Consider the following 72,089-nt stretch of genomic DNA (forward strand, 5'->3'; position numbering starts at 1 on the left):
TGTCTGCGTGTGCTCCCCTCAGGCTAGCCGAGCAAAAGAGAGAGAGAGAGCCCTTCATGGACGGATCCTTCTTCCCGGTCCCTTCCCACCCGCGAGGGCTCCCCGACTTCTGAAATGGCCTCAGCCGACAGCGAAGTGAAAACCCTCCTCAATTTCGTCAACTTGGCCTCGAGCGACATCAAAGCCGCGCTGGACAAGTCGGCTCCTTGCCGCCGCTCGGTGGATCACAGGAAGTACCTCCAGAAGCAGCTCAAGCGCTTCTCTCAGAAATATGCCCGCCTCCCGCGATGCCACCACCACATGCTACAGCAGCAGCAGCAGCAGCAGCAGGAGTCTCAGCAGCCACGAAGGGCTCTTGAGGGGAGGGCGCGAGGCTTGAGCGCTGCCGAGGGCGGCGCGGAAAGCCCGGTAGGCCGCGGCGGCACCTCCGCCGGGCTCGCCAAGAGCGAAAAGGCCTGCAAGGCCACAGGGCCTGCCAGCGAGCAGCAGAGCGCTTCGGAGGCGACTGCCAGGCCCGACCAAGTGCCCATGAGGAAAAGGCAGCTGCCCGCCTCCTTCTGGGAAGAACCCCGGCCGGCTCCGGGCCCTTTAGGTATAAGCGGCGTGGTTTTCGCCTCTCCTTCCTCCAAGGCCTTGCCCCATTACGAGAGAAAGAAAAGTAAAAAGGGCCCTGACAGCAACGGGGCTGGTGCCGCACCCGAGAGCCCCACAAGTGGGACGGACATGGAGGCCGTCAAGGTGCTGAGAGCCTGGAGCTGCTGTCCATTTCAGTACCACAGAGCGCAGGCCTCCCCCGGCATTTACCCGCCGCCCCTGACGGCCACCCTCCCGCCTGCGGCCCCCTTCGCGGGCCTGGGGCTGTGGAGGAAGAACACAGCCTCCCCTGCGGAGGGCGAGGCCTTCTGCAAGCCGGAAGGAAGCAGCGGAGCAGGGCAGAAAGTGCACCGGCCCGTGGTGTGGAAACCCATCCCCACAAAGCCCGCCGCGCCGGCCCCCATCTTCAGCGTCTTCGGGTACATTTAGACCTGGAGGTTGCCCTCAGCATTCAGTCCTTCGCCCGTCCCCCTGCCTGGACTATGCGCCGCGCCGCGTTTAAGTGGCCTGTGAAACAAAGGCGAGGGAGGCCTCACTGCAGCGCCAGGCCTTGAAAGAGAAGCCTATCTCGTTCTTCTCTTCCCTGGGGTGGGCTGCCTGCCCTGAGGTACATCAGGTGCATCGCAAAAAGGAGAAAAAGTGTCGTGCGTTGGAGGGGGAATGCGGGTGCCTAGTAAAAAGCAACCAATTCCCCCTTAGACCATGAAGCTCCCTGGATGAGTTCAGGGCAGTGGGCATCTGACAGCCTAACCTATCTCACAGGGTTGTTGTGAGGATAAAATTCCCACGTGAGGTGGGGGAATTTGTACACCTATGGGGGTGTTGTACACCTACAGCTCTCTAGAGGAAGGGTGCGCTTTAAAAAGATTGTAATTGTGATTTTGTAAAAAGCCACACTTCGTGCTTGGAGCAGAACCTGGCCAAATGACCATTAAGTAACAAATCATGAGTTTTGAGGAGACTTCCCTTTGCTTGCATGGTTACAAAAGGGAAAAGTAAGAAAGTACAGAGCATAACTTTATTGTAAACAAGAATACAGTTATTTCTGGCATGTAAATACTAAGAGCATTAAAAAAGAACTAAAATAAAGTTAAGAAGTTGATTACTCTGAGGTTTTGCTGTTACAGTACTTCCAAATGGAAAAATGCCTTCCTATCACCAAAAATGAGAAGGTAGCATTTCTTTTATGTAAGTATGGTGACTTGTTTTTGGATCTGTGAATAGCAATCCTAGCTCTGGGTACAGAAACGTTCCTAGTAAGAATATTACCCTTGAGGATTTTGTGATGAATAATTCTGGGGAGGGGGTTATAAATGAGAAGCAATAAGCCTTGAACTGCTCTGCTCACATGACAATCATTTGTAGTTGCACAGAAAATAATGGCAATTGCTTGTTAGATAGTTCAGAGTGACAGATTTGCCAACAAGTATGTATACCCTGGATGTTCTTCGCTGTGGTAAGGGACCATAGGAAAGGTAGAGCAGATGCTTTACATACATGAAACATTAGTATCAGTTCTTACCACATTTAGGTATTTCAAGTATGAGAAAGATCTCTGCCTGCTGAGACCCTAGACAGTTGCTCTCAGACAGAGTACAGAATAGCAGACTAGATGAACTAATAAGTTTAGTTCATAGGATTTACTTTTGGAACAGTAGCAGCAGTGGTGTTCCATCATATGTTCCATAGTTATGGAGACAAATATTGTTATGAAAAGTGGCACATACACAATCATTCAATTATTTTGCCTGTTACACAGTTGAAGTGTTGGTATTTGCCTTTTAAAATTGGATTCACGTGTTCTGGTAAGATTGCATAAATAGTAAACTGCTAGCAAATGAGGTTTCAACCCTTATATTAGAGGTAAGGTTTGGTCCACATGTTTAGATATGTACCAAATCTTACCAAAAACCAATGTACTTTAAAACTTTGGACACAAACGTGTTTGTGTTAAAAATGGGAGTGTGTGGAATGCCCATGTCCAGAGGTGGTATACAATTGAATACCTGTTGTTGAAGAGATGCAACTGAAGGGAGCTGTTGCCTTTATATTTTCTTTGTGTGCTTCATAGAGGCACCTGGGAGGCAACTATGGGCAATAGGATGCTGAACCAGCTGGACTTTTTGTCTGATCTAACACTGATCTCCTTTATATTCTTTATATTAAGGAGTTACAAAACTCAGGGGTCCCCAGCTTTTTGAACCTATGGGTACATTTGGAAATTTGAGAAGGTGCTGTGGGCACAATCACAAAGGACTGGCTTGCATTACTGAGAACCAGATGGCTGAGCTGAGAGAGGTTACTCTCAGCTGTGCCCTCCAGGATATTCAGTCCTGCATCAGCATTGCCTTGAGAACCAGAGAGGGGAAGTAGCTGTGGTCCAGAGGAATATCTTCCTCTGTAGGCTTCCTGTTCACTCGAGTGTGGGTCTTGAGTGCTTGTATCTTGTGCTGGGCACCTGAAATGGATTAGGAATTCTACTGGTATACCTCCCACCCCACCCCACCCCATCAGATTTTCTGCCTGAGCTGATAGAAATGGTTTTAGACTTGTTGAGCATTCCTAGGATAATGGTTCTGGGGAATCTTCCATGCTAAGGGTGTGGTATCCAGGGCTACTCAGAAGTTCATGGCTGCCATAACAACCATGGGGCTGTCTCAACATGTTATTTGCCCAGTGCATATAAAAGGACACCCTTGATCTGGGTTTCTTGACGGGGCAGGAGTATAGTGACCTGGAGGTTGGGGGATTAACAACAACCCTTTAGTCATGGTCATATAACTTCCTAGTGAGGTTTAGACTTTTGGCTCCCTTTCCCCTCTGCAAGGGTGGGGGACCTTTCAAATTGGTCTACCCCTGGAGGCTAATAGATCCTGGATTATTATCATAAATAATTTTTTGAGGGGAGAAGGAAATTGAGAGTTTTGAGGTGCCATCTTGTGGGCATTGTGTTGTGAGATCCCTGTCATGTGGTTTACCCCATAGTCATGTACCAAGGAGCATTGAAAATTGCAGACAGCTCTGTTGATCCATTTCAACAATCTAGTTCTAGGAGTTTTCATCTATCCCTTTAAGCCTTATTGTGAATCTTGCTTCCCCAAAGTGAACCTTGAGTAGTCTTACAGCCGAGAAGCCTAGGGTTGTCTTTATATGAAGGCATATGGAAAAAGCTGTTTCAATTATTTTATTAAGTGTTGTCCAAGCTTTGTGGCAGAAACAAATAATGTAGGTATTTTTGGGCAGAGAATGCAGAACTTCTTTAGAGTTTCACGTATTTACAGAAACAGGACAGCTGAACTGTTACCATCCAGCCATTTTATGAGATGTTCAATTTGCAAGCTGCTCTCCATTCAATCAATTTACATTGCTGCATGCCTCAGTGACTGCACAGTTCTTGTGCCTCCCCAAGAAACATCAGTTGGAGAAATGCCCTGTCTTTTTCATTCTTCTTTGTGAAGTTATATGGGAGAGCAACGTAAGTATAAAGCACCCAGGAGAGATTTGTGAATAGTCATACTCCTGATAATCTGTGGTGAATCATAACTTACTCTAGGGGACAAAGCAGAAAAACTTGTGTAAATTGGAAGAAAGATGGCACTCCTTCAGGTTCAGTACACCACAAATTGCTCATGTAGGTATATGTGGGTAGACTAGTAAAGATGTTGTGGGTTATGACCTTGTTCTGCCCTCAAGTTCCTACTCACTTCAGTGGAGGAAACAGCTCTGCATGTACATTGGTTTCTGCATGTGGAACTATTCCCTCAATGGATGAATGGGTAAGCCATCTCAGGCCACAGCGCCATAGGAATATCAAATGCACATCCAATTTCAGACAAGCTGGCAATGCCAGATATGTTTATGGTGTGGAGAAAACAGGCAACCCAGCACATCTGGAAATTCAGTTTTCTCTGCAGTGGTTATTAAAAATTTGGACAAACCTAAACTTTTCCAGTCTAAGTTGCACTTGCCTTGCTATAACAATTACTTTTAAAAATAATCACATGACAGAAAAGTTTTACTCAAGTTTAATGCAAACTATAAAACCTAAAAAATAACTTTATATACACTGCAAACACCCATCCCTCCCACTAATCAAATCCCACAGTTTACAAAAAATTGTAACAAAACCCCCCAGAAGTGCATTATAGCACAAAATGAATTGCACACATGCCAATGGAAATAATACATCAATCAGGCCATAGAATACTAGAATATCCTACAGAAATCCTACAATATTCTTTGAATATTTATTTGATACATGATAAAGGTTTTTGTTTAATTAACTTTATCATCATCTGTTAATACATGCTACCATTCTATATCCTGGAACTGCAGGGCCTGTTATAAAGTCATAGATAGTCTATCTTTTAAATTTACAATCATTTCTATACAGCTGCATTTACATGTATAAAAGGCAGTAGAATTTGTATAGGTTTGGTATTGTTACTGAAATACCTTTGTAAAAATTCAGTTTCTCAGAACCAGCAAAACACCATGTACTCGCTACTGGACCAGCAAAAGACCATGTACCCACTACTGGACCAGTATTTCTTAGTAACAGCTGCTGGATGAAGATTTGCTTGGGGTAATGCATACAGTTTTACATACATCAAGTTAGTGTTCAAGCTGTCACATTTTCTTCATCTAGTAGCCTCTTGCAAATTGAGTCCAGCTATCCTGTCCGTGAAAATCTTTCTCTACATAGATTTCTGTTGCTGGATTGGCCATTTAGCTAAGAGAGGTAGCATGTACAATGTGCAAATAAGTGTAAACCTACTGTGTAAAAGAGATGATAAAAAGAATCAAGTGAAAGCACAATTTTTAAGGGAGCTTTTATATGCACAGGTACTTCTGAATATCCTGAGGCTTATGTTAATTTTTTCCTATAATATAGGTCCAGTTGCCCCATTGGAGATGTTCCTGCTTTATATACATGTGATTGGGGAATTCAAATCTATAGGTTAGCTGTGCATGTCTGAAAAATTAGGAGGGCATTTTCTGTACTTTTTTCTTCAATGTATTAGATAGAAGAATAGTAAGCTTTCCCCTAAAAATAGTGAGTTAACCAGACTCCTTAACTCTTATATAATATCAACTCCATTCAATAGGATAAAGAATTAGTACCATTGCTCCATCCACAACTAATTAGAACATTTCCAATTTGTGGTTTTAAAAAGCAATAAAAACTGCAAGCTTCTTACTACTACTGTACATAGGATTTTAAAAAAAATCTTAATTGTAAAAACTGTGCAATGTTCCTTATACCCAAGCCCTGCATTACAATGTAGGAGTTCAAGATAGTTCTGTCCACCATGCTACAGTTTATTTTGGACATCCTACCAAACATTGTTGAAAGGTATATAATGAACTGCTTGATTCTAATTTTGGTAGTAAGCTTTAGTATCACTAGACATTGCTAATTTTCACTCAGAGCAAACCATATTATCAAACTGTAACCCTAAACTACACAACTTGAACCAACAGTTAGTATACAATTAGTATACAGATCTATTTAACTGAAACTTGCTATAAAAGAGGATTAAAAGTGTCACAACTGTAACACTTCCTATTGGAAGTGTTTAATATGAAGAGAATGCCAACTAACAATAACCACAGACATCTGTGAAAGTGAATTTACCCTCTAATGACTTGATGTCACCTAGTTGACTCATTTAAATGCACTCCAGCCAAACCATGGTTTTACTGTGAAGCAGTTATTTACTGCTGTTAGCTACTAGTTATTACATATAAGCCATAGCTTGTTCACTGTTAAACATATTCAGTTTGGGTGGCTGTTTAGCCATCATATCGCTATACATCAGCATTTTCAGTTCACAATGACAGTTAAACAAAAGTACCCTATCTAGAATTGATCCAACATCTAATTGGAGTTGTGCAAACTGTTGACATTGCTTTTCAGCAACAGCAGCTAGACCTGAATCTACACTTTTCTTCATTACTGCTACAAAGAAGACTTAACACTGGCTTCCTTGACATCAGAACTGAAGGGTAATGTATTAAAACAGATGGAAATAAAATTCTACTTGCATCTTATGCCTACTTAATATAATATACATGCATATTTTCTGCATCCTTCAATTCTTACTTGGTAAGTTTAATTTTTATTTAAGTTATGAGCTCTTCACATGAGCTAAGATGTACAAAACGATTTATAATGAATGAACTAAGATTGCTATTAAAGGCGTAAGGTTTTTATTATTGTTAGACTTAGAAGGACCCACTAAATTAAAAGGAAAAAAAATATATGAATGAGGTGGTGTCCAATGATACAGAATTAGCAGCTGAAATAAAACCCAAATGATGAAATGAAACAAGATGAAATGTAACTATTGTTGAGTTGTTGCTTTTTTAAAAGATCCTTACAATCAGATCAAGATGCCTTTGCCTATAGGTCCATTCAGAAAATAAATCTGTTCTCAACCTGAGTAATCCTGCTTGTCTCTGTGTATGTAGCAAGTTGTGAAAACACACAGAATGTGTGAACCAGCAGATCATGAATATAGTTGGCAGCATTTCTTGTGATTGCCACTACAAACGTTATTGTGTGATCACCTGTTTCACACATATCCGTCTGAGTGAATCAGTATTTTAAGACTGCCCTGACTGCTATTTCTCTTTTTCTTCCTCAAGTAAGTAGTCATACTGAGGTGCTTAGCAATTCAAAACTGTTGTATGTATCTGGAAAGTAGTGTAATACTTCTGCCCTCATTTGCTGTCTAGATAATTGACCCTGATTTCCATACATCATTCCTATAACATAAATAATATTGATTAGCTCATTCAGTGATGCTGATTTAAAGGCAGCCTTTCTTCTTCATAGAATCATAAAATAGTAGATTTGGAAGGAGCCATGAAGGACATTGGTTCCAACCCCCTGCTGTTGCAGGACACCAATTTACACCATCCTACTCAGATGGCTGTCTTCTTACAGAGTAAAGCAAGTATTTTCTTCCATATCAGTTTCCCTCTCATCATGTGACTGTGTTCTATCATGAATATGGCTGTCTCTCCATGAAATGTTTGAATGCCAGGTTCACCTAAGGTCACTGGGTATAATCATATTGTAAATAGCGAATCAACCTCCCAGGCAGAGGCAAGGTATCAATGAGTGCAATTCGATTCTTCCCAATCACACTGCGAACTTTGATCCGGCAGAGGTGGGCAAGTGGCCTTGGTGGTTCTGGAAAAATGGAAAAATGCACAAGTAAGTCAGTAAAAGTTTATATTACTTTTGGGCCAAACGACCCAAAGTAGCCACAGAACTTTACACACTTTTCATAGAAGATATTCATTTTAATTTTTATCTATCTATCTATCTATCTATCTATCTATCTATCTATCTATCTATCTATTTAAACAACTTATATGCTGCCCCATCGCATGAGCCTCGGGGCAGCTTACAATCATTAAAATCCCATATAAAATACAAAAAATCATCAAATAAATAAAATACAAAAAATAATAAAATAAAATAAAATAGTGGATCCAGCCTGGTCAATTTAAACCAACAAAAAAACTATTAACAGTTAAAATAGTGCTTAAATAAAAAGGTCTTGGCCTGGCGCCAAGAAACAAATTTACATTTATATATTACTCTTAAGTTTTAAAATAAACAAATAAATGAATAAATAACAGATACAAAATCCAGGGTGATTCACAGCAAGAACATTAAAGATAGAACAATACAAGAACAATAGAACTGAGGTATCTTATTATCTTGACCTCTGGGGGTTTGAAATCTGTTGAGCTACACTTTTAGCAATTCTTTGTCACTGGAACTTTTATTCCAAATATGATAACTTTCTATAAGCAGAGAAGGGTTTTTTTTAAATGAGAGTATTAAAACATGGGACTGTGACCTGCATTCTTTAAGCTGTCCTGGGACAATTGGATTGTATAGGGCAGGATAAAAATATTCCATATAAATAAATAAAATTCATTCAGAGCTGTGTTTACAAGATTCTGCTGCTTGTGTAGCTTGTATCTTGAGTATGGGAGGCATAAAATACTAAAACAATGGTTTTTTTTCATTGTGGAACAAAGACCCTCACTAATTTTAATTCGGAGCTGTATACATTTATGAGAGATACCTAGTAAATTTCTATTTCTGCATCTCAGTTGTGGTTCAGAACCATATATGATATCCTTCTCTCCTCCCCTCCCCTCCCCTCTTTCCCATGGAAGATGAGCGAAAACTAAAGTTTGAATGTTAAGCATTTCCTGTGTTTTTCATGTTGATGCTTTCATATTCCTTTACTAATCTGAACCAAGAAGGGAATCAACCTACTCATCCTATTTTATATTTTCCCTCAAAATTTGGATTATGATATTTATGAAGCTATCAAAATACATTATATTAATTGGCACAGTTTATTCTATTTAACATTTTTCAATAACACACAATGATGGGACATGCCTGAATATGGAAGTTTTGTTGCTGATTGCCTGGAGCAATTGCACTGAATGAGCTACAAAGGAATGCAGAGAAATTTAATTCTGGTGCAAAGCAACTAATTTCTATTAACCTACCTGCTTTGATTTTGATGTTAGACCAACCTTCATAACTGTCAATATGCTCCTTTAGCCGGGAACAAAGTTGTACATTACCCACATAATCCAAAAGAACGTCAATAATAGGCCCTGCCCAGCGATTCATCTCTGGAGCTGAAACCATTTCACAAAACTGGAAGGGAAAATGAGATACACGTTATTTATTATGGGGAATCATAGGGCACAGTTTTACACAAATTGTGGGCAGTGCTTCTGGTTTCCAGGAACAATCTGAACACTGCCATGTGTAGATTGTTACTATGATGGCTAAGTCTGGGAATTGGATTAAACAATCCCAAGTCAACCTATGGTTTGTTCTTGGGTCAGTTAAGCCACAGATTGCTAGCGAACACTTATGTTAAATATGAACAGAAGTTGTGTTGTTTTACTGATTAATTTCATCCCATTAATAAGTAAAGTAATTAAAACAACCTTCTGGGAAGGAAACCCAAGAAAGTTCATGATCTTTGTAGGAAATGCTTACATTTGCAATAGATATTCACATGCCTGCTGTACAAGTCAGTCATATGGGAGCATAGCTGCACTTATCTTACATCTCTTGGTGTGCTTCTGGAGAGGCCAACAATTCTCATCTGTATGTGAATTCATGAGAAGCTCTGGTATGCATAGCCTGGATAACTGTGTCCCTCATTCTTTGTTGACCTGTTTTTTAATGTCCTAACACAAGAAATTGCAGCCTGATTTGCCCATATGCCATAATAATAAAATGTAAGGCTCCAGTGCATCGATAACTGCACTGTGGATGGTATCCAAAGGTATCATTCTGTTGGTGGAACCAGCTTTGTCAACAAAATCAGGAAGTGGGTAATTCTTCTGCCCTCTGCAGTCACCCCCATGTACTCTCAAGATCTGTTCTGGAGGACCAGAAAACCCTCTGCAGCAGATTTTTGTGCACCATGGAAGCTGCAGGTGGAACAGGTGGAAAGTTTCATCACACTATAGACTTCAGCTAGCACAATGTTGGATAGAACCCAGGATCCTTGCTTGACACAATCCAGTGCCATGATAAATAGTGTTCTAGCTATAAAAATGTGTTTCTAAATTAACAGAAATAGCTCTCTTGACTAGGCTGCCCTGAGAGTATTTATGAAGTGTGATGTTACAAAAGAACAAGAATTTAAAAATGTACTTCACTAATAACTCTTTTGCTCACAGTGAAGTAGTTTAAATGCCCTCTAGTGGCGTTCAGGCAAAAATACCTCTCAAGGTTCCATTCCATATACATAGCTTAGGAAAATAGTTATCCAGTTTCCTATCCATATGTAGCCAAAGCAGCACTATTCACACAGAAGAGGGAGATGCTAATATGTGTAGGGGGAACACTAAGGTTCATGGCAATATAAAAGCATTTAGGAAGACAAAATTCAAAGGGAAGGAAGTGCAGGAACAATTGGGACAACTGAGTGGGCTGGAATCCTGATAATTTTTTGCAGGTCCCACTTGTTTCTAGTATGTTCTAGTAGTTTATTATTAACAATTTATTTGTGCCTTTCCATAGGGATGGATAATTGCAGTAATATTCATGATTTTTAATGCTTTTCAGTGTAGAAAGTTCCTTGCAGTGCTCAGAAAATGATTTACATTCATAATACTATGAAGTAGTTTTTCTGATAGATGCTTACTTGACCAAAGCTATCTGGTTAGTTCCATGGTTGAGCAGAAGTTTTATGCAAGAAGAAATAGTTGGTGCAGACCCAAACCATGCATATAAGAAACTATCATGTAGTAAGCAAGGAGGGATTACTAAGAATTGATCACCCTGCAGTTGGAGTGAGATTACTTCTCATTCTTTGCATTGTCTTTCTGTCTTCCTTTGAAATTATGTTGAACTAGGCTAATGAATCCATTGTCTGGGGGCTGTGCTATCACCCAGACTGGTACAGGCTTTCCAGAATTTCAGAGTGAGACATTTCTTTGTCATGCTACTTGAGAAACTGGAGAAGCTAGAGAATGAACCTGAAATCTTTGAAAAAGAAAGAACATGTTGCTACATATATGAGTACATGATGAGACAGTAAGAGTAGACTTACCTGTACAGTGCTTTGCTCTTGATGCACCTGGGGTTCATAATGTCTGTCCCTCCTGGTGTCAATGGGAGGATGTGGGCCACTTCCATACCGACACTTAAAACAAGATTTGGCATCACAGCCCAGATCCATCAGAAATTTCAGCAGAGTAAGATACTTCATTGAGAACATGATGGTAGCAGGGAAAGTAGTTGGGTGGGAGGCAATGTAGGTATCAATATTGGCTCCATGATCAAGAAGAAGCTTCATTGTCTTCAAGCAGCCATGGCGGATAGAAATAAGCAGAGGGTTGATGAGGTCAACATTGGGGTTGGCCCCGGCCTCAAGCAGCAGCTCAGTAGCATAGACATTGTTGTTAAAAACTGCAAAATATAGGACACTGGTGCGCCTGTCCTCATAGAGCCGAGCACGTTCAGGAGAAAGAATGGCATTCACATCAAAGCCAGCTTCAATCAGCTCTTCCAAGACATCATCGCGGTTGCATTCAGCAGCCAAATGTAGAGGACTGATGCCACTTCGCTTGATTCGAGTGCGGCTAGTTACTGGGAGCAGCATTTTAACAATCCTAGCAGAAATGAATCAAGAGCCAGACATAAGTTTGCTTCTCTGAGGAGGACAGCCATCAGCCTCCAATAAGTGATGCTGCTCCTTGTAGCATCTAGGAACCCCACTATGTTAGATACTATGGAAGCTCATGACAAGAGACTCACCTAAGTCCTCAAATGGTCTTACAATATATGGTAGAGAAACTTCAGGCAAGAGAAGGGAAGAAGGTCACAACACCACACTTGGGAATGACCAATGACCTTGATCACTAAAGCAGTGTACAGATTATACTTTTTTCACAGCCTTAAAGGTGTTGTGATCAAACTATCATTGCCCTTCGGTTGCACACATTTTGTTTTCTGTCCCACTATGATCTATGGTCAAACAGAACTGATGTAAAAGCAGTAGGGATAAACCGCTAGGAGTCAGATAAAGCTCAAACAAGATGTGAAGGCACTCGGACATGAAGTTCAGTGGGTGACACTCGGCCAGTCACCATCTCTCAACCTGGCTTGCCACTGTGGGAAACAGGTTACTGGAATAGATGGGCCAGTGGGGCTCAGGGTCTGATCCAGTGGGGCTCTTCATACATTCCTACAAGCAGGCATTGCTCCACTACACTGAGACTGCCTACTGCATCTCCCTTATCCTACCTGAGCATGTGGGCTGTGGATTTACCACTAATGATGAACTTCCAGTCAAGAATATCTAGCAATCAAATGCCATTGAACAAGCATCTTTAGCTAGCTTAAGAAACAGTAAGTGGCAAGCAATGGGCTCATGCAAAATAACGCTCTCTTTCCTCTTAATCGACACAGTTGCTTGGACTTTATTATCTATGGAGACTTTATCAAACAGCAAATCATAAAAACATAGAAAATAATTAATTATTGAATCCAAATATGAGCATCTTATGTTTCTAGCCTGATGCCTCAGTATAATTGGGACTTTGAAAAAAAATCCCTTCTCTGCAAAAGAAAAAGGGATCTTATTCAGCAAACTACTCAAACACCTTTCGTTGCAAACACTTAATATTATTGAACAAAACTGGACTACCTTGCAATTCCTGTTTATCAGTCTTGCAGTCCTCCATTCTGTGCTTGCTCCCTCTAACAGTGGCAGACACACTTTCAATCATAGCAAGAATGGAGAATCTGTGGCCACCCAGATATTGCAGCTCAGGCCAGGTATAGCCCCAGCCAGCATGACCAATGGTTAAAGATGATGGGAATTAAACTCCAGCATGAAGAATTGGAACCCCTTCTAATGTTCATCTTGGATTACATGAACATCATACTGTAAGCCGTGATAAAGAAAGAGAAGCACAGGATAAGTTGTTGTCAGGATGGACTGCAAGGACTGAACCTATTCACTGAGCACATCCGGTCTGCAGGGATGCACTGTGCTCAGGAGATTGGTCAGAAGGACAGCATGAATCTGAAGCATTCCTAGACAATTCTATTTGAGACAGGCCTGAAATAATTCAGCATGAACCTTTAAAAGTTAGGGAAAGGTTGAAACAGCTGGAGCAAGATTGCTAATGGAAAAGTCTTACAAAGAACAGCTACTAGCCTGCTTGCTTTTATCCATGCTATCAAAACATTATGCCCTCATCAGCAGAAAAGATCAACGTTTCAAGAGGAAAATTACACATATCATTTCTCAAAGCAAAGAGGCTGACCTCACCCAACAGAGATGTTCCCTGGAAGGCAGGAAACCTGGGTGCTGTTTAACTGGTTACAGTCCATCACTAACAAATGCATTCTAACTGCCAAACATCATACACAGTGCTGAAAGGAGAGTATTCCAAACACCAGCATTAGTCATCCTGTGAGGTACTGCTGCTCCCCATAGACCTGAGGCACACTTCCCTCATGGATGGGGGAGCTCCCTGGGCCCCTACTGGAGCAAGCAGAAGGTTTCTTTGGGTAGTAATTCACATGCAGACATGCACATGCATGCATGTCATGAGCAGAGCTGGCTGGAACTAGATGGTCCGGAAGATCCCTTCTGACTTACTATGTTTCTATGATGTTTTGTGTGTGTGTGTAAAAATATAGATAGATGGTCAAGTCAGGATGACCTTAAACATCAACAGTAGACAACTATGACCTGTATTTTAAGTCCTCCTCTTCACTAAATCTTGGGGTGGATGGCAATGCATTTAAAAATAAATAGATATCCTTCAAAATGCCAGTCAGACAATATAGTTTCAAAGGAATTTGAATTTGTTGAGCAGTCTACACAAGCATATCTACATTAAGCTGGCATAACACTGAAATGTGGACACCTACACTGTTTCAGTCAGGCTTGGGTATGGCTAGTGCTTTCTTCCAGGCTTTTACCAGGGATAGGCTGTATGGGTCATTTGAACTGTTTGTCATCATGGCATTATATGATATAAGATACTTTCTTAATATGAGTTCAACAGGAACAATTTGTACCTACCAATTAGATAAGTTATTCAGTAGATACATAACATAATATAGGCATGGAATCATCAAGTGAATCAGTCCTAAGAAATTACTAGGGATGACCACCTAGCTCTTCCTATTCCCCTGAATGATGTTGACTTCTTTGCTGGTTTGTTAGTATTGTTCTCTCACTTCCATAATGATGAGTTCATCATACAGCTCACCAAATTACACTTGCTAATGTAAAAGGGGCTTCTGTAATATGACACCAATATTAGTACATCCAGAAATGAATACACAAGGAAATAATTCCCAACCACTTATCAGCTACAAATATTTATGCATGTGTGAAACAATATTTTACTAAGATCATGGTGATGACAAGATACATTATCCACATACACCTTTCAAACAGGGTGAGAGCATCATGTACAATGAACAAAGACCAAGAAACAAAAGATAAATAATCTCCTTGACTTTTTTGATGATATGGAACATTCAGGCCCTGGCAGTGAATCTGAATATGGAATTCCTGCAGAATTACGTAGTAAATCCACATGCTTACAAAGAGAGGTCACCATGAAGGGTGTTGTTATTCAGAATACAAAGGGATTAAAAATCACTGGCCCACATGGGGGCAATGTGTGTCATTTGAATAAATAGTTTGTCCGAGATTCTACAGATGAGAAGCTCTTTAACACTTTCATTGCACAACTGTTTTACAAGCACTTTGTCTTTAACTTTTGAGAAATGTTGGATCTTCAACCTTATTGTGATGTCTGATATAGTCATGTGAATTAACCAGTCAATGCAATATACAATTCTGTACCATTTTGTTTCTGAAGCAGAGAGGAGTCCAATAAAAATTATGCTTCAGTAACTGCATTTTAATCTGCAAGGTTGCCATCAACCTGTGTGATTTAATCAAGTGCAATCCATTGACTGTGGTTCAGTAAACTGAGAGTAATCCAAGAATAATTTACCTACACAGTGATTTATGTATTCTTTAATCAAGGGGTAGAGGAGTACTTCATTCAATTTTTTGTTTTATAGAAACTTGCCAAAATTTACAAAAGGCCTGCATTTTAAAAATGCCAAATGTGGAAGAAACCAAAACTGACAGATGTACCCATCCAGGCCCAGGCCTTTGAAAGGTTGGCTTTAAAAGGCCTAGGTTTGAATCCCTGTGTTAGTATGTATGCTGAATCAGGGTTGCCATGAGCAAAATGTTAGAATGAATTGTACCATTTAAATCTATAGGTAAGGTTTGCAGTTTTGAATGCTTCCTCATAAAAGAAGCAGACGGAAATCTAGTTTTATTTATTTATTATTTATTTATTTTATTTATTAAAACATTTTTATGCCGCCCCATTTGCCGAAGCCTCGGGGCGGCTTAGTTCTAAGTCACTCTTTCGGTAGCTGTGCTGGGAGTTTTTAATGTAAGGGAGGAAGCAATCCCCTCCCCCCTTTTGCTTTCAAATGCCTGTCTCCAATTGAAATGTGTGCGCACTATGAGTCTTAATTATATTGTGTTTTGGGAGTTAATATGGTTGAAAGGTAAAAGAAATAGTTATGCAGATTAGACTGAGGGAGCCACAGTTATACAATGTAATGATTAGGAGATAGGCATGGGGAAACATTGATAGAAGAGTTGATTTGATAGAGTTGGAGAGGGCCAGAAAACCAGTAGGAAAAGTTGCTCATACAACTTGGCATCCTTCAACATCTCAGTCTTCACTGCCATGTGCGACAAGTAATGAACATGTGAAGCACTTTAAGAGTCTCCATCACTACAGGTGTTCCAGATCTACACTCTAGGAGTGTGTGAAACTGTTCTGGACAATCAAATGCATCTAGAGCATTATTACAGAACTATACTCCAAGTCTACTTAAAACTAAGTAGTGGACATGTGATAAGGCAAAAAAGTATTGGATTAAAATACACAAATGGCTTGAGGAGATTTTACAAAAACCTCTAACATTTAAACCTGAAGTTTTTTTATTAGGCATTATACCTGATGATCTTAGTAAACAAGCAATGTATTTGACTCTACATGTAACCACTGTGGTGAGGATTGCATTTGCCCAACACTGGACGAGTGAAGAGCCACCTACTGATGAACTGATTCTAAAAGAGATCTTGGACTGTGCGGAAATGGACAGATTGACTTTGTCTCTGAAGGAGAAAGAAGACTTCTACCAAACTTGGGACTCTTTTTACCATTGGCTAGAGAAATGGGACTATGCATAGACTTAAATATGTTTATAGTTTAACATAAAAAGAAAAAATGTGAGGGGCTGACACAGTAGGTCTGATGTTATCAATGATCGATGCTTTTTAGGTTTTTTTTTTGTTAGGTATATATTAAGAATAAAACTTATTCAAAAGAAAACATCCACCAAAATTTCCCTATCTTGTTCACCTGGACTTGTGATAGGTAAAGATATGCAAAATACTACCCATCATTTCCCACATTTTCCCTACATCAAGAAGGAAAGAAATGCTCATTGTCTTCTTTCTTCCTTAATGTCTGAGACCTAAAAATCAATATTCCAACATCCATGAGCAATCTTAGAAAAAGTGTTTTAATTGCTACTTTCAGGAAAGAAGGATAAAAAAGAGCAACTCAATTCTATGAACACAGAGAAGATCCCTCCTATCCCTCCCTCCTAGGGACACTTCACAGTTTCTGTTCAGTAGAGCAGCTCCCTTCCCTTTTTCCTTTCTATAGTCCCTTCTCTTCCAAAGAAGGAGTCAAAAGAGCTTTCCATCACCTCACAAACCAGAAGATAGGGAGAGATAAATGCTTGCATTATCTTCCCTTTTCTTCTTCCATAAATCAATTATTCCCTTTCTTCTCTTTTTGCTAATATTTCACTCCATTCCAAACTCCCAAGCCTTTGGACTTCAACCATTATTTTCTATGCACCCCATGGCATCTAGCCTTGTTATCTTTGGCCTTCTCACTGCAAATGAGTGGCTTCAATTCCCTGGATGTATGTATACTTCCAATTTCCCTGATGCAGAATTTTAATTCATTTTAAAATCATCTTTAATAAAACAAAGAATGGCTTTCAAGGATCTTACTGCTGTCTTTGACTCTTTTAGCTTTTGACAGCATTAAGTTTCCCTAAGCACCCAGAGTTCAATGTCAAAAGAATCCTTGCATTTTTGTATGATTTATATGTATCTAAAACACGTGTCCATGTAACAAACATACTTTGTAACATGCATACAGACAAATAAGAACAAGCAGCAGCACTCCAATCCCAAAGTTTAAAAGATAGGTGAGTACTGGAAGGAGGTGAGCAAGAGAAGTATCTTCTAAGCATACCCCCTGTGCAAACTCAGATCCTTCAAAATAGAATACCCTGGATTCACCCACGTGATTGCTGCAGACCCCCATGACTTTTTAAGGCCTTGGTGGGTGTCAGTGCATACTGTCAGCCAGTGACTCATCACACAGCAGGAGACAGCCACTGGCACAGGGTGGGTTGCTGGCAAGGCTAACAACCCACCTTCACCCAGAAACAGCACAGTGGTTGTGGGTGGTTTGTTTGTGGCTTGCAACAACCCACCCTTATGTGGTTCAGATGTCATGATAAACTGCAGCTTGGATATTTACAATGTCTGACAGCATGTGCTGCAACCTATTACTACAATCCACTGAAACTGATGTGGATAGTAACTTAAAATTTGTTATCTCAAAGTTCTATTGTGAACATGACTGGGTTTTTAATCTCTCAATTTTTATTTTATGCAAAAATAATTCTTATGCTAAACCCAACAACAACCATGAACAGAGCAAGCAACTTACTCATAATAGCCTTTTTTGGAGGCCACGTGAATAGGCAAGAAGCCATCTTTATTGGTTTTGTTAGCATCAGCACCTTGGGATAAGAGAAACTCTACAACGTTATCATGTCCGTTTTTAGCAGCTTCGTAGAGAGCAGTTGCTTTGTCACTGGCTTGAGTATTGATATCAGCACCTGGAAACAGAACACACAGACGATACAATTCAGTTTCAGAAGATCTGGAATTATGAGTATCTCTCTCTAGGGCAGAACTTTCCATACTGAAAGGGGACTTCAAGGTGCCTCATGTCTCTAATGCCAGTAAAGTGGTACAGATGATACAAGATCTTGTTCTTCAGTATACAGCCCTTGCCAGCAGGACCAATGGCTGGCGAGCTGAAATCCAAAACACCTGGAGATCCACTCCTGGATTAAATCAGTTAGAAAAAAGGGACCTGTAACAAAATGTATCAGCAGGTCCAGTGGGAGTGCTCCTATCTGCCAGACCTGCATGCACTTCTTCAGGTAACTATAAACTGTCAGGCAGGGTTGGGAAATATTCAAACTAAAGACCTAATTCAAGCCAGCAGACCTCCCCATCTGGCCCATGTTGCTATTAGAATTGTCTCCCTTCAGAACTGTACTTTTATTGATAGGCAAATTTATGTGGATGCAATTGATTCATCAATTAAAATTCATGTATTTAATAACTTAGGTATTCTTTAAGTGTATACTTTGTTAAAATCATAATTTACAAATAGCCCTACAGGCATTTCACCAGAATAAGTCAAGGAAATGCAAGTACACCAATCTGTCAAATAATACACATACTGATAGGCAAATGATTTCAATGAACTATAAAATGGCATCACAGTAAATGCTCTCAAAATATCATGCTTTTGTATAATTTTTCCCAGTGTATAACCTTCAAATCTTGCTGAGAATCTTCCTGCCCCACCAAGATATGAAAAGTATGTCAAAGTGATGGCTATTAATACATATTAACTTCGAACATGAACTTCTTGAGACTAGAATGTTGACAGTCTTCTGTTGGAAAGGCTGCTAGACAGACTGAATAAAAATCAAAGCTAGAAGCTTAAATTTGGTTCCTGAAAACCGAATATTCCAAATGAACAGATAAATTTGTATCTCAAAGCCACAACTGCATGAAAGGCAATTGTGCAGTTCTACTTACCACACTTGGCAAGATATCGTAAGGCTTCTAAGAGGCCACTCTCAGCCGCCACAAACAAGGAGGTAATTCCATAACAGTTGGTAGCTTCAACTTTGGCACCCCCTTTGACCAAAAGATCTATTATTTCCAAATCATTTCGAGCAACAGCTTCGTGGAGAGCGGTCCATCCCCGATTGCAGCGATGGTTTGTGTCAGCATTGTACAGCAACAACAGCTGCACAGCTTCGGCATTTTTGCGTTCGCAGGCTATCACGACAAAAGAAGACTGAGGTCAGGGACAGGAAATACTGAGGCTTTCGGCTTATCCTGTTCTTCCGTGATCCTCAGTCTGGCGGGCCACCCACTCTCCACTGCACGACTGTCACCCCATGGTGTTGCACAGCAGAGAGGTGTAACCCTTCCTACTCAGGATGTTACGACACAGATGACGACTAGGTGCAGATGAGCTGAGGTCCCAGGCTTTATAGTCCTGGACAGGGAGGCACTCCACAAAAGCATTAATGAGTGGGAACCCTCTCATCCTCAGCTGACTGTTGCAGATCAGTTGAGTAGGGCAGCAGGCCCAATTTTCACCCCCATCATGGCACACTGGACCTGCAGATGGAAATCTCCGCCCCACAGTGCACTGTGATGGGAATGAGATGAAGGTGCTAGGAAGTGTGTATCTGTGTGTGTGTTGCACGAACTGGGTGTGTGATAATACAGTGGCTAGTATGTATATAAGTGTTTTGTGAATTTTGTTTGAACTGTGCATATATGAATGGTGTGTATGAGAGACAGAATGTGAGTGAGGAATAGAGGGCATTATGGCCATCAATGCCCATTTGGGGCTGTGGCCTTACCCAGCTCTAGCACGTGGCTCTTGGGAACTTTTCTGGGTGGCAATGCAGCCCTTGGACCAAATAAATAGGTATCCACACCTAGTTTAGGACTATAAATCATCAACTTGAAAACATTTAACTGGGCAGAAGGTAGATCTGTGAGAGATTTGCAGTAGCTTAGCAAGGATTTCTGACTCCCAGTTATTTCAATATTTAACAATTATTTGGCAGAAAAGTTAATCCCTAAATTATACTGTTGAAATGGAAATAGTTTTGGATGAGCAGGCAAGGATTTTTCAGTTTCAGTTCTGATACTCAAAACAAATTGTTGGGCTCACAATCCTTTTAAGTGTATGTTGTTTGCACTAGATTCTGGTTGATGGATAGTAAAAAGAAAAAACCTATGTGCATCCTACAGGCCTGAAGTCTACTCATGCTGGACTATGGCAAGGACCATGAATCCATGCAAGGCCTTATTTTAGTCTATATATTTTTTCTTTTTAAAAGTAATAAATAGATTTCAGCTTGCATTTGGAATATAAAAAGATTCCACCCCCAAGGGGCCACATTGGCCACATTAGGATTTGCCTAATATACATATTTTGTATATATGTGTGTGTGTGTGTGCGTATATATATATATACTATTTTTGTATATATGTATATAGTGTGTGTGTGTGTGTGTGTGTGTGTGTGTGTGTATACTATTTTGCTAAATATACCCATTTTTGCAAGGAATTTTCCCTTATATATTATTTTGTATGTTATTTCCCATAATATATGCATTTTAGTATTCATTTTTGATGGAGGTCTTCATTTCAAAATGTGTAGACATGCAATTGTCAAAGGATACTTGCATTTCAGTTCACATAATCATGCAAGAAGTGTGAATTAAAATATAAATCAAACAAATGACACCCTGCTATGCCCTGGAAGCATTTCCAAGTCTAAAAATATCACTAAATGTGGGCTAGAGGCTCAATGGATGTAAACACAGTTTCCAGCTATAGATCTGGGCCACTAGTTTGTTTGTGATTTCTGAGAATCACGCCACATACCTTTATAAAGGGGGGTCTCCCGAACTTTGTTTGAAATATCAGGTTCTGCTCCAGCCTGTAGCAATGAACGCATACAATCAATATTTCCTCTGTTTGTTGCTAAGTAGAGTGCCGTTTCCTCCTGGAGTGTACGTTGATCAATTGTCCCAGGATAAGCTGTTGAGAATCCATTAAACAAAGTTTAACATGGAGTGGACATAAATATTGTGTCATTTTTAATTATCTATAATATGTATTGTTACCATGTCAAACTGGAATCAATTGGAAACAAATCCAGTACATACTGTATTTCAAGTCTCTTCCTCACTACCCCCCACAAGAAAAAAATCAAGTCTAAAGCTGTACATGTTTCCCTCTCATTTTCTTGCTCCACTTTTGCTGGAATATATATAATTTTCTAGAAAGGTGTGAGAAACCCGGTTGCCTCAGTTCAGCACCATCACCACCATCTTCTGCCAGTGTTATGAGCAAAGTCTTCTGTGTATTGAGAGAAGCTGCACCAAATTTTTATCACAGTGCAAACTAGGATAGAATAGGGAGAGATTAAAGGACACGCACGTGCACACACAAACACACACACACAAGGACAAAGTATCCTTCATGATACACCAGGAAAAATGAGAGGAAACCAGGACATGCTCCCAATTTCACCATAAAACAGTGACTAGAACTGTTATCCTGGGAGACTCTTGCTTTCCTCTTGCTTGCTATCTGTGATATCCCATGCCAGGGGATAAGACGGTGGGGTAAAGTTATGGTAAAAATATTATTTTTGAACAATACCCTCGCCTTCAACTTTGGAAAAAAATTACAAGCATTAAGTTATAAGTAAATTGCATGTGCAAACCTAGATTGAATAAGGATGAAATACAACCAGATGGGTTATGATGTAGTCTGTGTTTTGTGTTTTCATCTATCTATGATCAGTTCCCTTTCAGATACTTGCATTTCTGCAGCAGCTTCACACAGCTCTCTTTTCCATAGTAAGCAGCATCATGGAGGGGCAACCATCCATCTTTGTTTGGCTGTGCAAGGTTTTTTCCAGACTGCATCATCTTATGCAGTGCCTCTTCATCTCCTTCCTTGATTGCCGACAGCACAGGATCCAGTACTCTTTAAAACAAGGGTGAAGAAGTCACTATTTGCAGAATTGCTTCTGTCATTTGCAATGGTAAGAGAGCATTATCCAGTGGATACTTGTGTGACATGAAATGAGAAATTTACAGATATTTCAGATACCACAGTGGTTCAAACTACTGTGTTATTTTTGACTGATAGATAGGTAGATATTTGCAGAGACTTCTTAAATGTGCCTCCAAGCTCCTACTTAACCCAAGTCAAAATCTAAAGAAGCAGGCAATCGACTTCTTGGATCATTATAGAAGGGTATGGGAGGGAGGTTATAACAGAAACACCACAGGCAGCATTTTATGGCAGTGAATCTAATTCATTTGATAAGAAAAAAAGATAACCATTCAAATCTGTCTTTCAAATCCCCTGCAACAGAGGAAAGATTTGAAGAAAAAGTCCATTGTCAGTCTCAAAGAAATATGCAGACTTTACAAAACTGCAGTTGTCAAATCCATTCAAGATACTGGAACGCTGAAATCAACTGGACTGCTTAATAATACAATATGTATTCTGGTCTTAGGGCCACAGTCAATGGGTAGATATTTGCTTTTTTTTTGCTCTGTTACACTATATAACTGCAGAGAACTCTGTTATTTGCTGAGTGAGGCACAATCCGATGCATGTTTAGACAGTATGGCTGGCTGGGGAATCCTGGGAGATGTGTGTGTGTGTGGGGGGGGGGCGTTCTGTTTAAATTTGCACAGGATCCTAAAAGAACTAATCAGCAAGGTACAAGGAAAGTGAAAACACAAACACCAAACATTGATCTTGTTGACCAATCAGAACTGAAGGAACAGTCATGTTTGCATTCCTGTACAAACAACCTGACCTGGAATCCCATGTACAAACCCTTGAAAATAAGAAAGTGACATAGTGATGAATAAAAGTTCATTTGCTTTTTTAAAATCAAATGATTTTTGTTTATAACCATTGGTGTGATGACCCATTCAGAAAGTATTCTGTTAACATTCTTTATGCCCAATTGCGTTCCAGGAAATGTCAGAGAGCATATCATCTTTCTATAAAAATTCCTGGTTTCTTCTTCTTATCTGCTTTACTTTATTCATCAATGACTTTTAAAAAATCTTGACAGTCATACATTCACATTTACTAACTTGAAAAAGACCAAAATTCAATGACAGAGCACTTGCTGTGTATGTGGAAGGTCCCAAATTTAATTTCCAGTTGGTTGTCTAAGAGGACGCTGTGAAGTGGGAAAGTTCTCTACCTTGGAAAACCAATGTCAATCAAAATACTTTGGACCAACAGTCTGTCTTAATGGACACAGCTCATTCTCAATTCTGCAAAGCACTGGAGAACATGCCATCCCTGTGTAGCCTCAGACTTGCAAACCAAGTTCAAAATGCTAGTTGTTATCCTAATTTGCAGTACAAGGGCACACCATTACTGGTTGTGATGTGATGAAAAACCATGAGTTGTACTACAGAAAGCAACTGGATTGGAGCATTTGAAGGGAAGGGAAGGGAAGGGAAGGGAAGGGAAGGGAAGGGAAGGGAAGGGAAATGTGAACACAAGGTTGTTCACCTAGCACCACGCTATGGTTTGTTATTCCATAACTGTCCCAAGATGCCAACATATGGGATGGCATATAAAAGTTTGAATAAACAAACAACAAACAAACAAACCCAGCATAAGGTTGCCTCAAATATTTACAGAGGATCAGCCACTATGCAGTCCTACAAGCAGGCATGCATATTTTGCATTATGGCTCCACATGCTCTGTTTCCTTTTTCATTGTTAGATCCAGCAAGCATACAATGAATGCCCACTGAGAAAACACTGGTATTTAAAAATGATCTAGGATAATGTTTTAAAGGTAGTGGGAGACAGGAGAGGAATGGAGGTTGAAATACATACACCCAAAATATTACAAACCATAGCACAGAGCTGTGAACAGTTTATTTGGCACTTGTACTGAGACTGCCCCAGAACCTCTTTGTAACGCCAAGCTTCAGGCACCGAAAAAATGAGATATCAATGTACCCTATCAGCATGTGTTGAGTGTCTTTTTGTCACCACTTCATCAGCATGGCTGGCCCACACAGAACAGGGAGATTATAGGGAAGAATGGAAGGACTGATGTCTATCAGCTAACAGAACAGCATCCATAGCACTAACACACAACCCTGCATAAGTTAAAAATAACTCATGTTCTCTTGAAATCAGCAGCAGAGGGCTGGTGGATCCTCCAGAGCCTGTTTGGGGGAAAGGAGAGGAAGCAAGCATTCTACCCATGTGATACTGCCTGCCACCCAGGCTTTCCAAGAGCATGGTTTCTGGGAAAGAAAGGGCTTGGATTCTTCTTTTCAGAAATTAAACTTTGCAGAAGTTGTTAGAAAATGTTTCAGCATCACCAAATGCATCACTTTGGACATATTCATCAATTTGACAAATACCAACTTGAAATTATCTCACATGTTTCAAGCTTCACACAGTATATGACTGATGGAAAAACCCTAGTAATGCAGGCTGAGAGGTCTAAAGTCCTCTTCCCGTATTTGTATTTCTTGCTGTTGTTGAGCACAGCAGTCTCTCTCTCTCTCTCTCTCTCTCTCTCTCTCTCTCTCTCTCTCTAGAGCATTTGTACGCCGCCCCATCGCATAGCCTTGGAACAGCTTACATAAATAAAACATAATACAGATAAAATCCAGATCCACCCTGATTGCATATTAAAACCTATAAACTGACATTAAACACCAAATGTTGCTAAGACCTGATCCTTTGTCTTCTCCATGTTTATTTATTACAGTTACAGCTTGCCTTTTTTTCCTACAAGGAACCCCAGGAGGCTTACATAACCCTCTTCCCAATGTTACCCTAACAACAACCCTGTGAAGTAGGTTAGGCTGAGTGTCAGCAACTAGCCCAAAGTCACCCAGTGAGCTTCAAGGTCAAGCAGAGATTAGAACCCAGATCTCCCAAATCCTAATCCAGCGCACTAACCACTGTATCACACTGGCACACTGCGAGTTGTTCTCTATTGCATGGGTTCTCACCATTTTTTATAATCAAAGTACAGATTATCAGCCAGAGCAGAGAAAAATAACTTCAGTCAGATTTGTTTATGGTTGTGACATGGGAGACGGTCAATTTAAATCAACCACTCATCATACACCCTGTTCCCCAGGTCTGTTGTTTCAGTGTCACCCAGACCCCAGCAAGATGATGGAGATACTTTCATGGGGGCTAAAGAGGGTCCGTTCATGATTTGGAAGCCCCAAGGGAATGGGGGAGCTGGTGGTCTGAATGAAGAGGGCAAGCAGTAACCAGGACAGAGGAGCTCAGAGGAAATTATGTGAATTCCGCATGAGATGTGTAAGGTCATCAAACCACCACCAGCCGCCCCAGTACCCCAAATCCAGGTGTTTATCCAGACCAAGCACCCAAGAACAGCAAGACTGTTTTTAAGAGGAAAGTGGGGAAGGCTGACTTACTCAGGCTGGGGCGGACTGAACAAGCTGCCGTCGTACCTCCGTCTGACCCCTGAACTGGAAGGTTGGCTTTGGCTTCCAGACTGTGCAGCACGCCTGAAGTGATGACAGCAGGAATGAAATAGTGAGAAGTACTCTGAATAGGAAAAGCAAGTCATATTTGGGGCTCTTAAAGGAGCGCCCAGAGACAGAGGAAGGGACTGGAGGGGAGAACGGCGGCGGAGAGAACCTGTCACTCCTCTGGGGCTTGAATCAGGCACAGGCAGCCTCCGCTTGTGTTAGCCCGGCTCTCAGCTGCTCCCTCAGTGCTGTGGATTATTTTTGGCCTTCAAGAGGAAGTGTCAGGGATGCAAATGACCATATAAGACAACAGGGAGATTAATCCCACTGCCACTGCACAGCAGGGGCAGAGAAAGGGTTTGAAGGCATTCTTCACCTCAGGAACAACAAAGCATTGAGAAGTTGCTTGGGAAACAACCCAGGCAAGAAAGTTTTGCGAGAACTGTTCCGGACAAGGCCAAGAGCTGATCACTGGGGTGGACAGGCCCAAACCTAACATTGTGCTTATATCTTGCAGTCAGGTATCGTATTTGCCAAGTACCCTAAGCCATTTTTATGATGAACGTTGATTCCTGAGTATTCCTGTGGGACCTATGCATGGGGGCAGGGGGGATACAAATCACATTTGCATCTGTCTAATTTCAGATAAGGATGCTGGAGAAATTTGCAAAAGTCTCAAGTTAGAAATTGTAAGAATCTAAACCAGGAATTCCACTGTAAACAGGCTTTCCTAAATAATGCAGGTTCCATAGACTTTTTCCAAAAAAAAAAAAAAAACTCTTCCTGTAATTTACACATATTTAGTTATAGAGAAATACAGACCATTAAAAAAATGACCAAAGATATCCGTTTTACTTGTAGGCTATCATGTGAAAATACACATTTGGGAGGATTGGCGTATGTTGGAGAGATATGCATATTTGATGAAATTTGCATATTTTCAGGAGTGAAAATTTGTGTAACTGCAAATTCTTGTCAATGTGTGCAGATGCACTTGGGCAAAATCCAACACCATCAGTAAGCAGGCAATGGAATGAAGGTACCCAACAGTCTGTAAATGGTGTGGTTTTTGTAGCATGTGTGCATCCCTAGTCTCATCTGAAACTGGAGGACAAGGGCAGGCTTGCCGAAGGCCTAGCAAGCTAAGCCTCTGCAAGGCCCTTTGAATTAGATTCTTGCATGGACATTCGCCTGTGCAGATCTTTCTATAAGCTGAAATGTGGCCTTCATTCAATGCATTTACCAGTGTCTCACCTCTGCTGTTCACAAGGAGTAGCATTCAATGGGATTCTTCTGCTCATGCCAGTTCTCTCTCACCCTGCTGATTGCGTTGCGTAAGTGGCTCCCACTGCTTGCACAATGGCCAATTTGCACTTACGGGGCAGCACAATCAAGCAGAAATGCTTGTTTCTTGAAGGAGGCAGGAGAGTGAAGCTGACATAAAAGAAATTGCCAACCTGCCTCCTTTCAGAAATTTCAGCAATTAGTATTTGGGTTCATTTTCTGTTCTCCCCTAGGAAGTACTAAATCTCTGTTGACATAAATTGAAGGTCCCGCTTGTGTTGCACAGTTGAGAGGACCCACTGCTCAGGCATCATAATTGGTGGGGTGGAAAAGAATTGGCAGAGTGCTTAAACAACCCACTGGAGACCACTCAAACACGGACTTGCAAGCACAGACTTGCACTGCATTTTGCAAATATGGAAAACATACTGCCTTCAACAGATGCAGAAAGGCACATTAAAGCTCAATCTTATACATACTTACTCGAAAGTCAATCTAATTGCATTCAGTCAGGCCAATATTCCATAGATGTGTATAAGATTGCACCATAAATGACTTTGCTGCAGCTCCCTAGGTCATGTTACTCCCATCTATTCTAACTTTAACTACAAAGTTAAAATAAACTAATTTTAAAATGACCAGGTTTATTCTGGTCCGTGTAAATTTCCCCCCAAGAGGGATTTCATACATCAAAGTAATTGCCACCATGATTCAGAGTCTTCTGACCCTGTTTGTAACCTAATAGCATGGTGAAGGAAACTCATAAACATACCCCACCCTTGCAGTATTGCCCAAGAAAAATTAAAGTGCTGATGGTGTCAAACTGCTTTGATTACTGTGATGGCTCAGACCAGTTGGATAAAGGCTTCCGTCGTTTTCAAATTTAACTTTTGGCATGAGAACTGACATGCATTAAGTCATTCTCAAGTGATCTAGGCAGACACATGTATAGAAGCACTATTCTCATAAGTGACTTGTATTTATTTATTTATTTATTTATTTATTTATTTGGGATCTCTCTAGGCCATCCAATCACACTGAGTCTCTGGATGACTCACAACATCTTGTACTCATGTAAAGACTCCTGAAGGGCACAGGACAAGGCCAATTGTTTATTTCACCAGGCAAAACATGAATTGTAAAATTATTTCATCTTTCTGGTGACAAAAGAAATCCAGAGTCAACCAACATGTGAGGGATGAACTCATTATTTTAAGTGCTGGACTACTGGGTCTGTGGGAAATGCTTGCATGGCAAAGTACCATGGCAAAGTACCACACATCCTTATATCCATTCAGGAATCCATATCAGTGTCAAATTACACATTGTACTGAACACGCTTTTTAGAAAGAATGCTTAAGCTGGCAACTTTTATTTAGGAGGAAAAGCAACTATGCATGGTTCTGATCTGGTTCATGCATGGGAGTGTGATCCAGGTTGGGATCCTGTGCCACTTATGCAAGCTTTTGCAAAGGAATGCTTGATGTAGTATGTAGCTTGCCCTCACTGTCTTCCAAGTCAAATATTTATGATCAGAAGATAGTAATTTTAGGGTTGGTGATTCATCCATGATTCATTGACCTCCCCGCCTGCCCCCCACACATATGGCATTCAAAACAAAAGCAAGCAAACAAAATTTGTGCCTTTCTCTTCATCCTAGGAATCCAGAATAGCATATATGAGGTTCCTTCCTAGGCAATCTCCAGTTCTTTACTAGTCAGGGCTACACCTGCATAGCCTCACAGAGGTTAGCATATGGAACATCCATTTCAGATTTTACATGTGACCCATCCATGACAAGATAATTAAGAGGAACTTCAAGCAAATTAATTTGGCACAAATGTTTAGGGCTAGGGGTGCTGCATAAACAGTGAAATCCCAGTAGGAGGTTTCATTTTGTTTTCATTTTGTTTTTGCTTTCTTGCTTGCTTACCTTTGCCAAGGGTAAAGGTAAAAATTTTGACAGTAAGGGTCAGTGGGGGCTGCTGTGACTGTCTTCTGTGTGGCTATTTGTTCTGCGGGATCTTCTGACAGGCTCTGCTCGATGGCCAGCTGAACGAGCTCTTCTTCACTCATGCTGCTATACAGACTGTAGTCTTCATGCCCTATGGTTCCTGTTTGCGAATTTCTCGCCACTGTGACCTGCGTTGTCATCTTCCGGGTTAGGTTAGAAGTGATGGTTTAGAAAGAAAGAAAACCTGGAAGGCATACAAACAAGTCTTACATATCTTGTCATGAGTGGGTCACCCGGACCTGTATTTTACAGAGAAGCTGAGCACACACTCCCCTCCCCAACTTTCTGAGAAACTAGGAAATAAGAGATCAGAGTGTCCTCTTCCCATCTAATTTTGAACTTGAATCTTGTGGGTGGCCAAAGGCATCCATAAGGCTTCTGCTTTCATGAGGTACAAGGAATTCTTTTTAATGCTACTGTTTCTGTTGCTGAGTTCTGCTTGATAGTGGTGCTCTTATGCAGTTTTAGGGTTGATTGTTTGCTTATTTGGGTTTTTAAGAGTGTATCCTTTGTGTGTATAGCTGGCTGATACTGGGAACTGCAGGTCATTTTTGTTGCCTAAACATGCATGAGATTGCATCCTAAAATCAATTCATTTCAATTCCTAGTGTGGAAGCACCCGAGGTATGGTTTTGGGACATGGAGTGGAATTATCCCCTCCTTTGGAACAAAATTGCCATGAAACCACTGTTCAGAGCTATTGCCTTTAAGACTGCTTGGGAGTTTTCCAGAAACACCTGCAACTGGCCATCACTGGAAAGAAAGTGTTGGGAAAGTGAGCCAATGGGTAATTCCTATATGTTTAATGGAAATCACTTGCTGATACCCAGTCTTTGCAGGTGAAATGACCAATAATGCTACCAGGGCTGGACCTTAACACTGATGCCCAGGTCTCACAACCCAGCAGGCCCCAAATGACCCCTCCAGCAGAGATTGTCAGGTGATCAAAGTAGAAGTAGCTGGCATCAACACTTGGGCTGGCATTGACAGACATCACCAGGGGCTCCTGGCTGGGCATGTATATTATTAAAGTTGCTTGTTTTTTTCTTTTAAAAAATGTACCTTTTCTATAACAATGCACTTCAGGTGGGGCATATTCTTTTCTCCATTTTTCATCCCAAATGAACATGACCAGGTCAAAGTAGCAGCTATACGCTTTACTAACCCTTACAGCACAGGATCATTCAATTCAGACACTGCTGGTTCAGAATAATTTATCTGGGATGGTGGTAAATAGTTGCAGGATAGGGTGGAAAGTCCCCAGGGCAATACTGGTCAATGGCTGCAAGATCAGGATGGACACTCACAGCGTAATATGGTAAAGTAACTTCAGATCAAGGCAAACACTTACAGAGAACAAAAGTAATTACATGCAGCATCAAAGGGAATACCTATCTAGTGATGCCAGCCGCAGATAAGTAGATGGAGAGTCGGGATTATTTGTTACTGAGTTTGCTTTAGAAGTTTATTCTTGACCACTTCATGCTGCATGTTCCTACTCATAGCTTAGTACCCAGGAAAGTCTCTCACATTTCTTAAAAGCCACTCCTCTGATTCTGCTAGTTGCTCTTCCCTCATTCTTCTACCTTCTGTCCTTTCCTGTTGTATTTTTCAACAGCTCCGCATGATCTATTTTGTGCCAGCCTTCTCTTTCCATTGCCCTGAGCTGACAGTATCAGGCTTTTATCTTGGGCTTTTGCCCCATTTCTTTCTTCCTTAGAGTCCTTGAGGCATTTAAAGTACACTCGTCTCGATTTTCTTTTTCTTCTGTTTAACCAGCCCTAACTTTGGTTGGCTACTGCTGCTGGCAACCAGGGATACCCAGAGAACTGTACTGCAATCCCCAATGGCCCCTCACACCAAGTACATGTATTTTTGCTTTAGGGTAGCAGAAACAAACTGCCTTTCATTCCCAGAGGCTGCATTTGCAAAACACCCTAACCTACCCTGGGAATATGTTACTCATAGAACAACCCATGGTGCACCTGACAGATGATCAGGTTTACTGTGGTTTGTTCTCCTGCTCCTTTCCCCTCAGTCCTTCTGCACCTATTGCAGTGTCAGTTTTGGCATCATACAACTTATCTCCCGCTCCCTGTTCCAAGACCTACCTCTTTTTTATAGCATTTTATAAATGTTGCTGTGTGTCATCTGCCATCAAATCATCCCCAACTCATGGTGACCCTGTGAATGAACGCCCTCCAAACCGTCCTGTTCTTGACAGCCCTGCTCAGCTCTTTTGAGGCTGGCCTTGTAAGGCCCAGCTCAAGGCTGCGGCTTTCTTTATGGTATTGCTCCATTTCATATTTGATCTTTTCCTCCTTCGTCTTTCACCTTCAACTTTCCCTAGCACGACTGGCTTCTCCAGTGACCCTCACCTTCTCATGATGTGCCCAAAATATGACAGCTTCAGCTTTGTCATTTGTGTTTTGAGGGAATATTCTGGCTTAATTTGAACTAGGACACACTTATTTTTCTTTCTGTCAGTCCAGGTTATTTGCAAAGCTCTACTCCAGCTCCATGTTTTGAATGCATCAATTCTCTCCCTGTCAGCTTTCTTCACTGGTCACTGTATTGGGAATACAATCGTGTGGATGATCTTGCTCTTGTTGTCCAGTGAAACATCCCCACACTTGGTGATCTCTTCTAGTTCCTTAATCGCTTCCCTTCCGAGTCCCAGTCTTTTGAGCTGCAATCTCCATTTGAATTGATGACTGAGCCAAGGTATGCAAAATCTTTCACAATTTCCACTGCTGAAAGTAAACTGCTGTAATTCTTCTGTAATTTTTGCACAACTGGCAATCTTCCTCTATGTCAGCCGAAGCAGACCAAGAGGCCAACTGAAGCATGCAGAAGAGAGATGCTGCATGCACAGCAGTCAGGAGGGGCTGCTTTCCTGGTAGGTGCGCACTCATTGGATGCACCCCAGAAAGCTCCCCTGTGACCAGGAGCAGCACTCCCTCATGTGCCAGAGCAGCCACTGAAACAGCAGCTGCTCTTTGCCATGACGAATGCCGGTCATGGGGCCCTCGGTTGCAAGGCTCCTGCTAGGAAAGGAGCCCCCAACCACCACTGGGACAGCTGCTCGGGCTGCCGTGCTGCATCACAAGACATGCCTCTGTGTGGTTTGCATCAGGTCCCCTCTTGACAGAGTATCTAACTAGATGTGAGAGGACCCCCCCCCCCGTGTCTTTCATGCATTCACTTGCATGCATCTGCAGCTGCGTGAGTCTCCACCTGACATGAAAAGGGGCTCTCTGGGAAGCACCTCCTGTGTTTCCCCTCTCAGCTTCCCCAGTTTCCTCCTTGCCCATCTTACTTCCATTCTCTGAGCTCGGCTGGGGAGGAAAAGTGACAGATGCCAGCTTAGTGGTGGAGAACCTGCTTTGCATGCAGAGGCACCAGTTTCAATCTTCGACTTTTCCAGGTAGGCTAGGAAGGGTTCCTGCCTGAAACCCTGGAGCATTCCTGGCTGTCAGTGTTGGCAGATGGACCTGGCCTGAGCCGAGTCCTTCCCTTCTTATCCTTAGGCTCTAAAACACCAGACAGTCTGTTTGCAAAGCAGATCTTTGTTGGCACTTTGCTGCTACAACACAAAGCAACCTTAAAACCTTAGTGAGTTGGAAGATCAGCCTCTGCTCATGTCCAGAATGTTGAACCCAAACTGGGAACTTCTCCCCAAAGTACTTCCCTTTCTGTAACTCTGTGGGCTCCATCCTCAGAGTGGCTCCTGCTGGTGTGCATGCCCTTTAACTGGACCACTTGTCTATCCCAGTGCTCCTCATGGGCAAAGGAAGAACCTTCCCTTGTCCCCTTCTCTGACTCCTCCGGTCTTTTTCAAAGCATTCCTGCCCTCCTGGTCAGCCTGGGAACCTGCTAGTAGCAACCCAAAGGGTGCTTCAAAGGCTTTTGCTGCTCCCTGAATTTCCCAAACCCCCATTTCCAAGTTTTCAAGTCCTCCCCACCAAGATGACCCTGAGATGCCTGCTAAGAGTGGCAGTCGGGTTCACTCACTGCACAGGGTCTGACTCAGCTTCCTGTATTCCTATATTGCTAAGGCACACCTACTGCTTTGTAGGTAAATTGTAAAGCCCCACCCTTGGTTTACATGTGCCTGAGGCAGACCTGTGGATAGCTGGCCCATCATAGCTCTTTGACTCTCAATCCATCAGGTCCCTTTCTTGCACTAGTCCAAGGCCTCCCAAGGGCACCCTCCTGTCAGCAGTGGTCCCAGACCCTGGAGGTACCTGGTGATCCAGTGCAGAGGCCTTCCCATCATCTCCCTGTTGTCCTGCCCTGCAGATATCGCTAGATGAGAGGCTTTCAGAGCAGGAGGAAAGCAAGCTGGAAGAGACTCGGAGTATCTCATATCCCAGTCTCTCTGGTCTCCTCCCATCCCTGCCCACTGGATTACCTCCTTTCCTTCTCCTCTAAGGTCATCTTTCTCACCTCTGAGAGCACTTAGAACAATTCTGTGCTGGCTGCAGGTAACTGGAAGAGGGGTACAAATCCCCAATTCCCCTCTCCAAGGTAAGACTGCTGTTTCCGACCTTGGAAGAGAGACTCCAAACCATCTTAGAGGCCCTGGAATGATCTTACAGCACCATAGGTTTGCTCCTGACATTCAGGAGGAAACCACTCGGAAGTCACACACAAGGAATCATGCTACAGTGTTTCACACACAAAACAGAGTTTAGCTGTGGGAATTCAGGATGTGAGGCTGTCCGAATGACCACACTGGCCAGAGATTGTTTGGAGTCCAGCAATACACCCCTGCTTTAGTGTATATGCAATAGGGTAGATAAATTACTCTATGTGGGGAACTGCATTTGAATGAACAATTCAGCATGAAACACCTGGAGGAATCGTTCTACTGGTAAGCGGATTATTCTGAACAGTCGGTATTTTGTTTCGAGCCATTACATGCTTTCTACAAAATCAAAAGTGGCCTCCTGTTTGAGCTCTCACATATCAGCTCTCCCTCTTTCCTCCCCTCTCCTTCTCCCCTGAGTTGTGTCACTTTTTAAAAATACTCTTCTTGGGTCAGGTTGCAGCTGACACTTGCCAAGTATTTCAGATGACACACAAAGCAAAACAAACCCCGTTCAGGAGGTCACTGTGTGGAGAGGAGCGTGGCAATGCAGAACATTCCCTTCAGGAGGGCACAGCGCGATTCACAATGGGTGTCGGTGACAGTGTTGAAACAATAATTTGGACAGCCTGGAAGAGGATACCCGTCCATGAGTGTTCGAAGCCGCACACACTCAGGGACAGCCATTTGGTGACGCTGATGCAAGGAGATGAATTGTGGGGAGCAGCACTGAGAAACAAAACTTGGGAAAGGGTTAGGGGGGACATGCATGATCCCAAAAGGGTCTGACCCTACGGTTGAGGCTAATCTGAAGGATGAAATGTGGATGGTCTTGATTTTTTAAAGCATGTGCTTATTTTTTCCTACATTTTAGACTTACAAATTATGTTTTTTAATAGCTGTGGATTTGTGGTCATTTATTAGATAACTGCCAATATAGGCACGCCCCATAAAAATTACATGGGCTTTTGACCTGATACTTGTGAAAGACATCATATATAAAACAGGGTTACATATTACAGTTTTATACTAAAACTAAAATATAATTCTGAACTGTCCAGAGAGTCTGGGCTCCAGAAATGTAATAGGTATATAATTCTAAAATCAATCTACAGAATTTTCTAAGGGGACCATTCACACTGAAGTGAAGCTGAAGTGTTGCATGATGCTCACAGTGAGGCTGGCTGAGGCAATTCCAGGCTCTCTGCCCACAGCCATCAAACCAGCTTGCCCATTTGGCATCAATTGGCCACTGAATGGATACAGAAAAAAGAATGACGGTTTACCACCTAAAGTGCATACTAAACAGAGCAGCAGAAGGTGCTCTGTGCCTGCTTGCACCTTGCATCTGCCAAACAATTCTCAGACACAGATCAGTGTAGCAATTTTAGGCAGGTTCACCTAATGCACACTTTGGAGACTTTATAGCCACCTCCCAACACCACTTCTGCTAAGGCACAGGGCCACTTTCTTCAACTGGGCAGCTTCCAAATGTTCTGGACAACTCTTATTATCCCTGAAAATTGACCATGCTGGCTGGGACTGATGTGAGTTGTAGCCCCAAACATCTAGAGGGCACCAGGCTGGGAAGGCTGGGGGAGAGGAGAGAGTGTTCAGCCAGTGTTTGGAGCTGACTTCTTTGATTCAGCAGCTTCCCTTGCAGCCACATACTAAACACAAAGCCGTGCTGGTGCTGAACTCTGCTCATCTAAATATTATGACAAGCGCCCATCGAGTGCATTGAAAAAACAGTGGTGCTGGCAGCAGCCCTGCCACTGAGTCATTCCATGAAAAAAGAAGGGGCCTAAATGCTGAAACAGAGACTTTTTCCCAGCTGAACTCATGGAAAATGGAGAACAAAGAATTTGGAGCTAGACTGCTGCCCTCTCCAGAGATCTAGTAAGGCTAAGGGCAGGAATTCCTGCCCACTGAATATGATTCCAAAAAGATGTTAAACTACAGTAGTTTATTACCAGAACACCTCTTTTCATTGTCATTGAGTGGCCACCACCAATAATCCCCCTTATGCTCCAATCCATACATTTTTTCAACAAGCCACGCACCCCATCCCCAACCCACATGCACCGGCTGGCCCCAGCCTTTGACCTGTGTGCATCAACAGCTGGAACGTCAGAATGGCTGATGCACATGTGGAGTTCTTGGTGTGTAGGGCCAGTACGCCCAACCAGGAACCCCAGAATTCCAGAGCGTAGTGGAAGGCCATGATCACATTCTGCCTAGGTCCTCCTCTGCACCCCTCCAGGGGATGTTTGAACATGTGGACCAAAATGTAAGAAGTGTGCTTACTTATTCCATAGTCATTTATCATAAGGTGACTATTGTCTTTGTGGGGAGTTTATTGTCTGCCTTCTGTTCCATCTGACTGCTTGAAAACACTTTACTACTGCTCCTTATATTTCTGGGACATGATGAAATTGTCTTCATCATATGGCCATGTGCTGAACAGAAGCAGCTTCCCATGTAATTTCATGGAATCTGCAGCAAGCAGCTACAGATTACATGGCCACAGACTGCAGGCATCTTCAGCTTGCTTGATGCTTAGGAGCAAGGATGAAAGCTGGCTGACGTATGCCCCTTATGTGAAGGTCTGTCCCTTGTTTTGTTTTTTTTAAAGTCAAGGGTAAAACTCCTGGCATTCCTCGCCATTAGCAAGGTTAGCTATGCAGATGGAAGTTATAGTCTAGCACCATTCACAGGGATACTCATTCCCCACAGGATGGGCTGAATGGGCCTAGACCTCCCTAACTTGTCTCTGCCTCCTAGACTTTCTATGAACAAATAATTTAAAACAATTTACAACTTTGTCTTTAAAAGCCATGCAAAGCAGAAATACCCTCAAGTGTATGTGTATGAATGTGGGTGTGATTGCACCTTCAAAAATATTTAGGTGGAATACAATTCTGTTTTCCAACACCTGCTGTAAAACAAGGTTTTTACAGGTGAGATAATAGCACATTCTCCTCCCTTCTGTAAAATAACTTTGACAAAGACATATGCTCAGACATGATCACATATCTGCAGGAACCATGCTTTGTACTATAAATCCGAGGTTTGGTCCTCTCTCTTCATGCCTCCCCCATGACACATCTTTTTACAAGATTCATGCAGGAATCACCTGCAGAATGCATGATCAGATCATCTCAGGCTGTTAATTGGTTAATTTGAATAGCTCATCCCTCTGCAGAAATCCCTATGCTCTATAGAAATAATTTTGACTGTGGAGACTTGCATTGTCTTCATGCTGGGTGAACAGGCATCTCTGCCTTCTGGAGCCAAGGGCTCCCACACACACCTGCTCTGGTGATTTATTCTTGGGATTTAGGTTCCCGAGAAATAAGCTATAGCTGATTAATTCTGTTCATTTTAAAAAGCAACCAATCATTGCTGAGATTATCTTAAAAATGCATTCAGTTGGAAACTGGCGTTGGTTCACTTCTTTAGCATAGTGTGGATTGGTCTTCCCTTTATACCCAGACCCCTGGGTACTAGCTAGCCACTCTGTGCCCAAAATATACAACTAAGGGTGTCTTGCAACCCATCCTACCTTGCAGGAGCAGAAATGCAGATCCCTGTTTGTAACAGTAAGTACCGGATGATAATTTAACCGTCTGTCCTTAATTATTTTATGGGAAAAGCAGGAGGTTTCTTTGGGTAAAATAGTCCAATACGTTGGTTCCTTCAAACTGCAATAAACCAGCCCTCTTGCTCACTCTCCTGGGAAGGGTTCTGGATATCTAATCCAAAGTCCTGCCCTGAATGCACCACTGCTCCAAGTTTCCATTTATATGCTGCCTCTTTTCCATCAGAGCTTATCTGGAAGTTGACCTTGAAGCAAGTGGATTATATGCTAGAAGCCTCATGGTTTTACAGGTCTTTCTTTAATAGTATTTCCCCCATGACTCGACTTTTGCCGATGCAAAGGTTGCAATCCTGTTCCCTGTTAAGCACATGCATGCCCCAGTAAGAGCAACTTGCACCTCCTTGAGTACAGAGGGTGCACCCTGGCACGCTGCCAAACCCGCAATTGTGGGGGTTTTGGTGGGGGCAGGACATGGGAAGCCTCCACACACATAGCTACCACAACTATGGAATGCGCTCCCCAGAGAGGTCTGCCTGGCACTGTCATTATATGTTTTTCGGCGCCAGGTTAAGACCTTTTTATTTAATCAATATTTTAATAAGTTTTAATATTGAATTTTATCATCATATTTTAATTGCAGCCAGAGTGGGTCATTTATTTATTTATTTATGTTAGGTATTTGTATTCTATTTGTGTAAGCCGTCCTGAGGCTCTTGCAAAGGACGGCATACAAATATCTTAATTAAATAAATACTGTAAATAAATAAACTATGTTGATCTCATTACCAGGATTCAGTGTGCACACATGCATAGGAGTGAGATATGCATGCATTTCTCTGCGAGTGCAGACTGGCCAAAAGAAAGAATGGTGGCCATTGCATAAACATGAGCTCTGTGTGTACATCTGAGCCCGACAGGCCTTTGGCTTTCAGTGCAAGGCACTGCCAGAGAGTTATAACTGCAGCGTTAAATTCTGTTTTGCTGCTCTGCCTTCTTTATGTTCTTCCTGGGTCAGCTCACTAATTTGCTTTATACTGTGAGAGAGAATCTGATGTTTCTTCTCCAGAGTTGCCCACTGCAAGCTCTGTGAGGGTCCAAGCGCTTCATTCTCAAACATGCAGATCTTTCAGAGCTAATATTTTTAGATGGGCTGCATATAATGTGGGTCAGGAGGAGACAGATGTATTTTTAACACGACGATTCCTGCAAGCTGGTAAAGCACAGGGGAACGAAGTTTCCAGATGATGAAACACTTCTGGGTAAATAAACCCCATCCGTCTGCAGCTGTCTAGATACATCAAACTGTTTATGAAGTGAATTTGGCACTTCTCAGACATCACCATCAACACTTGGATGCAATCGTTTTTTAGCGGCTGCTTCACTGGGATCCATCATCACAATTGTAGTATCTTCATACAGTGACCCAAACAAACTGAACACAATCTAAATGAAAGAAACTACCCTTCACTATAGCATTACTTCTTTCTTGAAAGATGCATTTAGTAAATGGATGCTACAAACATGCACATTAATAGAATTCATATACTTTTTCATAAAGGCATAAAACATTCTTACCATATATGAGGGACTATGGAAATTATAAATTACATAGTTTTCTCAATTAATGTTAAAAATAATTCTATTTTCTAAGTCCTTTCTTTTCCAAGCTATTGTCTATGTAGGTCCTTTTCCATTTCAAATTCAATGCATTTCAACATTTGGACAGAGGATGAGATATGCATATTCTAAGTGTATGTCAGGCTCTGAACCAAAGCAACACATTTAAAGCATGCATCATTGCATTACCTTATAATTTCTGTAACAAACAGAGTTTACCCAGAGATACTTTCCTTGGTGAACTCTTAATTCAGAAAATTCCCTTTAGGATCCATCTCTCTCCCGTCTCTGAGTGTTGATAAACTGCAGAGCAGCTCTGAACCTTTTCCCTCTTTGAAGTCTGGAGTTTATTTCTGGATCACCCCATGATCGACGATTACAAGCCAAAATATAAGTTGCTCTGAATCTCAGATTTCCTGTGTGAAGTCTGTGGCAAAGTGGCTTGTCCTTCCCTCCAGGTTTCTCTCTGCAGCATTATAATCTTTAGAACTTCACTTTCCCCAACATCCCTTTGCTGCATGACACAAGGGGCTGACTTTTTATTACATCATTATTTATTTATTGTCCTAGACAAGTAAACCATATATGGCCATGTTGCTGAAACCTTAAGGGAGGGGGAAATTGCCATATAATTTTGAAATGGATATGGTTGCTCTGAAATTTTCTAGGAGTTATTAAAAAAAAAAAATGCTTATTTTTATCCCATACTTCTTCTAAGGCAGGGGGAGAGAAACTGTGGCCCTACTGCAATCTAGAATCTAAATGTGATTGGATTCCAAATCCCATCAACCCCAGCAAGGCCAGTAGATGTAATCTAGCAGTATTAGAGCCACGGATCCCCTCACCCAGGTCCAAGAAGCTTAGAGGAACACAGAAAGTTTTGCTACTGTTTTATTTTCAAAGGCATTTTGCAAGGTAGATTGGTCTGGGAGATAGTGATGAGCCCAAGGGTATTCCTAGGGTTTCCAAAGGTATTCAGGCAAGGAGTTGAAACTGGATATACCCAATTTAAGCTGAATATTCTATCTACTGCTGCATTCACAACTGCTGCTTTCACAAACAGGAAAGCCAAAAGAGAGCAATAAATTTGATTGGGAGAGAAAAGCTGCATTAATTCACCAAATCTTTCCTCATTTCCAAAGATGTAGACAGACATCCATGCCAGAAGGGACAGCATACTACTGAGTGAAATGCTTCTTCTAAAAATGCTACCCTTGGATACTTTCCAGTCCTCTAGTACTGGGGCAATTTCCATGGACAAATTACATGGTATGGTTAGAATGACTGAAAATTAACATCCGAGTTTCATATGGGGCACAATCCTATGCACGTTTGGACACAAAAAATCCTTCAACTTCCAGCATTCCTGGAAAGTTGTAGGACTTCTGTCTAACGTGCATAGGATTGTGCACTTAAGAACTTTTCTTAAACTCTTGGATGTGTACAAGGCCATCCATGGCTACTCATCATGATGGAATATGTACTGTCTCCAAAATCAGAGGTAACATGATTCAGAATTCGATTTGCTGGTCAACTGTAGAAATGCACTGCTGCCAGAGGCATGTGTTGGCAACAGGTAGAAACAAGATGATGGACTAGTCAAGAAAGATCTAGGGTGGCCATGGCTCCTCTTTTGCACAGGCTGGTCCTCTGTTTGAAGGGCTGCCACAAGACTTTCCTCTGGTCTCAAGGTATCCTCTAGGTGAAGAACGGTACAGTCCAAAGATGGCTTAATGGTAAAGGACCCTAAGAAGAGAGACCAGCAAGGTCCTTGAAATTGTTCATTCGCACTTCTCACCCGGAAAGCACACTGAACAAAGCACACAAGTCTCCTGGTCATGGTCCGATGCCTGTGGTTCTCAATACGGACCATGTGGCCACCCCCAAGGGGCCATGTCATATCTCTAGGAGGGCATAATAAGTTTCGGGGGGGGGGCACCCAAACATAAATGCCATGTGTATGATCAATTTGTCATAAACCTCACATCTCCTTCTTTGTGCTAATTTCAGCAACATACACATTGAAAATTAACGCAATTTACAATAAAATATTTCAATGAAAAAGGAAGTCTGTAATAAATGAAAGTTTAGGTTCCTTAGAAACAAGCCATATGATACAGTTTAGATTATTAAACAGTAAAGATGGTAAAGTACCTTTTTTCCAGCTACCAGTGACTATGAGGAGGGTCACAGAAGTAAAAGAGGTTCAGAATGGGTTATGAGCAAGAAAAGGTTAAGAACCTCAGCTCTACACTATGGTTGGATGTACCATACTTCTAATTAAACTGTCATCATGCACCTAGACATATACATTCGCCTTCTCAAATGTTATGCAAACTGATGCCTTCTTTTGTGCTGATGCATCTCCCTTTTTCAGTGATTCATCAGTGGCCACCCTGCTTTGGCTGGATCTGATGGTTTTTCTTGTGTTCTTATGACCTGGCGATCTGAGCCTCCTCTGCTGGTGGGCCAGGTGAAGAAGAAGAGGGAGAGGAAGAGGGCCGGAGTCCATGCCACTTTTGGCTTGGTCCTGCTCACCCTTGGCTAATTTGCCCAATGCCAGCAAGTGTTCCCACAGATTACCATCTTGGGAATGGCTGATCACAGAAAAAGTGTTCTCCAACCTGCCCTAAAGCCACCATTCCACAGTTAACAGATGTGAAATATGATGCCATTCACACAACAAATGTGATTTGTATGACTGGTTTGCAACATGAAAAGATCAGCCACAGGAACACGGAGTCAGAGGAAGACCCTGGTGTCAGAAGGCTCGAATGTCTGTGTGTCTCAGCCTCCCCAGCCTCCCTTCCTCCCTCCCCACTGGCACAAATGAGAGTTTTCTTTCAAGCGTAACTAGTGACTGTGAGATCCAAGGAGGATTGCTGCAGGGGCAAAACATTAAAAGTTCCTTTCTCCCCCACCAGGGTCCTGCCCCAAATCAGGAAGCCCAGGAAGCCCACACTTACTTACACTGTAAAAAACCATTCCTGCAATAGCTACTTGTGTAAACAGGGTGACATATCATTGAATTAGACCTTAAATCCTAAAAAACCTCCTTAGCCTTATGCAGAATGGCGGGGTAGCCCCATGAGACTATAAGGTTAGATTCTCATGAGAACATTTTTGGCACAATTATAGAAGTAAGAGACGAGGGATTTTTTTAACATTTAGCCTGCCTGCTGTGGTCCTTTTAAATTGCTTTCATAGATGTTTAATTCATTGTTTTAATTGGTTTTAATGTATTTTACTCTGTTAATATGTTTTCTGTATTCTAAGCTGCCTAGGAAGGCCTCGGCAATTATAGGTGGCCTATAAATACATGTAAATTAATTAATTAATTAAAAGCTGTGGTAAGAAACAGCAGGGTGGAGACATCTTGATGGCCTTGGGGACACTTTTATTTTTATTTACATTTAGCAGCCAGGGGCAGTAGAGCAGTCAGATGCACTCTCTTTTAAAATAGATCCCCCTTTCTTCCTTCTGAACAGGTCTTGTTGTTTTCTAGTGGTGCCAAACCACCCTCTTTCTGCGGGGCCATTCCATAATGTTTCTGAGGAGGGACAGAGGAATATGAGTAGCATTGTTCTCCTGAGATGTATTGTGGGGCAATGTTGTGTCCGCCAGAGGAGGTTGCCTTCCAGCACAGGAAAACAGCAGCAAAAACTGTTTCAAAGGAAAAAAGGGAGAAATGTTTTAAAAGGAAAATCCTTGGGCAGAGCATCTCCCTGCCTTCACAACCTGAGCATAGGGCTGAGAAGGTAGAGCACTACCTATTAACCAGCCCCAAATCCCATAACCGGATTTTTCTGAGGTAGGAAAAATAACACTAGATTGACGTGAAAGCCAGAAAGCCTGCATTTGATCCAGATCTCAAAATGAAGTAAGAAAAGTTTGCAGTCTAATCTGCAATGCTATCCAGCAGCAGTGGGGCGACATTTTTCCCCACTTTGTCAGGGACCACATGGTGGCAGTGAGTGGGGTTGAAGCAGCAGTGGCCAAGGCCAGATCCGAAAGTGGTGGGCCAACCCTTTCTTTTTCGAACCCCCCTTCCCTCTTTCCTCCTGTTACTTCCTGCCCAGGTAATTCTTGCCAGAGGTCGGAACTGATCATGTGCAGACCGATTGTTAAATTAGACTGAGGGACTCCCAATTCAGGGGATGCATGTGGCACTAGGCCTAGCTTGTGATAGAACTGTGTGTATCTGGAAAGAAGTCCCACTGAATGCAGTGAGGCTTCTTCTGAGGGAGAAAACCTGTTGACAATTGCACTGCAAATTGGATTAGGTCCTAGCAGTTGCTCTGCGGACTTCAAGTAACACCAAGAACTGCCTTCTTTGCCCTAGCACTCCTACATTTGTTTTTACTTGGCTAAATATCCGACAACACAAAACTTTTGGATAATTCGGAAACTTGCTCACTCTTCTGTCACATTTTGGCCAGTAAACAGCCAGTTATTTTCCAACACAGACAAGTGCTGACTAATCTTGTTGTACATATAATGTTTGTCCAAAATTGCTAAGTTTTGGAGAAATACAGTGCATAACAGGAGGGACTCTTCCCTGTGTCAAAATGCTTTCTTGAGCAGTTTAACTGCAATGCAGTGTATCAGATGTGACATTTCCTGCCCTTCCTAGAACAAAATATAGGTCATCATTTCTGCATGCAAGGCATGCGGCTATCAAGGAGCGCATCTGTTTGTGCTATTCTTTGAACTCTGCAGGTTGTGGAGACACCATTGGTTGTATCAAGGAATGCAAAGGCATTACTTTCCTTAGAAATATCAAATGCAGCTGACCATCAGGGGTTAGACTTTAAACTATGGGAAGTATTTGTTTCTGCCAAGACAGGACCTTTAAGCAATGATAAAGGACATTCTTGAGGCTGATCTACACCACTGAGAATTAGGAAAACCTGGCCTCTTGCTTCTGACTGTCAAGAGCTGTGCTATGGGCTACCATGTAAGGGGAGCCAACAGGCGGAAGCCAGGAGCCAACAAGAGCAGCCCATTTAGGATCACAGACTAAATCTGAACAAGAGGACAGATCAGGAGGTGAGATTGAGGAGGAAGCCAGAAATTGGGACTGCAGCATAACCAAGAATATCAGAACGCACTAGAATGAGTTGAAGAAGATCTTAGGGCTCCAGCATGACACAACAGGAAGCCATCTTATGGGCCTCCTGATGCCAGTTCCAGGTTTCTGAGGGCCCTTGGGCGAGAGACTTTCAGTGAGCTCACTTGAATCAGTCCTCCCACTGCAATTGCTATTGCCCCATCCCCCTTCTCTCACCATCGGTCCCACTTGCTTGTTTGACAGACAGAAAGCCAATCTGCAAGGAAGCAGTGGCAACTACCACTCCTCCTTCTAACTACCACTGTTGTCCTGGCCACAGTAAGAGGCAGGTGAACAAGCAGGCTGCAACGGTGATGAGGTGCAGCAAATCCAAGGACCTCATGTCAGTGGGCTCCTCTTGAGGCGTGGGTCTCCAGCAGATGTCCAACCATGTCTACCTTTAATACCGGCCTGAGACAACAATGTCAAATGAGGATCTGAAGCCACTTCACTGAGAAGCTAACATTGGTTTTGAGTTTTGCTATGCTGTGGAACCGCACATAGATGTTCCTGACAGTAAATGCCAGCAAGGTGAAGTTAGATACAGAAAGTAAACATTAAAACGATGCTGTAGGGATTCGTACAGTGTATTCTCTTCCCCCTGCCCCAAGTTTCTGATGTCCACTGTTTCCTGGTTCTCCATTTCATAACTGCCAGAACAGAGAAAATTGGACCCTAATTCCTGATTTCAATGTTGTGTTCCACCACTTGAATTTACAGCATGAGCCATGAGATTAAAGCCTACACATTCAGAGATTGAAAAAGAAATTAAAGATGACTCTCCTTTCTACAGCATAGGTAACTCTTCATTTTTAAATCTGAAGTTACTGTAGAATTTTCTCAGTATCTCAAAAGCCAATTATGGTGCAGCTTTGCCAATATGGTGTGTGAGAATATATTTTATTATGAAGTGTTATCTATTATTTTATTGTTTTACCATTTTATCTGGTTAATAACTGTTGTATTATAACTTATGCATGTTTTTATGCTGGTCTAGCACTGTAAGTCGCCCTGAGAACCTTTGGGTTATAAGGCAGCATAGACATTGAATTAAATAAATAAATATATTAAGTTGAGTGACAATCAACTGGCTACAAGACAGATAACGAGCTAAAAATTATTCAGTCATTTGATGGCCCTACTTTAAAATAAATTTGTCCACATGGAAAGGCTGTTTTACTTTTCAGACATTAGCAGTTTGTTTTCTGCTTTTCTTTGTAAAACTATCATTGCAATTACTACCCTGGGTTAAAATTGCACTACCTTTAATATGTTTGAACTGAGTCAGTGCCAAAGAGAAGCTCAAAGGTAGGCAAATTGGGAATGATATATAACAAAAATTAGACTTAATTCTCACTGTAGAGGCTGTAAAAATTAATTCCTCCCGTATCACATCCACTTGAAATTCTTAATTTAGCGTTCAGTCTCAAAGGATTTGTAAAAGGTTGTAACATGTTGTCTACAGAAATTAATCCACAAGCTCTTAACCCTTCAGGAGGGCCTTTTGAGAATCCGGTGCTGTATCGAGGGGTCACCCTATTGTCTGTTCAAACAGAAGCATGAGGTCATCATCCACCCAGAGAGTTGCCAACAGAAAAGGCAGGGCAGCTCCTTGTGGACTGGATGCAATGCAGGGAAGTCAGGCTGGCAAAAGCAGAAGGCAGGAGAAGGAACAAAAACAGCAACGTTACGTCAAAGTGCAGAATTTTTTAAAAGGAAGTATGAGAGGAAGAGGTTTCTTGCATGGAAGAGCTAGTGGTGACTTCTAAAACCATTATTAACCTATGTTTCAACTCTCCACTAAGCACATAAGAGTTTTGCTTTGAACAAGCTGGGCTATGAAATGCTTTGATGATGCAATCTTGACCTGCTATGGACACAGAAAATTAGATTTCTCAGTACCGCTGTCCAATATTTCTGCAACCATGGTTGTTGTGCAGTAATTGGCTGTGCACAGTGGAACTGATATATACAAATGCTTAACTATGAGCTATTTATTGTTACAAACTGGCTTGGAAAACCCAAGGCAAAACTTAAGAGTAGTGCCGTGAAACATAGAACACTTAACTTGCCTTTTTGGTCTGAGCTTGACTTTTTCACTTAGGGCTGGGGAACTTGGTGGATATTGTTAAACCCCAACTCCCATCAACTCCAGCCAACATTCTCTGTGGTCATAATCCTTATCACCAGTTCATTTGTATGCTGGTTTTCCATGGTAAAACAATACCCTATGGCCAATAAGCAGTGTGTTATTAGATCCCCTAGATAAGTAGCTTGTGCATTACATGTGGGCAGTGCTTTTTTTGTAAGAAAAAAGGTGCCAGAACTCATAAAATTATTTACCTTTCACACGTAGTCAATCACTGTACACACACCCACACACATCAGTTGTGTAACGAAACATAACAGTCACCGCCCACAGTAAGCACTCAGTGTGCGACTACACGACCAATCACAAGCCGAGCCAAGCAGCGCCATCACAACCAGCGTGAAGTACGCATGCATCGGATTCGACACACAAGCAGCCCGCATGCACCGTTTTAATGATTTTGCCGCTGACCTGCTACGCTTGACAGGGCGATTCAAATCCACGTGGCCCAAACATCAAATTTTCAAAAGTTACTTTTAAAACTTGGAAAATCTGCTGAAAAAAGGTGCCGGAACTCCATTCTGGTGCGTTCTATGACAAAAAAAGCACTGCATGTGGGGCAAATTTCCATGTCATGCTCAAACTGTAAATCACAAACTGGGGCTGTGATTGCCATAAACAGAACACAGTGCAGTGTGCCAGACCCGCTTCAGCATGCAAAAGGGGACTTATGCCCATAACTAGTGCAGGATGTGTGTTCAATTCCACACAAATGTAGAAAAAGTACAGCACTTTGCATTTTGGAATCAGCATTATGACGATCTCATCTTTGAATTCTGTATTGATTGAAAGCAAGTGTTTAGCAATAACTGCTCTTTCCCAGTGCAGAAAGAAGCTGGGCAGAAGTTAGGTCTTCCCACACTGTTGGCAAGCCCCTTCCCACCAAGCCTAGCAGGAGGGTGTGTGTGTTGGGGGGGGGGGGGAACAGATCAACCACATGTTAGCTAATGTGTTTACATGGCACCATTTTGTATAAAATGTAAAATTTAACTTTTTTGGTAAAGAATTGCTTTGATAAAGCATTTTGCTTTGTTTGTGGCCTAGAAAGTCCAAGAATAGCAGCTACTGGCATTTTCTAAACTGTTAATAGTCAGGGGCCCCTTAAGGTGCATTAGGGACTATGATGTTCATTTTCTCAATTCAAATCCCTCCCCAGGCTGATAGTTCCTCTTCCAGTCAAAGCGTGCAGGGACTCACTATTTTTCTACAAAGATAGGATATATCCTTCTTACCTCTATTCCACTTTTTCCCTTTAGTACCACCTTCCCCAGCTCTGTGCCCTCAGATATTTTGGACTACAACCCCCAGAATTCCTGTCCGTTAACATTCTGGCTGGGCTGAAGAGAGGGGAAGTTCACACCATCTGGTGGGTACCAGGTAGAGGAAAACTATATGTGTCTGCACTCATATACTAACATTTGGAAATATAGTTACCTGTGTGTGAAACAAAGAGGAAAAAAATCACTAAATGGCTTAAATGGCTTGGAAATGGCTTTCCAAAAATAGGGAAAGTCAGTTCACATAAATGGGCCATGTAAATTTAATTGAGCAGATACAAACTCTAGTTAAGTCTGTTGCATCAAGAGCAAGGGCAATCTTTCATTCTTCACCTGGGCAATCTTTCACCTCAACACTAGTTCATTGCTGTCTGCTCCCTCAGGAATATACACTCAGTGAAAGAAACCTATGGGCCTTCTTCCCTCTTAAGAGTGTGCCCACCATTTGTATGTTGCCCCACCTTGACACAGAGGTGGTATCTGTGTAACAAAACATATCTTGTCTGAAGAATCCCTCCATTCCAGTTGTCAGAGAGTCAACCCCAGGGAGCCAATATAGTTATCTGAGCTCCTCAGCCCCATCTCAGCTGCTTGCTGACTCAAGCTGACAAGTCCAACCTCAGGGGAACTCACTGTTATTACAGTCTCTGACTTGCTCTGTGTAAATATCACTGGAAGGTCATGTACGCAGCTTCACAAGGAAGGCAGAGTAAGCAAGCTGGAGTAGAGCATGAAAATGCAAAGGCAACAAGGATTTAAGGAAAATGAAGGCACATGTAAATAAACACATGCTGCCTTGGTGAGTAAACATCACACCATTTCGGTTTTCTTTGCTCAGCAAATATCATTTATGTTTCACTATGGAGGTTTAATGGAAATTTTAATTATGTGTGGCTCTTGAATTTTAAGTAACATGGGGAAGCTCTTTTAATTCGTGGCAGCCAAGCCTAATGGAGAGAAAGGGGAAAACTTGACTGGGCTTGACAGGCAAAATTGACAGAAGCAAACTCTCCTGTTATGTGAAAGCACACCTGATCCCATCTGCATCCTGGCTTGTGTGAAGACCCTCCCCTATACAAGAGGGTTCTCCCTCTCAGTCAGTCGCCCTCCACAAGGAAAGGACCACAAACACGATGAGGGAGAGAAGCAGGGCTGGAGTGCTCCTTCTCTTCATGCACTGATTTTTGACCCTGTCCAAATCGAAGGTCACATGAGTTCTTGGTCTATGTGCAAAAATATGCAAACAGAAGCCTGTTGGTGGAAATTTCTATGTGTGCAGGCCTTCCGCTAGATTTTCCATGCATCTTGGAATGCCAGCCCTCCAGGTCTATGCATGTAGGCTTTTCCTTGCACAGACCCACATTAATGCCTTGCCAAGTCAGGAAGCCACATGACTTCAGGGAGTGGCGCTTCAGAGGTGCCTCCCCAGTGCTACTTTCTGGGTCCCTTTCTGCAATTCACATGAGCAGGGACCTAAACAGACACAGGCCGCTTATGAACTGCATCCCTGAAAGAGGACAGTGATTTGCATAAGATTTACATAGGCTAATTTATATGTATAGGGGAACATTTAGTCTTTTTAAATATTTCATTTATATCCTGTCCTTTTTTCCTCCTGCAAGGAACCGACAATGGCTTACATAAGCTTCCTGCTCCTCTCCATGTTATCCTCACAACAACCCTCACAATAAATTATTCTATTTATAATTTAAATAGAAGTGCAATACATTCTACAGTAGATCGAAGACTGTGATGAACAGATGCGGGGAGGGGGGCTGCCTGCTTATTCTGCCTTGTAAGAACTGTGAATGGACTCATTCCAGGACCATCTCTGCCCCATAATGGAGACCTTTAACCCAGAACTGGAGTGAACACCCCTTCAAACAGAGGACAGTGCTTTGTAAAAGAGGACACATAGCCACTGTCCTGGAGGAAACTGGAGTGGAAAAGCAGTGAGTAGAGAATAGGGTTAGTATGTCTGCCTCCCTCCACCACTGCCACATATCAGATCACCCATTGCTGAGGCTACTTTGCATAAGTCTACAAGAGGAGCTGGGCTGAATAAGATGAAAGGACTGTGGAGTCAAGAATCCCTTCCCACACAGGCAGGCCAGATGCCTACAGGCAGTCCCAAGCAAGGCATGAAGGGAAGAGTTCCTTCTTGCAGTTTCTTCCTGCAGCGGATATTCAGTGGCATGCCGCTTCCAAGACTGGATGGTGTTGTACATGGCTATCAGGAATTGTAAGCATGGAGAACTTTCTCCACCTTGGATTTGCCTAGCCTCCTTCTAAAGCACATATCCACATTCATGCTTTGACAATCCAGGCTGGCAGCCATCCCAACATTCTGTGCTAGTGAAGTCCATAGTTTAACCAGGCACTCTGTAAAGATGGGATTTCTTCTGTCAGCCCAAAATCTCTTACTGTTTAGGTTCACTGGAGGACCCCAGGTTCTAGTATTATGAGAGAGAGAGAGAGAGAGAGAGAGAGAGAGAGAGAGAGAGAGAGAGAGAGAATCTCTCTTATCCACTCTATGTCACACATAATTGTACACAGCTCTCTTGTGTTCCCCACCTTACTCACCATTTTTCCCTAAGCTAAAAAGTTCCAATCTCTCATAATGGGGAGTCCTAACTTATAATTTTGTTTGCCCTTTTCTCTATTTTTATTTAATCTTTTAAAAAAGATTTCACTTTCTATTATCAAGTAATTCCAAAGCAGGGTACACGCAAGAAAATGCAGTACAATAACACAACATTGACAAAAAAGATAATCCAACCTTTGGACCTCTACTTTTAGCAGCACTACAAAATCAGTTTTTAGATGTAGCAACCAGAGCTATCTGCAATATTCCATGTGTAATCACGCCATAGATTTGCTAAAGGTATTATGGTACTGCCAGTTTTACTTTCAATTCCTTGACTTTAAGTGAGCAGCCATTGATATTTTAACAGGAATGTTTTCACATTGTTGTGAGCTTGGCAGTGGGCACAGTGACTTGACTGCCTCATTTTCTGAACACAGAACATGAAGTGATAAGTTTTTAAAATTTAATTTTCCAGGAATCAAATCATAACCTTGTCTTGAAAAACTGACATTTATTCGTTTGTCCTATATCTCTCCTGTTAAATTTAGCACAAGCGTCTGGACAAAATGTCAGATGACACGAGACGATATCTGTTGCACAACATACCATAAGGGTGTGCAATATTTAACTGAGTTAAAAATAACCATAAACTTAACAAATGTGGCAGGTTCCTGGATTATATCTAATAACACGATAAACAAACTGTACAGCAATAACAGAAATCAAAAGGAAGAGGGGAAGGTGGCTCAGACAACAAAGGAACAGAAAAGACCATGGAACAAGTTTGCTTAGTTTTCCGAAAGCCCTTTTGCTCAAGGGGTGGGGTAGCAATAATTCACAAAAAAACAAATCCACTGGCCTTCTGCAACATTTTGGCCCTCAGTGTTAATCTTCTTGGTTTTGTAACATCCCAAATTCTTGCAGATCAATATGCTAAACATCAGTAGTATATGCCACAATAGAGAAGCATAATAAAGTCTTTTCTCAGCTGGGACACTGGCATCTTATCACATCTGTTGAGTCAGTGCTGGCTGCAGGTTTTGGTGGCCCTTGGGCCAGAGGATCTCAATGGGTCCCCCCTTGCCAGTGAGTCTCCCTCCCCGCAGCCGCCATCACAAGCTGCTCTTGCTCCTTCTGCGGTTTCGCATCACGATTAGCACTTGTGTGCTTGACAGAGAGCAAACGAGCGCAGCATCTAACGCTCCTCCTGCCCACTGCAAGCGCATTCTGCCCCAGGTGGGCAAGCAGGTTGCAACCATGAAGAGAAGGGGGAGGTCCAGGGGGTGAGCCTCAGCAAGGGGGTGGACTGCCAGCAGGTGCACAACCGTGTTGGCTTTTCAGTTGTGTGTGTAAATGTTGCTATTTGCAAGATGGTAGCCAATAATGCAAAAATTTAGCCCTCAAAACGTGCTATGGCTGCGGGCCAAAGAACATTCCACAGGAGAACTGGTTTGGGATCTCCCAACACTTCTTGTACGCTCAGGAACCATTGCAGGCTACCCCCCTCCACACCACCACCCATATTGACTGACTGCTGGAGGAGGGGTTTCCCTTTTGAAAATTATGCTCTTTCAAGTTGCTAGGTGACACAAAAGAGTGCAGGTATGTGCTTGCTTTGCACCGGATTTTGATTTGGGAAACTGCGCAGGGGGAAGGGTTAACTCTGCCTTCCCTCAGCCTGGCATGCGATCCAATCTGCCACTCTGTATGCTAAAAGAAAATATTGGGAGTTTTGATCATGGACCTTCGGCAGAAGAAGTGTTCAGTGGGGCTTATAGCCCAGTTAAGTCTGTTCAGGATTGTAGCCCTGCAGTTTAATCCTATGCATGTTTACAACTAGGTGTGTACAGGGTTGTGACCTCAGTCCCTTTGCTGGGAAAATTCTAAGAATATCCCGTGATATTGAGCACAGATGATGAAACCAAGTAAAGCACAGTCCTAAACATGTTTTTCTCCAAAGGAAATGTGACAAAGTTCAAAGGGAGTAACAAGATAATCCTATTAGTGTGCCATTTCCACATCACCAAACAAACGAAGACACAGTTTTGCTTAACTTTTGCACATACTAATTTAGATGCACAGGGAAAATTTAGAAATAATTTACTTTAAATGGAAATAGAATACTTCTCATAATCTTGGGGGAAACTGTGTGACCACATGAGCTCAGTTTGCTAACCCAATGCTAACTACTGATGTGCAGCTGTTGCTTTCCCTTCTGTCTTTAAACAGGAACTGGACTGGATGGCCTTTCAAATTTAATTTCTACTCCAACAGCTCTTTAAATCAAAGGCTGTCCTCTGAAAAGTAAGAGACATGGCTGTCCCTAATCCTGTGCATGTTTACTCAAAAGCAAGGTAGGGTCCTTAGAGCACAGCATCATTCTTGTGGTACCCTCTGTATGTGTTGGGGTGCAACTCACATCAGCACAGGCCACAGGGTCAATGCTCAAGGACTGTGGGAGTTGCACTCCAGAACATCTGGGAGGCACCAGATGTTGGGGCTGGGAAAGGCTATTCTGGGAAGGCTCCTTAGGATTGCAGTCGTAATGGGGTTAAGCTTTTTATGACTTCATTGCTATGATTTTTATTGATAGCTGCTTTGGGAACTTTCTAAGGAAGTGTTCTAAAAGCAATGTGGGGAATACATACAGGGTAAAATAAATGTTCCTACAGTGAGAATAATATCTGAATGAGGAGTTATTCTGAATAAATTACTGACAAAACCTTTGAACTGTGTGCAAGTTTTATTGTTAACTCAAATGAGGCCAGGGTAGGAGTGTCGCTGTGTGCTAAATGAGAAAGGTTTGGCTTCTGTTCCTTGAGCTTTCATTGCTTGATTTCTTTCTTCCTCCTCCTCCTCCTCCTCCTCCTCCTCCTCCTCATTGTTGCTGCATTACATTTATACCCAACTTTCCTCCTCTTGGAAGGAACCCAAGGTGGCTTACAAGGTTCTCCTCCTCTCCATTTTATCCTTAACCTAACGCTGTGAGGAAGGTTAGGCTGGGTCCATGCCTGGGCCAAAGTTACCCAGTGAGCTTTTATGGCCCACTGGGGCTCAAACATGGATCTCCCAGGCTTGGTCCAGCAATCAGGCCACTGCACCACACTGACATCAGAAGACGCTGCCTAACGTGAACATACCAGCATGATCTGATCCAACTGATAAATCTTTACAGTGCAGCAGCAGGTTCCGACTCTTAGTTAGACTCATTAGACCGTAATGACATGATTTTATTTATGCTTCTGCTCAGACTCAGAAGGTCCTGACACTATCCGCAACAAAAGCAGCAAGATCACTTTCGCCTTCCAAAGGGGAAACCCCCAAATAGCACAACTGCACTTTGGAAAGTCATCTGTGGCACAAGTGGTCTTTTAGATATATAAGCTATGATATTCCATATCCACAAGGGGTAATTTTCCACTGCAGGCTCAGTCAAGGACCTTGGCTTGTGTGCTCTTACTGAGCACTCCTACTCCACAGTGTGTTGCCCTCTTAAGAAGTGACTTGGCATCCTAGCTTTGACTGGGATAAGATTTCTCTTCCCAGGCCTAGTTCTGCACAGAAGAACGAGAGGCCTTGGGAAGCTTTTGCTTTCTTCTTCATTTACAGGACAGATTTCAAACCTTTGTGGGAGTAAAAATGCAGTGGGGCAAGGGAATGCTTACACATAGCAGGGGTTCCAGACACACGATGGATTCTATCCAGAGTCCCACTGGTGGAAAGCAGCTTGTAGAAGCAGATTTCCTCACCTCATGGCAGAGTCCCTCAAAAACATCACACAGTGTCATGAATGGGGTGAGCTGCTGCCCAGGAGAAGTGTGGAAAGTCAGATCCCCTGTGTTTAGGAGGACATGCTTTCTGTGAGTGGGAGCACCACCTGCTAGTGGAATGATTCATGGTGTAGTGGAATCCTGGATGGCACAGATGCAGCACATCTGATTTTAATGAGCAGGGACATTGCCTTCATCTTCCACCCTTCCTTGTTCCTCCCTGGGCTACTGGGATTGCCGTGATGAGCACCTGGGCTTCAGAATTCGCCACTACACCACTGGGAATGATGTCGCTGACAACACTATGTACATAGAACCTAGTATTAGAGTGCCAATTTTGCACCTACGCTGGTCTTTTCTCTGCACATTAGCAGATGTTAATGGTTCGTCTCCTTGCAACTACCTGCTAATGTTTCCAGTTCAGCTGTCTTCAAGGGCTTCTCTACATGCGGCTTTTAACCTGTCACTTTCCCAAGGTTTCTGCCTCTGGGTTCTTTGCAGGATTAAAATTAGCTCTTTTACATGAGTTTTTTTAATTGGGTTTTTCCTTTCTCTGCCTTTTTATATATTCCTTTACACAACCACAAGGCTCTGGTGAAGTACCCTCAAATTATTGCGAGTGAATGCGCAACATATGGCTTGCCCTGAGTCACAGAAGCTGTCACAGAGCTGTCTGTGGAACACCGGATGGCCAAGAGTACCTTTTATTAGCTTTGGCTGATTTCTCAGCTTTGTGCCTATCTGGACAGGCAGAACCTGGCAACAGTGGTCCATGCCCTGGCAACTTCTTGCTTGGATTACTGTAATGTGGGGCTGCCCTTAAAAACAGTCCAAAAACTGCAGTTGGTTCAAAATAGGGCAGCTCGCCTCCTTACAAGAACTGTGAGGCATAAGCATATTAACCAGACTTGTATCATCTGCACTGGTTACTAGTTAAAGTCTGGGCCTGCTATAAGGTGCTTACATTGACCTGTAAAGCCCTGAATGGTTTAGGACCTGGATATCTGATGAAACATCTCCTCCCATGCAAGCCTGCCTGGATATTAAAGTCACCATCAGAGGTCCTTCTGCAGGAGTCACCAGCAAAGGATATAAGGAAGGCAGCTACTAGAAGGGCCTTTTTGGTTGTGGCACCCCATTTGTGGAACGACCTTCCCACAGAGGTGTGCCTGATGCTGAAACTTTATATCTATCAATGCCGGACTAAACCCTTTTTATATTTTTCAGTAGTTTAATTGTTGAAATTTTATATTTTATTTTATTGTGGCACTGTGAATTAGTTATTTAATTACTATTTATTTATTATTGTTAATGGTTTCATGTTCTGTTCCTTACTGCTATTGGTTGTATACTTTGTCTTTATTGATCATGACTGTGAAATTGTCCTTGGTTTTATTTTATTGTGACGTTGAGTTTTGGTACATTTTAAATGTTTGTAAACCGTCCAGAGAGCCAGCTAACTAGAGGCATGGTAAATAAATAAAGAAGGTCTGCTTGTTTTGTCTTCAATACCAGCCAGTTAGCAAACCTATTCTGAACGGTAACCATGAGTCATTTGGAAATATGAGTGTGTGGGTGAGAGAGGCACATCTTCTCAGGGTACCACCTATGCTTATTATGCAGAGATGCTGAAAAACATGCAAATATGGATGGGGCCCAAGGCATTGCAGCCTCATCCCAAACTACCTAAAAACAACACTACATTAGGAACACAGGAGCTTACTTTATGCCAAGTCAGGCTATTTGACCTTCCAACCCATCTTTGTGTGCCCTGCCTGACAGTGGCTTTCCAGGATCTCGGAATGAGACTGCGTTCAGACAAGACAACCCATGCTTCTGGGTTGAATGTGGGCTGAGTGTGGATTCCCATTGAACTGTGGGTTGTTACTGAAATGGGGATTAGTTTGAGGTCTGAACCCAGCAGTGCTAAAAACAAAACAAAACAAAACAAAACACACAGCTTGTTAAACATGAACCACCCATGAAAAGATCCATAGTTTGTTGCTGGAGATATAAGTTGAGTCCAGACAATCCAATAACATCTGCTTTAGAAGCAAGCCCCAGTTCAATGACAACCCTCGCTCATGTTATCTGAACCCGGTCAGATAACATTTACTTCTTCGCTTGCTAACTGGTCCTTTTCACTGGAATGGGAGAGTTGCGACTCCAAACTTGAGTATGCGAAGCCTGTGCTTTAACCCTGGGGCCTTGTTTCCTCCCCTTTTCCTATCGCTATAAAACATTTCCAAGTTTGCTTTTATTTGCTTTTAATCAGCCACACTGTGCATCCTTTCATGCTGTGCTGAAAAGCAGGCAGACGAATAGATCTTCATTGGAGTGATTTGACTGGCGCTGCAGTGTTTACTTTAGGTTGTGCATAGCTATGCTGCAGAGAGAACACCCCTGGGAAATGCCAGGGCAGCTCTCCCTGGGCCATTAAGGCCTTGATCCATACGGTGTGCTGAGGTTGCCAGGGGAACACGGAAAGCAGAGAAATGCAAGAAGGTAACTGTAGCAACTCAGAAAGCTCACATCCCACATTGAACCCTGCACTCCCATCTTTGCAACTAGATCTGGGTTTGATCGCTGCTCATTCATATGGCTTTGTAATGCAGGGTGCAGCTAAGACGATGTGGTTGTATTTATTTGGCTGTGCTGTTAAAAGACAACGAAATACCTCTTTGTAAGGGGGAAATTCCTGCAGATGATGCTATACAGGAATCTGTGCAGGCAGAATTCCCTTCCTGCCGCACACGCACCTCCTTTATTCATCATAAAACATGACTACTCTGACAATGACAAGGGTCAGTGACTCCAACTGCTTTCTGCAGAAGGAAAATAGGAGGAGAAATGTTTTTGTGGCCCAGCTAGGAGAATACAGGTAAGCGGTTAATCCTTCTGGATCTCGGCAATTTTTGATACCATTGACTGTGGTGTCCTCCTGGGGCAGTTGAATTGGGCGTGAGTGTGTACTGCACCCAGCTGAAGAAGGCGGTTCTTGAGGAATGCTGCTCAGTCCTATGGATTCTCCAGCATGGAGCACCCTCGGGTGGCCTTTGTCCCCCATGCTATTGATCCCATGCTAGGTGAAACCGCTGAGTGGAGTCATCTGGAGTTTTGAAGTGTGTTGACATCAGTACACTGATGACACACAGCTCTGTTTCTCCTTCCCATCATCCGCAGGTGAGGCTACGGATGTGCCAAACTGGTGCCTGGGTGCCAAAATGGACCAGATGAAGGCTAGCAAACAGAAGTTCAGTCCACACAAGACTAAGATGCTGTTAGAGCATGGTGGATAGAAAAGGGTGTTCTCTAACCCAACAGAGGCAGTTTGACCTGTTCTGGATGGGGTTGCACTACCCTTGAAGTAGCAGGTTCATCGGGGTTCCTCCTGGAACCATCTTTTACCCAGGTGGTCAGTAGCACAGACCGAATGTGGTAGCCAGATTAGACACTGAGACCAGAAGGGCTGAATACAGAAAGCCAATTCTGGCCTCTGGCATCGGTTGCTTGTTTGCTTCCAGACGCAATTCCGGGTCCCAGTTTTAACCTACAAAGCCCACCTGGGCTTGAGACCACAGTAACTGTCCATGTGCCTCTCCTGGGCCCCATGGTCAGCATCGGAGCCTTCCTCCAAGAACCACCTCTGATGGAGGCCCAGTTGGTGGCAACAAGAAATGAGGCCTTCTTAGTGGCCGCCCCAGTTGTGGCACACACTCCCTGAAGTGCCTTGCCTGGCACCAACTTTTTTATCTCTCTGGCACCGGTTAAGACTGCCCACCATGAAGAGGCAATTAATGGCTTTAATGGCTTCAAAGGGCTTATGTCTGTGCTGCTCTAGTTTATTGAGCCATTTAACTTCTTAAATTGTTTTTAAATTTTGAATTGACGTGTGTGTGTGTTGTTAAGCATCCAGGGAGCTTCAGCTTTTGGGTGATATATAAATAAAATGCACAAATTGAGGTATTCTTTAAAGGATACTGAATATCCAAAGGAAAATTGGGAAGTTAGACCTTGCCTGCTCTTGCAATCTTCAGTGGGCCACTGCCAGCCTGCAATGACTGATGGTTTTAAGAGAGAATTAGACATGTTCTTGGAATCCCCTTCTGTCTGTCAGTGGCTTTCTTGGTAGTGACATCCCAGCTATGGAAAATAAAGTAGAGAAGAGGAACATGTGGCCCTCCAGATAATGTGGGACTACAGTTACCATCAGCCCTAACCAGCATGGCCAATGTTGAGGGATGAATGGTGTTCCTGTTCCACTTCTTCTAGAAGGACCACAAGTTCCCCATCCCTGCCATAGAGGCTCACCCGACACTGACCTCATGGCCTTTTCAGGGCCAGCTGAAGACCCCTTTATTCACCCAGGACAACCAGCATATAGGACAAACAAAATCTGGATTCTTGGTGTGCAATTAGTTCTTTATTTTGTAAAATGAGATTTTGCAAATTTTGAAAAAATGAGGGTTTTTTTAATGCTGGATGTTATTATCTTTTCGGATGTATGTTTTAAAGTATTTTGTGTTTGAATATTTATTTTGCTTGTTGTTTTGTAAGCTACCAAGGGAACATGTGTTGATGGGTAGTTTAATCATCATCAAGATCAGCACCATCACCACCATCATCCAGCAAAATACAAACTCCATGTAATCCTTAGACCCAGAAGATCTCAACAACTTTAGGCCATGTGATGGCCAACCAGCTGCAGAACTCTTGGATGATACTGGATTCTCTCAGGGTTCAGCCCAAGTTTTGGCATAGAAGCAGCTTTAGCTGCCCTCTATGATAACCTGTGTTGGGAGAGAAAGTGGGGCTGTGACCCTGTTGATACTCCTGGATCCCTCGGTGGCTTCAGGTATTATTGACATGGGATTCTCCTGGCACGACTGTCTGAGCTGCAGGTAGGAGGTGCTACATTGCAATAGAAGAGCTCCTACTTGCATGGACAGCTTCAGGAGGTGGTGCTCAGGGACTCTGGATTCTCCAGCATAGGATTCCTCAGGCGTTGGCCTTATTCCCCATGCGAATTAACACCTATATGAAGCTGCTTAGTGAGATAATTAGCATGCTGATGGTAAGCAGCTCTGTTGCTCCTTTTTCATTTGTGGAAGTGCTAAATCTGTCCCTGGCTGTGACACTGGACTGAGTGAGAGCTGATAAACTAAAGCTTAATTCAGACAAGACTAACTGCTGCTAGCAGGTGTTTCTTCTAACTGGCTGGAAGAGTCATTCCATTCTGGATAGGGTTGCACGTCCCCAGAAGGAAAATAATTGTGGCTTGGGATTCCCCTGGAACCCTCCTTGTCACTTGAGGGCCAGGTGGCCTTAGTGGCACGGAGTGCTTTCTAGCAGATTTGCTTGATGACACAGCACAACCCCCAGCCGGGCAGCATTAACCTGGCTTCAGTAATCTATGTGCCAGTAATCTCCAAGTTAGATTACTGTGGTGAACTCTACATAGGGTTTCCCTTGAAGCCTGTTCAGAAACTGTAGCTTGTGTAAGATGAAGCAGCCAATTTAATAATCAGGACCAGACGGTCCAGACATGTAAGAGTAATCCTGCCCTGCCTGCACTTGCTGCTGGTGTGTCACCAAGCCTGATTCAAGATGGTGTTTTTAATCTATAAAGGTCTATATGGCTTGGGGCCACATTACCTCTCCCACCTTGGATCTACCTGGATGCTACAATCTATATCTGAAGTCTTCCTCAGAGTGCCACGTCCACCTTCTGGATCCCCGGCATTTGCCCTTCTTTGCTGCATTTTTGTGCCAGGGAAGGCCTTCTCCTTAGCAAAGGTCTTACAAAGGAATTCTCTCCAGTAAACATTCTGCTGGTGCTACCACCCTCTGGAGAATTTATCCCATAGTCGCCTTTCCCCAACCATCTCCATTCCCCCCAGTCTTCCTTCCCACTTGAGTGCCATTCATATTATTTTGTCCTTGGAACTGTGCTTGTGTCTACCTGCGGATTTCCCATGGGCAGCTGGGTGGAACGGAATGCAGTCTTTCGTTTGGTCCAGCATGGGTTTCCTTATGTTCTGCAAATAAGCACTAGCAGTACAAAAACTGACATTTCTAGTCTGGTGTTAACAATGGCTGAGTGGCGCAGGATGTCGATAGAACTGGAAAACTTCCTGCCACCTGAAAACCCAAGTGAAAAGATGCTTGTTTGGCTAGTAATGTTGGGATCTGCCCCAAATACAAAAGAGTACTTTACACTTTTGCTTTGCCTTCTTCCTTGCCTAAGCTGTAGCTACTTTTGTCCATCTTCCTCAGCACAAAATCTGAGGCATGGAATCAGGTATACCTGTTTCTCTCTGGCCATTTGAATGTTCATGCTTTGAGAAAACTTGCTTGGGGAAATGATAATTTCAGCATTAGAACACCAAAGGCTTCCAGGAACATTCCTACTGAAATCAGATCACTTGGTGGCAAGTACAAATGGATCCCATGAAAACGCACATAGTTTTGGCCAGAGATGAGGTCACGTCGCAGCATAACAAGCTGATCTGAATGCAGCGCACACAACGGCTCCCACACACAGTCCCAAAGTTTGGAGCTTGCGCTGTGCGGGGCATAGCAGTGTTTAGGCTAAAATGCTGAACCGCACACTGCAATTTTCTTGCTTTTGACTGCACAAATGACAGGTGGCATGATTTAAGAACTCCTTGTGTTTACTCATGAGAAGCTAAAGCAAAAGCATTGCAGAAGAAACAGCGCATGTGAGCTCTAAAGTTATAGTGGATCATATACAGTGATGTGGGCGGAGGGAGAGAGGTTCTAAGAAACCACCATGCATAATAGGAAGCTTAGAAGGCCAGCTGGTCAAGACGGCTCTGCAAAGGCCAGGATGGAACGGAAACACTGGGTACAGCTGCCACATGTGGGTTTGTCTATTGAGCTATCCGTCTGCTGTACGGGCACCTTGTAGCACTGGTCTCTTTACATTGGAGCTGACATATCTTCTTTTCAGATGGCAAGGCACATCCTCCCCAGGTCCTGCCATGAGTCCTGCTTGCCCTCTTGCTGTGATAATTACCTCCAAATGATAGCAAGTAGAAGACAGAACGGAGGGAGGACCAACAGGAGAAGCTATGGCTGCCTTGCCTGTCACTGCATAGAATAAGTATAAGCGTCATGAGCTAAGCGTCCCCTCCCAAACGAGGCAGGCACTTCAGCAATAATTAGAAGAGTCTTATTCCATACAGCAACAACGTATTCACAAGCCTCGAATCACGCACTCCAGGTGGAAAGTTGACCCCTCGCTCTGCCCCTGTTCACCCAAAGCGCTGTTTATGAACCCTCCGAGGCCGATCTCTGGACGGGGGCCTGCTGTGGAAGTGGGCACGCTGACGCTCCTCCCATTGAGCCCCTAAGTGGTCCAGTGTGTCGACAGGCCCTTGCGTCCACGTGTCCAGGGGTGTCAAGTTCTCCTCCTGAGAGCCCCTCCCCAGCCTGTTCTCTGCCTGCTTCTTCCCACCTTCAGGAGTGGGAGGGGGCTCAGTGGTTGCCCTTGAAGCGCTTTGATCCAGAGCTGGCTCAGCGGGAGAGTTTGGGCAGCTGGGGCCTCGCTAGTCTCAACAACTCCCATATCAGAGTGAGAGCTCTGAGCCACGGCTGGGTCAGCCATCCACTCCCCCTCCTCCGAGTCTAAGCCACCATTCCCACCAGAGCCCTCCGTCTCTTGTGCACACCTGGGAATCTCATCCAAGCGTGTGCACATGACAAAAAGTCCACATAGAGCGCCATGTTACAACCCTATTCACTAGCAATACAATTCAGGAAGGGGGCACTGCTAAACTATGTCACTTAATAATAATTTCCTCCTTGGGAAAGGTCTCCTGTAGACTTAGCCATTCAAGGAGTCTTCCTGTCCATAAAGGTGCACAAAGATAAAGCTAGGAGATGACACAGAGATGCCATTGTGATGCTTCTTGCTACCTCTACTGACTGTTAGCTACTGCTGCCACCCCGAGATTAGTCTCTGAAAGATTTTGCAGAGCTTTAGGCTGTTGGGACTACAAGAAGAATGGGGTAAGGTTGTTTGTTTTTGTCTTTTAGGCTTCAAACTCTGACACCAGTACATAAACTTTAGATAAGCTGCAGCCCAACTATTTGGGCTTTCCTTAATATTTGCTGCTTCAGCCTTTACAAATGATTGCCAAAAGGGGAACGAAAAATGCAACAGATCTTTATTGGTAAAGTCTGAAGGTTTGTCTATTTCCACATATACCTGCCTAGACCTCAAGATGATCTTCAGAGGTCCTAGTCCAGGTGCCCTCACCAAATGATATAAGGAGGGTAGGTACTCAGGAGAAGGCCTCTGCAGTGTTGGCAGCCCAGTGATGGAATGCCCTCCCCTGAGGTTCACCTGGTACCTACAGTGTGGTCATTTCTGTGCCAGGAAAAATCCTTTTTATTCTCCCAGGCAATTTAGTCCTTTACACTATGTGAATATGTTTGCAGGTCTTTGCACTGCTGCTAGCTTTTGCACTGGGCTGTTGATTGTGTGCATATACTTTTGGTTTTGTCACAGAACTGAGATCCGGGCACTTTACAAGGCACATTTCCTGCATTTCTGTTACAGGGCCTCTAGGGGGCACTGTGGTATACTGGGATAGTACAAATACACAAGTTGAAATCTCACTTTCTTTCACTTTCAGAATTAATACTGCATTTCCCCTGCTCTAAAAAAAATTCACCCAAAGTGTTGGTTAGATGTAGAAGCAAAACTGGAAGGTCATGCTGCTATCTAAAGAATCCATAAACAACTGTGGGTAGTATGATAAATGGCTCATGTAGAAAACATCCCTGGGTTTTAATTTGGTTTAAGTCTGTCCTGAACCTAAATTTTAAGATTATGTTTGGCTATGCATTTTATATTTTTATGTTTTGTTTTGTGGACCACCAATAGAGCTTTAGCCACTGGGCAGTATAGAAATGTAATATAAAGAATCAGGCCCACTGTGTTGACAGCCAGCTCCAGCATAATGTCAGTGCAGATTTATTATCGTTACGTTTCATGTATATCCGACACTTCAGAGTTGTTGGGATTTTGTGCACTGCTGGCCCCAAGGCTGAGAAGGAAATTACTGCACTCCAAAACAGGCGGAACACATGGGAAAGCAGCCAGTTTCACAGCATCCCTGGGCAACCTTCCTGCACACACGTTTGCACAGACACACGCCCACCAGCAACAACATTACTGGTCACAAAGGCACACACCCCTCCCACATTTGGCCCAGTTCTGCCACATACACAAGGAATCTGACTGGGACACAACGAAGATGCCACCGTGTCCTCTCAAAGACAGAGTGAAGGATGCCTTTTAGGGGACGCCACTGAAGGGCAGGGCCCAACCCTGCACTCTGCCCAGCTCTTGGAAAGCAAGGTGACACCTGCTGACATAACCCTGGCCTCTCATTGGACTAGCCTCATTCGGGGTCCTGTTTCCTGGTCTCACCAGAGTGTGACGGAACATGGGGGCGGGAGGGGAGGCACTTTTAGATACGGACAGTATTTTCTCAAAGCAGGGCCCATGACACTGACTCTGTCGTTTTTTCTTACAGGAAGGAGGAGCAGGAAGAGGCCTCTCATGTTCCCATTGTTTGTGAGGTCAGCTGCCCTCATTATGCTTTGTAACTCTTTATCTTGGATAAGATTGCCAGGTTAAATACAGGCCATGATGGTCATGTCTTCCTAGGAATGGGGAGAGTAGAATTTTGGGGGACACTGGGCAGTTCCCAGTTCTTTGAATAGTAACAGTGCTGGTGGAATTAAACCTTACACCCTGGGAAAATAATTTCCTCCTAAACTTTAGAAACTTTCTCCTGCAACTTCAGCTTGTTTCCTGGGATATGTCCCAAGAAGAGCAGGTGTTGTTAGCACCAAATCCCAAGCAGAGATCATTGTTCTACTTCTAAACTGAGTGCAAGGCAAGAGAAGTACATTCCTGTTGCTCTTGGACAAAACATCAGGTCTACTCCTTTGCAAGGCTCCTCCTTTCCCCTTCCAATGCAGCCTTCCCTGCTAACAGAACTGCCTTTAACTGATCTGCTGGCTAGGAACAACAACTCCTTAAAAGGCAGAAGAGACGCTGCTAAGAGTCTGCTTCTCTGAAACCTGAGTCTGAAACCAAGAGGCTGCCTCTTGCCTTCCCAGTCACGATATTTCTAAGTTTTGTAGCAACTCTAGCTAAGAAGGGAGGACTTCATTTCAAGCCAGAGACTGCTTTCTCATTGGTATTCAAGTGCGGTATCTTTTGGGTACAAAGACTAACCTGGGAACTGGGAAACTTTTTTGGGCCAAAGGCCACATTCATTTGGGGTTAATCTTCTGGGGAAGATCTCATCCAAAAGTGGGGAGGACCAAGGCAAAGCACACTGCTCTTTTTCAATCTGCTGAAAGTAGAATTGAAATGGTGCTTCATACAACTTTTCTTCCATGGTCTAACAATGAGCTCCCATGAAACACATCCATGGTCTATCCATTCTTTTTTGTCCATTCCAGATATGGCCTCAAGGCAACTCACACTGATAGACAACTGACAGGAATGCCATCCCATTATGGCACCTGTATATTTTATATCATGAGGCAAAGTGCTGCTTCACAAGAGTGTTGGGGAGGGTTTTTGTCTGGGAAATTACAGTTGTAATCAGACACATGCACTCCTACAGCTATGCTTTTCAAAAAAGCTGGCATTATGTGCATGGATCCCTCCATCATTCTGAGGTTAGAAAACCCGGAGCAATATATTGGCCAATGCACCAGCCCAGGTTGCACTAGCAGCGAGCAAAGAGATTTCAGTGACGGGAACTGGCAAGCAAAAGCCCTGGTTGCACATTTTCATTTAAAAACAGTGCATTTGTTGAGGCTAAACTCTTCCTAACTAAAATTATAGATACTTCTGGGGGATTTTCATATCTGGGATAAAAACTCCACCTTCCCAACCAGGACTTTGCCTCCAGTGATATAAAAACCTACTTAATTTCATAGGCCTCCAGTGAATTTATGCTACATCACAGAAAAGCATCACAAACATTCCGGCTGATAAAGACCGCAGCTGAAAGCAAGCGGCTTACTGCAGAACTGGCCGCAAAGAAGCAAGAGTTTAAAGAAAAGTTGGAAGTACTTGCCCGAAGAAGAGGAGAGCTGCTCCAAAAGAAGGAGCTTGTAAGCATCACTTTGTAAACTTGGGGTCTGGACTTAATCTGCCACCGAAAATAGTATGCACCGGTTGCTGAGGAGCTGGGCAGGAGCAGGCCTTGCCCCCATCCTGCTTGAGAGGCCTGTGGGCAGCCGCTTTGCCACCGTGTGCACAGAGTGCAGGACTAGAGGGACCTCTGGTCTGAGCCAGCAGGGCTTTTCTGATGTTCTTATGTCACCTGCCACATTTAGGGCTTTTTTTGTCATAGAATGCACCGGAACGGTGTTCCGGCACCTTTTTTTGACGGATTTTTCCTATGGATTTTTCCAAGTGATTTTGAATCGCCCTGTCGGGCTTAGCAGGTTGGTGGCAAAAATCATTAAAATGGTGCCTGCGGGCTGCTTGGATGTCCGCGCTGATCGTGAGGGCGCTGCTCGGCTTGGGATCGGTCGTGTGGTCGCGCGCTGAGTGCTTACTGCCGGCGGCGACCATTATGTTTATGTGTGTGTAGAGTGACTGGCTACGTGCAAAAGGTAAATAAGTTTTTTATTTCAAAAAAAGTTGGTGAATTGAAAATCCTTTTTAGTGTAAAAGTGTGACTCCAAGATGTGAGTTCCGGCATTTTTTTTTTTTTTTTACAAAAAAAGCACTGGTTGCAATAGTGGCAAAAGATTTTGGCACAATGCACAGGCAAAAATTGTCAGTGTGGTGGCAGCAAACAGGCTGAGTACGAGCTAGCAAGCTGCTTTTTGCCCCTGCCCGGTAAAGCAGACTCCTTTTCTTGTACCTGCTGCTGCACCAGTGAACTGGGTGGCGCAGTGGTGTGGGGGGGGGGGACCTTTGGTTGAGTCACATTGCCCAGTGCTGCTCTAGGCCAAGGCTTAACTTCGTGACTCAACGTTTCTTGAACTGTTTGGACTTTACAAATGTGCCAGAGCATTCCTATGCACATTCCCAGAATTAAATCCTAGGAAGTTAAATGGAAGTGATTCTCACTTCAGGTTCCATCATCCCCAGCCAGCATGGAAAGTTACTGGGTTGATGAGAACACATCCGGGGGCACTAGATTCAGGGAGGAAGGCTGGTGTATACAGCTGCAGCCTAAATCCATGTTCTCTGGGTCCCCTTTCCCTTTTAAAACACGTGCTGTCCTTAAGGTGTTGTAGAACAAATAATTTTCCCTCTCCATTTTGTAACAAACAACTTTCTCTGCATATGGTCCCACTTCTCAGTAGAAAGCAAAAATGACCTGACATGCGATAAGGGTCCTGTCTCCTTCTTTGTCAGAACACAGCTCACGCCCTTGGATTTGGCAGATACCTTCAAGACTGTGAGGCAAAAAAGAAGCGCGCTCTTGAGAAATACAAGAGGGAACGAATAAACAACTCACAGAAGAGGCAAGAGATACGTACTTTGAGAGGAGAGCTTAAAAAACTCAGACTTCGGTATGTGTCTTACTGTTTTACAGCCTATCTTCGGCTGAGCCACATATTAGGACTCATCATTCTATAACCAGTCTGGATGGTTGACATGCTCAGTATAGAGACCCCTGCGACAGAGTTACCTTTGGATCATCAAATCATGTTTCACAGAAAACCAGGACTTCCCAGAACTTGATATTTACATTTTATTTCATATGGAGTATCTCTTTGTCTCTCTCTCTCTCTCTTTGCATGCACATGTGTGTGTGTGTGCATGCGCATAGGATTGCATATAGATTTAGACATTGTTGGATTAATTAAAATCAACAGAATTAAGTTAGTTGCACCTAATTTAACACCTTTTGATTTTAATGGTTTGGCTCTAGTATGATGCAAATGAGATCCAGTTTTAAATAGCCATTAAGGCCACAACCCTTTCGCCCACTTACTTCTTTTAAAAATAAAGCAAAACTCCTTTGACTCTTCAGGACACATCCAGTTGGTGATTGGCTTCACCATCTCAGGCCTGGCCTACTGGATTCTGCAAGATTGAGTTGGTTGATCATCCAAACCCAACTGATAGGAACTAGTGACTGAGATCAGACAACAAAATAACACATACTCAGGGTTGGTTGGTTTGAATTGTGGGTTGTTGAAATATGGACTATTGTGTTGTCTGAACCCAGCCAAGATAGCAAACCATGGTGAACAGCCCATAGTTCACAACCCAACAGCAAATCATACATTCTCTTCATGAGTTTGCATGAAACTTGATTGCAACTCTGTTTTACATTGCCTTGTAAGTCCTGTTGAACTCAGAGGGACTTCCTTCTGGGCAAATATGTATAGGCGTGTCCTGTTATAATGGCTGTGGCACATACAGTCAACATACAGGAGTCTGAAATTTTCTTTGTATGGGAAACTAGATACACTGGATATGCCAATGCCCTAAACGGCTTGGGACCTGGTTACCTGAAGGAGCGCTTACATCCATATATGCCCGACCGCCCCTTGAGATCTGCGGGAGAGGCCCTTCTCTGGGAACCCTCCGTGAAAGAAATTAGGAGGGTGGGGACTCGGAGGAGGGCTTTCTCTACGGTGGTGCCCAATCTATGGAATGTGCTCCCCAGAGAGGTCCACCTGGCGCCGTCGTTATTTGTTTTTCGGCGCCAGGTGAAGACCTTTTTATTTAAACGTCATTTTAATTGTTAACAATATTTACTTATTTAGCTGGCCAGGGCGACTTCTTTTCTTTTATAACTTCTTTTATATCGTTTATATTTTTTATTTATTTTATATTATTAATTTTAATTTTATATTGTTATTTTTATATTGTATTGTATTTTATTGTGTTGTAAGCCGCCCCGAGGCTTCGGCAAGGGGCGGCATAGAAATGTTCTAATAATAATAATAATAATAATAATAATAATGATGATGATGATGATGATGATGATGATGATGCTAGTTTCCAGCAAATCCTGGTGAGGTTGCTGTTGTTTTGTGCTGTCAATTCCTCTCTGACCTCTGGAAACTCTATGGATGAAAGCCTTCCAGAATGTCCTGTCCATGACAGCTCTTTTCAGCTCTTCCAAGTTCAAGGCCGTGGCTTCCTTTATGGATTCAGTCCATCTCATATTTGGGCTTCCCTTTCATCTTCTGTCTTTGACATTCCCTAGCATCATTGTCTTCTCCTGGGAGTTTTGCCTTCACATGATGTGCACCAAGGACCACGGCCTCTATTTTATCATTCTTGCTTCCAGAGAAAGTTCTGGCCTGATCTGATCTGGGACCCACTTGTCCATCTTTATGTGAATCCAGGGTTTTCAGAAAGCTCTCCTCCATGGTAATAGACGGCCTAATAGAACCCTGGCAGTAGATGTCCACATGTGCATCACTGAAACAGAGAGGAACAGAGGGCACTCTTCATTAAGCATGAAGCTTGCATTTGCTAAGTTGTTTGTGTAACTCCAGATTTAGAAAGTATTACAGGCAGTCCCAGGGTTACAAAGAAGTTCTGTTCTTGAGAACCTCCTTAAGTCAAATTTGTATGTAAGCTAGATCACATTTATATGGGTTGTACTTAGCATGAATAAGTCAAGTGGATCTCTCTCTCTCTCTCTCTCCCCCTTTAGTATATGTATATATTTTACCTTTCTATGCATATAAAACACTCAAGAAACACTTCCATATACAGTTGGCCCTCCTCATTCGCAGGGCTTAGGGGCGCAGGACCCCCACAAAAGTGGGAAAATGGCAAATATCTCTTGTTCCCTTCAAACCTTAACTCTTCATACTGTTGGCCATACTTGTGCTGGGTGTCTGCTCCCTGTCTTGCAGACCTTGGTCTGATCCAGCAGGGCTGCTTCTCTTCAGGTATTGCATTCATATATTCTTAACCCCTGCCCTCCTTTTCACTCACCAGCGCCTCCTCTGCGCCAAAGAAATGCCAGAGGGATTTCCCTTTCCAGATTGTCAGGGCAAAAAGACATGCTTTGGAAGCCACCCTCTCTCCCCTTTCATTATATCTCTCTATGGTCATCACGATTTTCCTCAGCAGGCTACAAAACCCAAAAGTTCTCACTTTCGTTGCTATGAACTGTTTGTCATTAACTCGAATATTAATAGGCTTTATAGCAGTTCATTTGTAACTTCAAATGTTTGTAACTCAAACACTCATAACCTGGGGACTGCCCATATTATAATTTAATTTGTTGTGTAATTTGTCACTTGAGGTTCAAGTGGTATGAAGTACCTTCTACCAGCTTCAGCTGGTGGCCCAACTATGCCCTTACCTGGACAGAGATAGTCTGTCTTAATCTGTGCCCTGATAATCTCTTAGCTAGACTACTGTAATATGTTGTACATGGAGCTGCCCCTGGAGGTAGTTCAGAAGTTGCAGCATGTGCAAAATGCAGCAGCCAGACTAATAACTGGGACCAGGTAGTCTGAACAAATAAATCCCATTCTGGCCCACTTGCACGGGTTGCCCAATTTGAGGTGCTGGTTTTAGCTTATAAAACCCTTTGGATCTTGAACCACAATACCTGAAGGAATGTCTCTTTCACCCACAATGTACCTGGATACTATGCTCAACATTGGAGGTCTTAGTTCAAAGGCCACCTCCAAGCCAAGTTTAGCTGGTGGGAAAAAAGGTAGGGGGCCTTTTCTGTGGTAGCCCCCAAATTATGAAACAATTGTCCTCCTGAGGCCCACCTGGCACCCATGTTATCTTTTCGGCACCAAGGTAAGCTGTCTCCTTTGCAGAGGCATTTACCAACTCGAAATAGCATATGGGGCGGCAGAGGCTTTTGCCAGCCGTTTTAATGCAACCTTAGCTCCTTGGACTGGATCTAGTTGCTTAATAGTAAAAGTATAGTTTAAATATAGTTCTAATTTTAATCTAACATTTATGAAGTTATATTGTTTAATTTTTATTGTTTAATTGTATTTATTATTAATGTTCACTGACCTGAGAACTTTGGCTATTGGTATAGAAATTAAATGAATGAATGACTACCTCCCCATAGTGACCACATGACCCATATGCCTGCTGAATATGCTTTCCATATTCTAACTACTGGTGGCCTGCTTCAAGGTCTGTCCTCTCTCTTGTGGATTTGGAAGGGATACCCCTTCAAACAGAGGACTGCCCTGCATAAAGTAGGGCACATTGTGGCCATCCTACTAGTAACACACTTTTTTTATAAAACACTATGGCATGTCTGAAGCATCTAAACATCTCTGTTATATTTCTTCAGACAAGAGCAACTACAGAAGAAGATGTCCAGATACAAACCAATTGAAGATTTCCTAAATAAAGTCCTTGATGTGTTGCCATCTAGTGAGTACAATTACTAAACAATTACTGTTTCCTTTGGGGTACTAATTCTTTGACATATATTTGTTTGGCTTCCTACCATGCCCTTCAGCCCATAAAAGAATGTATCAAGTAATTTGCAAACCCATCATGAACCAGTTTTTAAGAGCCATTAAGCATGATGAGTGAAAAGGGGTAGGGGGAAATAAAAATGAAACCGGTATAAATTTCTGATTCCCTCTGCTTGAACTCTTTGTAACTTTGCTGAGGCCTCAATTCGAAGAGCACCCCTAAAGTCATGCAGAAGTGCAGTTATTTTGTGTGTTTGAATGCAAGACTAACGAAACATAAATTGCTCTGCGGAAACAGCATCCTTTGTTGCGATAATTCTGAGAAGACAATGCTGGTACCCAACTTTCTGCTTAGCCATCCACTGTTAGGTGAGTGTGGCCTCCTTCCTCTAGCTAGCAGTGCGCAGACAGTGGGATCAAGGTACAGATGAGGACGATCCAAAAATGTGCTTGCCCTTAGAGGAGTAAGAGTCGTTTGACCTTTGCTGGTGCTGGTCTCTTACGAATGAGGAGCAGGCTGCTCTGTGCTGTTGGGCTCCCGTTTCAATAAGTAGCTGATTGATTGATTTGTGATCTCTTGCGGTTAGACAAATGAACCTTTAGGCCAGTTGGGACTGAAGTTCCTGACAAAGCCATGAGGGCTTTTTCTTTCTCCGTGACTGCCAGATGGGTGAGAATCACATTTTCACCCCTCATTCTCTGAGGATGAGAAACCTGCCACCTGGGTAACTTGCGTTGGTGCACAAAACTCTTTTCCCTCCCCAGCCCTGTGAGAGGGTTGCAAATCAAGGTTCCTCCCACTTCAGTGCACCAAAAGGAAGGCAGGCCACCCACCCAGACACACACACACACACACACACGAGGGAGAGGGAGAGGGATCCACACAGTTCCCTCCATTTTTGATCTTTCCCTGGAGATTTGTCTACGGGGTCATGATGAGCATATGAACCACATGTGCTGTGCCACTGCTGAGTACTTTAAAGGAACGATGGCAAGATTGGTCTTTTCTGTTCCCTTAATAACGTTTGGTGGGCACAGGATGGCAGGAGTTACGCACAGATACAAAGAACTGGCGTGCATCCAGTGCAAATCTAATATCAGCAACGTGGGCCGATGCCGACCTAGCCTGATCCACGCTCTCCATGTATAAAATGATCGTCCTTCTTTCCTATTGTAGATTATCTGGGATCCTGGGAAGACAGCATGGTTAGAATGCTCATCAAAAGGCATGAAGCCCTGGTGGCTGCAAAACATGCCTTGCTGAAGAATTTGTCTATCCAGCAGTATAATCTCGAGAAAAAACAAAATGAATGGAAGGACTTGCAAGAGGACTATGAAACCACGAAATGTGTAATGTTACCTGAGCTTGCAGTTCTTAGATGCTTGAGATGACCTTTCCATTCACTTCACAGGCACATTGCATTGAGAAGTCCTCCACTGAACCCTCACTGTTGCGAGAGTCACTGCCACTGTCTGTGAAAGGTCCTCTGCCAGTGTCACCTTCAGGCACCACTGCTGGCCAAGAGTTGCCCTTCAGGCATTTCTCCAGCCCCATCACCACTGGAGAAATCCCCTTCCTTCTGCTGATGAGGCCTTTCATCCTGAAGACTGTGGAAAGTTCTTTGTCTGGTTCTCACCTTTGACCATTCCATCTTGGGTGACCCTGCTAGGAGACCTGACTAGGGAGAAAGTCCGGTCTCCTGGCAGCACTGCAATCAGCTTCTCTGACACTCTCTGACCCCTCCCCATGTGAAGAGGTGCACCCAAGAGTTGGGCTGACCCTTCAGATCAGGTTCTTCTACCTTCTGAAAAGGACAAAGCTCAACGGCACTAAGGACTTCTTTCCATGAGGCATTTATTGTGAGCTTGAGGGTCTTTTCACAGTGTCAGCATCCTCAGGACCTCTCCCATGTTTTCTAGTCATTTTCTCAGCTTTTTTAAAGCAAGGAT

General features: G+C 43.0%; 2 protein-coding genes across 3 annotated transcripts; one reads left to right on the plus strand and one right to left on the minus strand.

The window, feature by feature from the left end:
- The first annotated feature begins 114 nt into the window (after positions 1-114).
- FAM181A (family with sequence similarity 181 member A) lies at positions 115-1,023 on the plus strand. The gene has a single exon (XM_044437271.1). It carries the CDS (start codon positions 115-117, stop codon positions 1,021-1,023), a length of 909 nt encoding a protein of 302 aa, XP_044293206.1.
- A 5,200-nt stretch (positions 1,024-6,223) lies between these two features.
- Positions 6,224-39,263, minus strand: ASB2 (ankyrin repeat and SOCS box containing 2). 2 transcript variants are annotated; one of them, XM_044436626.1, is made up of 10 exons: positions 38,981-39,263; positions 28,902-29,166; positions 25,628-25,720; positions 21,988-22,154; positions 21,042-21,197; positions 19,164-19,409; positions 17,992-18,163; positions 11,217-11,778; positions 9,145-9,298; positions 6,224-7,795 (listed from the first exon to the last, which is right to left on the minus strand). In XM_044436626.1, the coding sequence occupies exons 2-10, from the start codon at positions 29,120-29,122 to the stop codon at positions 7,659-7,661; spliced, it is 1,908 nt and encodes a 635-aa protein (XP_044292561.1). In that variant the 5' UTR covers positions 29,123-29,166; positions 38,981-39,263; the 3' UTR covers positions 6,224-7,658. The 2 variants fall into 2 exon arrangements, with proteins under 2 accessions (XP_044292561.1, XP_044292562.1); XM_044436627.1 differs by lacking the exon at positions 38,981-39,263 and adding an exon at positions 37,139-37,756.
- Between the last annotated feature and the right edge of the window lie 32,826 nt (positions 39,264-72,089).

The sequence above is a fragment of the Varanus komodoensis genome, unplaced genomic scaffold, assembly GCF_004798865.1.
Source record: "Varanus komodoensis strain SLA01 unplaced genomic scaffold, ASM479886v1 scaffold3, whole genome shotgun sequence".
In the NCBI taxonomy this organism is placed as follows: Eukaryota; Metazoa; Chordata; class Lepidosauria; order Squamata; family Varanidae; genus Varanus; species Varanus komodoensis.

What these genes read in the sequence shown, in the direction of transcription:
- FAM181A (XM_044437271.1), top strand. Translation starts at nt 115, where the DNA reads ATGGCCTCAGCCGACAGCGAAGTGAAAACCCTCCTCAATTTCGTCAAC.
- ASB2 (XM_044436626.1), bottom strand. Translation starts at nt 29,122, where the DNA reads ATGACAACGCAGGTCACAGTGGCGAGAAATTCGCAAACAGGAACCATA. An exon ending in GGAGACCCCCCTTTATAAAG is followed by an intron (nt 19,410 to 21,041) that starts GTATGTGGCGTG and finishes TTGTCGTGATAG; the next exon opens with CCTGCGAACGCAAAAATGCC. An exon ending in AAGAGCAAAGCACTGTACAG is followed by an intron (nt 9,299 to 11,216) that starts GTAAGTCTACTC and finishes TTTCCCTTCCAG; the next exon opens with TTTTGTGAAATGGTTTCAGC.